Here is a 72089-nt window from a genome sequence, read left to right on the forward strand (position 1 = left end):
ACAGTGTTATGCTTTTCTTCTCAATATCCCGTTTGCGAGGAATCTCCACAACTTGGAGCCTCTCGCCCTTACACTTGAGATTCACAAAGAAATACAGAGTAAGGAAGGAACAAGCAACGCACACAAGACTCAAAATCAGAGCAACAGCACGCACACAAGTCGCAACAAGAGCTCGCAACACAACTCAATGAGTTCACAACTCAACAAGAGCTCTAGATGCTATCACAATGAACCGAATGCGTGGAATCGAGGTCTTGGTGCTTAGGAATGTTGTAGGAATGCTTGGGTGTACTCCTCCATGCGCCTAGGGGTCCCTTTTATAGCCCCAAGGCAGCTAGGAGCCGTTGAAAACAAATCTGGAAGGCCATCCTTGCCTTCTGTCGACGGGGGCACCGGACAGTCCGGTGCACACCGGACACTGTCCGGTGCCCGATTTCTTTCCTTAACAGGCGCTGCCGACCGTTGCCGACCGTTGCAGATCTAGCGCACCAGACAGTCCGGTGCACACCGGACAGTCCGATGCCTCCTTCCGACCGTTGGCCAGACCACGTGTCGCGCGCAGATTCCGCGGCCGACCGTTGGCTCGGCCGACCGTTGGCTCACCGGACAGTCCGGTGAATTTTAGCCATACGCCGTCGGCAAATTCCCGAGAGCGGCGTCTTCAGGTTGAGGCAGCCTGGCGCACCGGACACTGTCCGGTGCACCACCGGACAGTCCGGTGCCTCAGACCGAAACAGCCTATTGGCTGTACACAGCCAACATTCTCCTTTTCTTCTTCTCTCTGTTTCTAACACTTAGACAAATATATTAGTACACAAAACCAATGTACTAAGGCTTAGAAACATACCTTTACTTGTGATTTGCACTTTGTTCATCCATGAGCATAGATTCACATTTAAGCACTTGTGTTGGCACATAATCACCAAAATACTTAGAAATGGCCCAAAGACACATTTCCCTTTCAATCTCCCCCTTTTTGGTGATTTATGCCAACACAACATAAAGCAACTAGAACAAGTGCAAAATCTTTGGAAAGAAATCTTTGCCAACACAACGAAACTTGCCTATGTTTTCGTGTTTGGAAACATCAGTCGTTGAATGCGATCACGCAAAATACGCATTGGGCTGGCTGAAACTTGCCTATGTTTTCGTGCCATTGTGGTGATGTTCAATCTTCAAAAGCTAGGAACCGTTTTGTTCCTGTAAAGAATTTAGAGTTTGTGACTGCAAAATCTTTGGAAAGGAAACAGGGAGGACGGTGAGCCTACGTATTGGGCTCTAAATTGAGAAACAACCTCTTCGATGTGTGTCTCTTAGGCTATAGATAGCAGATCGTGCATATAGCCGTACAAAACATTGTTTCGCACTATAGATTGCACCGTGTATAGGGTGAAGTTTGAAATGAGAGATGGGGATGAATAAGTTGACGGAGATTGCCTTAGGCTACCTTCAACAGGTAGTGAATGTGCATGCACAGTATGGGGGAGTGCAGTATGAATGTGAGCATGCAAAAAAGAGGACGCTCCCAACAGAGATATAGGGTTCAGGAGGTCGAACGCTAATTTTGCAAGTACTCATCCACACTGGTGGAAGATGAATAGTGGAACACAAACAGGAAAAATGGATCTGAGGCTAGTTAAGAGTGCTCAGATGGTCTTTCAATCCTTTCTTTCCTACTTCCATGGTCCCACCTAAAGGTGTCAATGGGAAATTCTCTACCGGGTTTAGGAACCTCATACACATCCTCATGAAACTATACTGTCGGAGAGGGAATTCTCCGGCCGGGTGGCGGAGTGCACCCGCCCTAAATCCTAAGATGAGGAAGGGGCTTAAGCGTTTTGCCTGTCCTGCTAAGCGAACATCAAGCACATGAACACGCTAGAGTTTATAGTGGTTCGGGCCGCCAGAGCATAACACCCTACTCCACTGTGTGTTGGATTGCTGTGGAAACTTGAGAGTCTAAGCCTCCAGATTGAGCCTCCAGATTGAGCCTATGTTGTAACGTTGCATGCCTCCCCTTTTATAGCTAAAGGGGGACATGTACAAAAGTACTGAGCCCCGACATGTGGGCCCAGGAACATAGCGGATGTAGCTACTAATATCTTCTGCTGGAGCAATCTTCTTGCGCCTTGACACCCGAGATCTGCGTAGTCTCGGCGTGCAGAGGGAAGCTTCTCGCATAAGGGATGAGTACAGTGCACTGCGCAGCACGGGCGTACTGTTTCGGCAACGGACTAGACAGGTGCGCCGTCTACAGGGTGGCCCTGGCGCCGCCTGCCAGCGGAATGGACAGGACGCAATAAATGTCGTGGGGGCACATCACCTATCATAAGGGTGGACAGGCGGCGTGTCCCCTCCGCAATAAATGCGGAGGCCGCGCGGCTCAGAGCCCTTATGTCATGCTCCGCCCACTGGCCTACGTCACGGACAATCTGCCATGATGCCGTATTAGACCTTTGGTCGAGCGGGGGGGCGGAGGCGCTTCGGATAGAGCCTGGTCATGCGTCAGTACCGGACCCATGCCTAGGTTACGACACTTTCTCTACCGGGACCTTGTTATGGGTGGTCCAGAGCCCACTCGAGGGGGTCCGAACCCTATCCAATGGCTCCAGGCTGCTTTACTTCGGGGGTCCGGGTTGTGCGCATAGGGGTCCTGCGCCTTCTGGGCCTGATGACGTTGTCTCCGAGAACACCACCTTAACTGCTCATGAGATACCCCTGGGGCTGTTCTCCGCGCGGCTAAGGGTAGCCGCGCAGGCATCGTGCCTTTATACCGTAGTAAAGGGTACCCCCTAATCTAGGGTACCGATAGTGGCCCCCGGGCCCGCCTCAGGGGAGGATGCGAGCCTGCAGGTGGGGCCAGAGTTTGACTGGCGATCGGCTCGCTGCTCCTGCGCACCCGTTGATGCAGTTACCGCCAGCCCGCCTATGGTCAGGCCGACTGCCACGCCTGTCCCCACGGCTGACTGGCCCGTGACCTCCGTACTTAATGTCTTTGTTGGGCCATGCGCGGGGTGCCTCGAGTCGCTGCATCGGTTTTGAAAATTTATCTCCTTAGCCTTCTGCGACAGCCTCGAGAAGGCGTGGTATTGGCGTGAGCAGCAGTACGACTTTCCTGCACCCAGGAACCGGCGCGCCGGATGTATGACATGTGGGCCTGGGCCCCCATGCCAGAGGTTGGATCACCGGTTGCAGCGAAGCTGAGGGGGCGCGCAACCGCGGGGCGGTTGCATGTTCCTTGTGCGGCGGTTCGCCTTCTTGACCGCTGGTTGTGGTGAAGATGGAAGGGCGAATAACCACAGGACGGTTGCACGCTCCTTGCGTGGCGGTTCGCCTTCTTCGCGCTTCGGGCCAGCTTGTACGACATGTGAGGCCTGGCCCCCATGTCATAGAATGGGAACCCTGGTGCACGTCGGGGGAGACCTTGCCCGTGACGCTTCGGGGCACGAGCGGGAAATCTGCCTTTAAAAAGGAGTTCATCCCTCGGGCAGTAGCCACGCCTTGCTTTTCTTGCACTCACCGCACCCTTCTGCCTTCCGTGCCTGTGGATGGGGCGTGCCGGTGTTCGTTGGAGGGATCTGCATCAGGGCCACCCCCCAGCGGTCTCACCGCCGAGGAGCTCGTGCTTTTCGTTTCCTGCGTGGTGGTGTTGTCGATCTTGTTTTCTTCTTGCTGCTATTGGAGGAGCGCGACCTCATGGGGGATGGCGCTCTTCTGCCATCGCTCGGCTTCAAGGATTTTCATCATGCAGCCCGGTTGCAATCTCCCGCCAGTGGTCATCTACAAGGATGACCACCAGCCTCGTGGTGGAGAGAAGCGAGTCGGGCTGCGGCCTCCCCCCTGCCCTCAGCTTCAAGGATGTTCATCATCCTCGCTGGGGTGGAAGGCGAGCCGAGTTGGGGTCCTGCCTTCCGCATGGGCTAGTGACCCGCTTCTTCCTCCAGCATTTGGAGGTGAAGGATGTTCGCCAGCCTTGAGGAGGAGGCGAACTTCGGCTACGCAGGGCCGGCCGGCTGCGGGCGCCGTCAGCTGCCACGTGTCTGGCTCCTTGGCTTGGATGGCTTTGGCGCCGCCTCCAGCGCCGCCTGCCGCCGCCAAGCGGGGCGCGACTGTTCGTCCACCGCACGGGCGACGGTCGCGCCATGCGTAGGTCTGCCGCATCCGTGGCGCACTGCTCTGACGCCACCCAGGGGGTCATACAAGACGTCGTACGTCGCAGAGGTGGCGGTCACGTTCTTGGATGGTCTTGTCCTCACCCTCGTAGGAGGACGGGGGCGAGGACCTTTCTGCACGCGGTGAGGCGGTGGCCGTCGCCGGTAAGCCACCGGTGCATAGGTGGTCGCTGTCGTCGGTGCTGAGGTGGTTGCCGCCGCTGGTGAGGCTGCCCGTTGCAGAGGTGGTTGCCTCTGCTGGCGAGACCACCAGCGCCACCTGCCGTCGAGCCTCCAAATCTTTGGCTTTAATGGCCTCGTTGTTGCCCCCCGTAGGAGGACAGGGGCGAGGACCTCTTCGGAATGGCGCACGCATTGAGGCGGCCATCACCGCTGTCACGCCGTCCTAGAGGATTCCGCAAGGATGGTGGCCGCGAGCTTCAAGCGTGACTCCTCTGGCGTCTGGTAGTTTATACCTGCAGAGTAGAGATGGAACTAGGATTCCACTTGAAAGCGGATGTAATACTTTTGCTTTTTGTAAGGTACTTTTGAGTACTATTTATCAAGCAGTATTAGCACTTATCTGTGTACCACTTGTCCCTGTTGTGTGTGATATTGTTGACTCCTTCCTGGTACCTGGCCCCCACCTGGGATGCAGGCTTGATGTGTCAAGGTTGGATACCAGCGTATCTGAAAGGGTTGTCAACAACTCTTGGGAGGCAGCCTCAGCCGGGATCTAGATCTGTACACAGCTTCAGCTAGGGAGCGTTAGTAGTACACCCATAGGGTCCCCTGTCTGATATTAGCCATCCTTTGATACATGCTCGGGACTCGCAGGGTTTAGTCCGGGTGGCCAAATTGTGTGTCCGGACCCCCTTGGGTCGAGGCTCTAGATACTAGGACTCCTGTCTCAGGGTGGTGGAGTGTGTAGGCTTACGGTACGGGACCAGGCTAAGCGGCTACACGGCTCCAGACCACCCCAGGAGACAAGTGCTGATTTTCCTGAGCCGGACCCCAGGTTGTCGGACCCACAGACCTATAGTTCCAAATACTAAGGTACATGTCACAAAATGGTGGGCCACGCAGGCTTACGGTACGGGGCCAGACTAAGCGGCTACACTGCCCCGGACCATTCCATGGAACGAGCTCCCGTTCTTTGGAACCGGCCCCCAGGCTGTCGGACCTCCCAGCTTTCGTAAAGGAGGTCCTAAACTGCAAGCCTGGCTGCTCAATTCAGATGTCGTAATGTCAGGACAGATGGGAACCGTGCGGGTGGGTTAGATAAAAAGTATTATCTGAAAACTGTAGACCAAATCCATGGTGCAGGAAGATAAAGTTGTCATAGAAACGCATCCGAGGGGGTGAATTTCCTCTTTATAAAACTTGGTATGCATGGCTGTAAACCAACAGGCCGGGATTATGTGGGCAGACCTCACCGGGCTGGTGTACACATATGCAAAATTTAATTATGAAAGGAGAAAAAATTTAACCCCTCAGAGTTGCTTCTATGGACTGAACTTACAGAGATAGGAAGGGGTACTTCTTCAGCTATAGCAAAGTTGGCATCCCTCGGGTTGGCATATTTCCATCGCCTTGAGGGGTTCCTCCCTGCTGGGGGAGAGGTTGCAAATCCCCTCTTGGTTCAGTACTTTGCCGCAGGATTAGGTCCCGACCCTGGGTTCCCTACTATGCACGAACCGTCGGCCATAGTACTTGGGCGCTTGGTTACGATGTGCATTTCGGGTTGCAACTTGACACCTGAGTCCGCCGCTTGAGTCCACGTCCTCCCCTACACAAACCCATCGAAAGGTTGGACCCGTGGGGAGTCCAGAAGGGTTTCCGGGGGGAAGGCAAGCTTCGGCCCCGCAGGCCAGGTAGCACGGGGCCCCCTGGTGGTCCGTCTAGTTGCCTTCACCGGAATTGGAGTCTCCAGTGAAGACATCCTTCAGGACCCCCTCGGGTGATTGATACCCGAGGTCCGGTTCGGCCACGGCCACCTCTTCGTCGTCGGCCTTTTCCTTGCCGGGTTGGCGACGAGGTGGGAAGCCATCCTCGGAAGACTGCTCGCGCCGCGCGCTGGCATGTTTCGCGAGGTCGATGATCTCGTGGCATTCTGCGGCGCTGTGGCGACCGTTGGGGTGCACGGGGCATGTGCCGCCGTTACCCCTCGGTGGTCGTGGGCGTTTGTTGCGGTCGCCCCGGCCCCCAGTCGCAGCTGCCACGACTAGAGCGGCGGAGTGCGGCTTCTCGTTGTCGCGATTCTTTTTCTTCTTTTTCTTGCCGTCCTGAGCGACGGCACCTGAGCTGCCCGCTTGGGCAGCCCTGGTCTGTGGCGCTGAGTGCCACGCACGGCCCTCAGCAGCCCTGGCGCACTTGTCGGCCAGAGCAAAGAGAGTGGGGATCGTTTCCACGTCATGCGTGGCCAACTTCTCCAACATCTTTTTATCACGTACCCCCTGGCGGAAGGCCGTGATGATAGAAGCATCGGAGATGTGAGGTATAGTACCTCGCACCTTGGTGAAACGGGAGATAAATGTCCGGAGAGTTTCTCTGGGCTCTTGCCTCACCGCGTGCAGGTGGGCCTCCACGCCGTGTTGCTGGTAAGCACTGGCAAAGTTCGCAACGAACCGCGCGCAGAGCTCTTCCCAGGAGTAGATTGACCCTAGGGCGAGGTTCATGAGCAAAGTCCGGGCTGAACCAGACAAGGCGACATGAAAATATGTCGCCATCACAGCGGTGTTTCCACCTGCTGCCGTGATGGCGGTGACGTACACCTGCAGGAACTCCGACGGGTTTGACGTTCCGTCGTAATTTTCCGGTAGATGCGGCCGGAACTTGGGCGGCCATGACGCCGCGCGGAGATGATCCGTGAGAGCGGCGCAGCCCACGCCAGCCAAGGGGACACCCGCTTGGGACCGGGTGCCCATTGGTGTCTGCGGTGCTGCCGCAGCAAAGTCTTGATCGAGGTTGTGGCCCTCGATGTTTTGGCGGCACTCGCGCGCCCTCTCCAAAGAGACCCGGGCGTCCTCTCCTGCACGCCTGCGGTCGAGTTCTGCCCGAAGGTCGTTGGTCTGTGCGCCCCTCACTGAGGGTGAGCGCACAGACGCCGACGCCTCATGTTGGCGCCGGGATGACTGTGGCCTTGACCTGGTCGAGATAGAATGTTCCATGCCGAGCAGTCGGTCGACGTCGTCCCGCCATTGCTTCATGGCCCCCGGTGAGGCCGTGGAGCTTGGAGGGTGTCACAGCAACTCCTTGGCTGCTGACAATGCTCTCGGAGTCGCCCTCGACGGAGTCCGGGATGTGTGTGCAGCTGTATGCTGCCGTGCGACGTGCACAGCAGCAGTGCCCGGCACAGGGCGGTTGGGAACCTGTGGTGTGGAAGAAGCAGCTTCTTCCTCCACCACGAAATCCACCAAAGTCTCGGCGCGGTGCTCAACGATTTGCACCATCATGCTGAGCGAGAAAACAAGCAAAAACCTAAAGCCTAGCCCCCTACCTGGCGCGCCAAATGTCGGTGAGGGAATTCTCCGGCCGGGTGGTGGAGTGCACCCACCCTAAATCCTAAGATGAGGAAGGGGCTTAAGCGTTTTGCCTGTCCTGCTAAGAGAACATTAAGCACATGAACACGCGAGAGTTTAGAGTGGTTCGGGCCGCCGGAGCGTAACACCCTACTCCACTGTGTGTTGGATTGCTGTGGAAACTTGAGAGTCTAAGCCTCCAGATTGAGCTTCCAGATTGAGCCTCCAGATTGAGCCTGTGTTGTAACGTTGCATGCCTCCCCTTTTATAGCTAAAGGGGGACATGTACAAAAGTACTGAGCCCCGACATGTGGGCCCAGGAACATAGCGGATGTAGCTACTAATATCTTCTGCTGGAGCAATCTTCTTGCGCCCTGACACCCGAGATCTGCGTAGTCTCGGCGTGCAGGGGGAAGCTTCTCGTATAAGGGATGAGTACAGTGCACCACGCAGCACGGGCGTACTGTTTCGACAACGGACTGGACAGGTGCGCCGTCTGCAGGGTGGCCCTGGCGCCGCCTGCCAGCGGAATGGACAGGACGCAATAAATGTCGTGGGGGCACATCACCTGTCAGAAGGGTGGACAGGCGGCGTGTCCCCTCCGCAATAAATGCGGATACCGCGCGGCTCAGAGCCCTTATGTCATGCTCCGCCCGCTGGCCTACGTCACGGACAATCTGCCATGAGGCCTTATTAGACCTTCGGCCGAGCGGGGGGGGGGGGGGGGGGGCGGAGGCGCTCTGGATAGAGCCTGGACACGCTTCAATACCGGACCCATGCCTAGGTTACGACACTTCCTCTACCGGGACCTTGTTATGGATGGTCCGGAGCCCACTCGAGGGGGTCCGAACCCTATCCAATGGCTCCGGGCTGCTTTACTTCGGGGGGTCCGGGTTGTGCGAATAGGGGTCCTGCGCCTTCTGGGCCTGATGGCGTTGTCTCCGAGAACGCCACCTTAACTGCTCACGAGATACCCCTGGGGCTGTTCTCCGCGTGGCTAAGGGTAGCTGCGCAGGCATCGTGCCTTTATACCGTAGTAAGGGGTACCCCTAATCCAGAGTACCGACATATACCTATCTCCATTTCCATACACATACTCATACCCATCATGGGTATAAGATTCATCCCATACCCATCCCCATTCGGTTATCGAGTCCCCAATGTGTCTCCATCCTCGACAACAAAAGTATGATCACATTATATTTTATGACATTAACAATCATATGGCACCAAACAATAACACATCACAAATAAATTTGACATATAATAAGAAAACATTGTTTAACAATGCAAAACAACAAAAACAAGGTTGGGAGAGTTCGGGTTAGTTGTTGGACTTATTGCCTATGCACATCTAATTTTACTAGGAGATTATTACCCATGAGTAATCAGGTTCGGGTTCTGCTTTCCTATACCCATAGCCACATACACAATGGGGGAAGAATTTCCTCCAAATTTGTAGCCGATGCCCTTTCTCTGTCGCTATCCCCTCTTGAAAAGGATGAAAACCTTCTCAAAACCATTGTTTTTTTGTCTGATGCTCTAAACTGCTTTATTTTCGGTCACAGGCCCATGTCTCCTACCCTCATGGATGTAGTGATGATTATTGGTCAAGATATTAAGTCTGCCAGTCATTCTGCCGTCAGCATGCCTGAAGTTCCTTTCAAACTTTCATCCAAGACAAACAGCGCCGGCTAGGGAGCTTACATATCCCAGCATGTCAAAACAAAAGGTCCAGTAACTGAAAAAGAGCACACGACTTTTCTTAACCTCTGCCTTGAGCACTTCGTGTTTTGTGGCCCTCCTATTGTCCCAACCATGAATTATATCTCCCTGGCTCATCGCTAGCCAAAGGCAACCCCATTAATCTTGGAAAATGTTTCTTGGGAGAGGTTTGCTGATTCGTCCACCTAACCACTTCCAACTTGCTTAATGGCAAAAAACATAGGGCTGGTGGCCCATGGTGGTTTGTTAGTTGTGGGCTCACTTGTATTTTCAATGATGCGTCTCCAATTTCCTTGTTGAATTCCTTTCCCGACGAGTCTGGTAGACAGATCAGGTGCACTAGTTATGGCCAAGCCGTTTATAGCCTTCTTGGCAGCAGACTGAATCCTACGGATATGGCTGGCTAGTTCAAACTCTTGTTCCAGGGTATGTACAACCCTCATTTCTTTCCTTATTCTGAATCCGTTCAATTTGAGAACCCAACTTCTTTTAGGTTAGATACCTTTGCCGATGACAGTAGCAATCAACACTTATACTCGCTCATGATCCGCCATGGCTTCCTTCTAGTTGGCATGAGCACTTTGAACAGGATCATCAAACCTGATTATGAATCCTACCAAGCTGTGGCGGTGGCCCGACAATTTGGCCTCAGAGTGGTGCCTCCCCACTTTCACCTCCACTAGCTTACAAAATGTAGGGCCGATCTTCCAGATTCTATTATTGCTTATCGGTGTTACTCACTGTTTGATGATCTGAAGATCCATATCCCTGCTGACTTGTCATTTACCTTCTCAACTGATAGATTCAACTCATGGTGGGGGATTTGGGAGTCTCATGCTTTTCCGAGGGCTTTGGGGCCACTGTTGCAGAAGATTGATGTCGAATACGAGGTCCTAGATGGGGACGTATTGTTCTTGGCCATCCTCTTTTGATCCTTTATCCTTCTTAATTGCTAACTTTATTTGTTCCTTTTTGCAGCAATAGTAAGGTCCAGAGCCTATGAACGATGATGGTTTCCCCTCTCGGCTCCTTGAGGCTACTCTCGTGGCCTTTTCCCCCAAGAATGCTCCCCTAAACTGATTCCAAAGAGAAGTCGGTCTTCAGAAACGGTTGCCCCTAGGCCCAAACAAAAGTGAGGAGAGAGGCTGCCAAGAGGACATCTAAAGAGGCACGATCATCGTTTTTAGTCCGCGAAGCCTTGACCACTTCTCAAGTACACATTCTCCCTGCACCCCACTCTTGATGCTCATACATTCCTGTTGATCGCGTTTCATGCACTCTTCAGCCTGTTGCCGTTGAAGCATCCAGTGGAGAGGAACAGGCAACTCGAGGGTGGTCACCCCCGGGCACCGTTGATATTCTGATCGAGACTGTCGGTACTCTGGTCGATGGTCGTTCTTAAGGATCTATGCGAGCCGGTCATTCCTAAAACGGCCATTGACCCTGCCCTAGGACGGGTATGTCATGTTTCCTTAATTCATATGTGTTCCTCACTTGTCCTGATGTCACTTTCTGCCTTTGTTTTTTCAGGGCTTCGATCTTTCAGAGCTATTGTCGTTTGATCTTGCCCTGGTGGGTTCATCTATATTTCACACTGTTGATCAACCCTCAGGGCCGACTGCTGTTCTCGTACCGCTCTAGCATGTCAGGGCATTGCTCTCAGCTCCCATTGATGCACTAGTCGAGGACTCCGAAGAAATAAAGTGCATTCTTGAGGAAATCAAACCTCAACTCCCAGAGGCACTCCAAGTCAAACACTAGCTAGATGGACATCTCCCCTTTTCCGTGCAAAGGTGGAAGTGGCTCACCGGAGGATCGGGGCTCGACGTTCTCAGGCTCCTCTGAAAGCTGACATTACACGACGATGTAGGCTGCTCAATGAACAGAAAGCATTCTAGATGCCAAGGCTTATACCTCTGCCAATGTCGCCAAGCTCGAGCTCTTGGAAATGGAATTGGAGGACCTTGAGGAACGAGTTCGAGAAACCCGACATCTCATCTAGGACGAGAAAGCTTTTATATCCAACTCTAAGCAGGACAGAAGGCTTGACCACTTGACAAAGACTGGATCTTACCAACATGAGCACCTTGAGTCGATAGATAGTGGCAGGCGAGGACAGGGACAACGAGGCCATTATTGCTTAGGCCGACCATGTTCGTGTCGAAGCCATTCATGTTGCCGATGATTTCCTTTGTTGAACTATTGTGGCAGCTCGTTGTGTTATTGTCAGTAGCCCATTTTATGAACATTGTATTTCTGGAGTCAATGATTGTGCATTGGCTATTTCAACTAATTCGGCGTGCTAGCCGCACACTTTTCTTCTTCTCCTTTTTGTGTGTCGATCACACTCGTATTGGCTCCTTTATCGTCCGGTCTGACCCACATCGTCGGCCCATCGGCCGCTCCTGTTAATCATCCCACATGCTTGGGAAGTACTTTTTTAAGTGATGGCCGTTGACCGCCATAGGGAAGTTAGCCCCGTTTAATTCCTCAAGCATATATGTGTTCTCGGGTAGGACCTGATCAACTCTGTAGGGTCCATGCCAGTTTGGAGACCATTTGTCGTATGCCGCATCTTTAGTTCCGAGTGGCAACACCGCTTCCCATACTAGATCTCCGGCCTAAAACTCTTTCAGTCTGACCTTTTTGTTGTATGCGTGGGCCACCTTAGCTTTGTTTTGTCTAATTCTTTCCAATGACCAAAGCCTTAACTCTGTGAGATCTTTGACATTATCGTTCATCAGAGCGGCGAGCTCTTCAGCCATTAGGTCATTCTAGAATTCCATGTGCCTTGAGCCGGCCGCGATTTACCACGGTAGCATGACCTCCTACCCATATACTAGGTGATATGGTGAAGTCTGGTGGAGCCATGACAAGAGATCCGATAGGCCCACAAGGCTTCCGATTATACTTCATGCCAACACATGGGATGCTCATCGACATTTCTATTGATTAACTTTATAAGACTTTTATTGGATGCATTGGCTTGCCCATTTGCTTGAGCATAGTATGGGGACGATCTTATTAGCTTGATTCCCATGTCAGCTGCGAATTTTCTGAATTCTTCTAAAACAAAAAACGATCCTCCATCGGTCGTTATAGTCTGAGGAATCCCGAATTTGCGAATGACGTGTTCCATGACGAAGTTGATCACATCCTTCGTTGCTACCAACTTCATGGGGATGGCATCCATCCACTTTGTGAAATATTCTATGATTGCTAAAATCTATTGATGGCCTTTGCTGGACGAGGGGTTGATTTTTCCAATCATGTCCATCGCCCAACCCCTAAATGGCCATGGTTTCACAATAGTGTTCATTGTTGACGTTGGTACCATCTGTATCTTCCCAAACCTTTGACATGCTTGACACCCTTTGTAATATTTAAAGCAATCCTCAAGCACGGTGGGCCAATAGTATCCCGACCATTTGATCAACCATTTCATCTTGTTGGTTGATTGATGAGTTCCACAAGCTCCCTCATGAACATCATGTAATTTGCCTCAGTCGACCCTATGCACTTGAGCAACAAACCTTCCATGGTTCTGTAGAACATGTCATCTCCTATCAAAACGTACTTTGTGGCTTTATCACGCGTCCTTCTGGGTGCCCCCGAGCCAAATCCTTCAACTAATTGAAGATTTTGGCTCTCCAATCGCCTGCTTAATTATGCACACCTAGGAGTCTTCGTCGTCCTAGCATGCTTTATGCCTCGAGGCCATTTGTGCCAGATCATTGGCTTAGACATTCTGAGTTCTGTGGGTCCAGTGGAAATTTATGTATCTAAACTGTGTCATCAACTCACGTCATTCCATCCATATTTGGAATAACGACTCGCTTTCACACTTATAATCCTACGTGAGCTGGGATATCACTAAGTTTGCATCCACAAAAATTTCCACTGCCTCTGCACCAACCTCAAGCAGTAATCCCATCCCTTTGCGTATGGCATGGTATTCTGCTAGATTGTTAGTGCAGTAATCCGACAATCTGATGGAGAAGGAATATGTTGCCCCCGAGGCGATACGGGGAGGATTCCCATGTCGCATTCGTCGTCACAAGCCGGTCCATCGAAGAACATGTCCCATGCACGTGTAGGAAGGGCACCCATGTTGGTGCCAACTCTCTCTACGATAAGATCAGCCAATGCTTGCCCCTTAACTACCTTAGCGGCATGTACCAGATGTCAAATTCTGATAGTGCAAACATCCACTTCCCTAGACGGCCTTTTAATATAGGGGAAGACAACATATGTTTGATGACATCTGACTTTCAAAACATGATTGTCTCTAACGTCAGCATGATGTGGCGAAGTTTGGTGCAGGTGAAGAATAGGTAGAGACACAACTTCTTGATGTCGGAGGTTTCTGCAAATAGCATCCTCCTGCTGATGTAGAAAACAACCTTCTCCTCGTCATTATGTACTTGCACTAATACCGAGGCAATGGAGGTGTCTCCTATTGATAGGTACAGGTAGAATGGTTCGTCCAGCCGTGGTGGGACCAAAACTAGCGTCTTCAACAGGTACTCATTAATTCCTTCGAATTACTTTTGTTGGTCTGGTCCCCAACGGAACTCGCTATCACTTTTGATCTTGACTAAACCCATGAATGGCTCAATCCACCCAGATATGATGGAAATAAACCTTCTGACGAGATTAATCTTGGTGATTAGTTGTTGGAGCTCCTTCTTCGTGGTTTGTGGTGTCATTGTTCTGACGGCCTCTTGACTTCTTGTGCCAATATCTATCCCTCTCTCAAGCACTAAGAATCCGAGGAATTGACCAGCTGTTACCCCGAAGGTACACTTCTTCGGGTTCATCTTTAGCCCAAACCTCCTAGTTTGTTCCAGGACTTGGCACAAGTCTTCTATGTGCCCCTGTGTGGATGTAGATCTGATCACGACATCATCGATGTAAATCTCCATCAGCTTCCCTATCAGGTCATGGAAGATGTAGTCATGGCGCGTTGGTACATGGATCTAGCATTTTTAACCCGAAGGTCATGACCAAATACTCAAACAATCATATCGAGCCAGGCACCCTAAATGCGGTCTTGTGCACGTATTCTGGGGCCATGAAAATTTGGTTATACCTAGTGAAAGCATCTAGGCCCCTGGTTGGTTTTAGTGATTAATGACAACATAATGTTATATGTGACTAACGTGAGTTTTGCAGAGACAAATGGTAAGTTAGGTCGCATTACAGGTAGAAGTACTACAACGGTGAAAACAATCCCAGAGATAAGAACTCGAAGCGACGGCTAAAATGACAAAACAAAAGGTGAAGGACTACGGAGTCCGAGTGTCAAGGAGATGTGGACACTCGTGATTTAGTTAGGTCTTTTATTCTCTTTTAGTCGTACTATAAAGAGGGGTTGTCGATGAGTAGTTTGACCAAGAGAGTTCTAGTGTAGTGTTGGTGTACAATCACACTCACATACAGTGCTAGGTGTCACTCTAGAACTCACTCACAAGTTAGAACGAAAACCGATTTGAAAATCAGCTGAAAAACAAGAGATAGGGTTTCTGGCCCTGGGGCACCGGACTGTCCGGTGTGCACCGGACTGTCCGGTGTGCACCGGACTGTCCGGTGCACCATCTACCAGGTGGGCCAGGCTGGCCCAGGGGAAGGCCTCCCCGGGCAGCAAAACCCGAGCGCGCCTGTTTCAGAAGTGAATTATAGTGGCGCACCGGACAGTGCACCAGACAGTGCACCGGACTGTCCGGTGTGCCATGAGTCCAACGGCTAACTATCAGAACTAGCCGTTGGAAACGACCGTTGGTGCACCGGTGGCGCACCGGTGGCGCACCGGACTGTCCGGTGCGCCCGTGCGCAGTAAAATGCTGGTAATGGCTAGTTGGTGGGTGAGGGCTATTTATACCCCCTCCACCCACCATATTCAATGTATTGCAGCCCACATTAATTCCAGCACATTGCTAGAGCATTGCAAGCACCAAAAGCCTAGTGAGGAGATTAGAGAATCTTAATCCCGCATTGTGTATTTGTTTAGCAAGTATTTGAAGTATTGTCTTAGCACTATTGTATTTCTAGTATTATTATCTTAGTGCTAGTTGTTGGGGTGAAGTTGGGCTCTTGTTTAGCTCTTTCTTAGGTTTTAATTAGTGTTGATTTTTAGAAAAGCCCAATTCACCCCCCCCCCCTCTTGGGCATCGTGATCCTTTCAATTGGTATCAGAGCCTTGTTGCTCTTAGATTAGCTTAACCGCTAAGAGTTACGATGTCCGGTGGGGATGGACCTCCTCCCGTTTTTTATGGTGACGATTTTCCTTATTGGAAAATTCGTATGGAAGCATATTTAGAGGCTATAGACATTGGTGTCTATAAAGCCGCCACTCAAGGATTCCCCGAACCTAGAGATCGCACAAATCTTGTAGGTGACGAGTTTAATTATGAAAAATGGAATGCCAAGGCCAAAAACACTCTTTTTAGAGGCCTTTGCAAAGATGTGTTCAATAGAGTAAGAAATCATAAAAATGCTCATGATTTGTGGATGGATATTTGTGCTCTACATGAAGGAACTAGAAGTGAGCGTGAGGAGAGATATCACATTGCTATGAGAAAGTTAAATTCTTTTGAAATGCTTGCTAATGAAAATGCCAATGCGATGTACTCACGTCTCAATATTCTTGTAGAGGAAGTAAATGGATTGGGGCTTACTCAAATCTCACAACCGGATGTTGTGAGGAAGATTCTCAGTGTCCTCCCAATAGACAAATATGGACACATTGTCACTGTGCTACATCAAATGGATCTTTCAGTTACCACACCTACACAGATTTTGGGAAAGATCAATGCTCATGAGATGTACATGCACATCAACGACAAAGATGAGTCATCTTCCAAAAGAAAGGATTTGGCTCTCAAAGCAAATCAAGAAAGAAAAGAAAAAGCTAAAATACAAGTTGAGGAAGAATCCTCAAGTGATGATGACCTTGATGCTAACATTGCCTTAATGGTAAGGAAGACCACCAAGATGTTGAAGAAGCTCAACAGAGAAGGCATCAAATTTGATTCAAGAAAGAAGAAATTCTTTTCCAACAAAAGAAAGCCCATTTCTGAGATGGATTGCTACAACTGTGGAGAGCTCGGTCATCTTGCTCATCAATGTAACAAGCCCAAGAAGAACAAGTTCAAGGGCAAGAAAGAAGATGACAGCGATGATGATAAGAAGGAAAAGAGATTCTTTAAGAGGAAGGATGGGAAGCAAAAGAGGTTCCACAAGAAGAAAAATGGAAAGGCATATATTGTTGGTGACTGGCTCACTGACATTGAGTCATCAAGTGGATCTTCTTCAAGTGAAGAAGAGAATGATGAAAAAGTTGCCGCCATCGCCGGGGACTTCTCTTCACCACCACCATCGCCATCATCGACTTCTCACCTATGCCTCATGGCTAGAGGTGAACAGAAGGTACAAAATGATATTGATATTACTGATGATAGTGATAGTGATGAGGAATTTGCTTCACCTTCATATGATGAGCTAGCTGACTTGCTTAAAGAATATACTCAAATCATTAGGAAGTCAAAAGCTAAATGTGATAGGTTGAAAAATGAAAATGAATCTTTAAATGCCAAATATGACATAGTTATGAAAGCTAGTGATGAAATGAAAGAAGAGAACAAAACTATGTCATCAACTATAAATGAGCTCACAACCTCCCTAAAAGATGCTAAGGATAAATGTGACAAGTTAAATGAAGCTAATAGGGAGTTGCAAGATAGACTAGTAAAAATCAAGGAAGACTATACTCAGATTAAATTTGATCATGATAATCTTCTTGTTGAAAATGAACTTTTATCTTGCAAAACACATGAGGCTATTAACCCTATTGTTAAGATTGATGTAGCAACCTCATGTGATGATTTGAGTCAAGGAGAGCAAACTAGTCTACATGCTGAATTGACTGAAAAAGTTGAAGTCTTGACTTTAGACAACCAAAAATTAAAGAGATACCTGACTGATGCAACTACTAGAGGAAAGGTTGCTATTGAGAACAATGATTTCAACAATAAGTTGGCAGTGGATAATGAAAGGCTTAAAAATGAGGTCAAGAAACTTAAGAGTGAAAATGAACATCTTGCAACAAGTGTGCAAAAGTTCAACAAAGGCCAATACCTCCAAAATGAGTTGCTTATGAACACTGTCATGAAAAACATCAAGAGTGGTATTGGATACAATGTTTTTGTGCAAAAGAAAGCTACTACTCAATACAAGCCAAAGCAGACTCACAAGCCTATCAAATGCTTTGAGTGTGGAAATGAAGGTCATTTTGCCCACAACTGCAAAGCCAAACCACCAACTCCCTTGCCTAAGCACTCAAGACCATTTGCTTTCAATGCTCATTATGTTCTAAGAAAAGTTACAAATGGAAAGGTCAAAGTTACATTCCTAGGTCCACCAAACAAGAGTAGACCTAGACAAATTTGGGTTGCAAAGTCCTTGATTGAGAGAGTCACTGGTCCTATGCAATATAGGGCCCTCAAAACTCAAGCTTGATTTGTCTGTGGATGTAGGTGAACTAAAAGACCGCTGGGAGCCATTGGGTTATTGACAGTGGATGCACACAACATATGATAGGCAACCCATGGATGTTCACCTCACTTGATGAGAATGTTGATGGACAAGACAAAATCACATTTGGAGACAATTCAAAAGGGAAAGTGCAAGGACTTGGCAAGGTGGCAATTTCAAATGACTTATCAATTTCAAATGTTCTCTTGGTTGCACCTTTGAGCTTCAATTTATTATCAGTGGGTCAACTCTGTGATCTTGGACTTCAATGCTTATTCACTCCAACAGAGGTTATTGTGTCAAAGATGGATGATGAATCAATGGTGTTCAAGGGATTTAGATACAACAATCTCTACTTAGTGGATTTCACTTCAGAAGATGCAGACTTAAGAACTTGTCTCTTCACCAAAGCTTCACTTGGATGGCTTTGGCATAGGAGGCTTGCACATGTTGGGATGAGCACACTCAAGAAGATATTAAAGAAAGACATGGTTAGAGGATTAAAGGATGTGGTGTTTGAAAAAGACAAGCATGTAGTGCATGTCAAGCTGGGAAGCAAGTTGCTAATACACATCCTACTAAAGCTTTCATGTCAACATCAAGACCACTGGAACTACTTCATATGGATTTATTTGGACCTACAAATTATGTAAGTGCCGGTGGCAACCTCTACTATCTAGTGATTGTTGATGATTTCTCAAGATACACTTGGGTGTTCTTTCTCCATGACAAATCTGAAGTTGCATCTATATTCAAGAAGTTTGCCAAGAAAGCTCAAAATGAATTTGATTGCAAGATCAAGAAGATTAGAAGTGATAATGGCAAAGAATTTGACAACACCAACATTCATGAGTACTATGATGAAATTGGGATCAAGCATGAAGTATCTGCAACATACACACCTCAACAAAATGGAGTTGTTGAAAGAAAAAACAGGACCTTGATCACACTTGGAAGAACAATGATTGATGAGTATAACACAACGGAGAGGTTTTGGGCCGAAGCTGTCAACACTGCATGTTATGCATCAAACAGGCTATTTCCTCACCGGCTACTTGCGAAGACTCCCTATGAACTGCTAAATGGGAAAAAGCCAGACGTCTCCTTCTTCCGGGTGTTTGGGTGCAAATGCTACATCTACAAGAAGCGCCATCATCTGGGGAAGTTTCAAAGACGCTGTGATATTGATTTTTCTTTTGGGTTATTCATTAAAGTCCAAAGCATATCGAGTATTCAACCATACCACTGGCGTGGTAGAAGAAACATATGATGTGGAATTTGATGAGACTAATGGCTCCCAAGGAGCACTTGAAAATCTTGATGATGTAGGTGATGAGCCACTTAGGGAAGCAATGAAGAACATGCCAATTGGAGCTATCAAACCAAAAGAAGATGAAGAAGAGGTGCAAAACATTGACAGGCCTTCTTCATCAAATGTACCACAAGATGATGAAAAAGATGAGAGGCATGCAAATGAGGATACATTTGTCTCTCATGAGCAAGCAAGGGTACAAGCCGAAGATGTTGATGCTCCAGGATCTTCTTCCCAAGTGGTTGACAGGAGAAACTCATCACTACTTCAAGCTCATCCTCAAAACCAAATCATCAGGAGTCCTTCACAAGGGGTTATTACTCGATCACATAGACATCCGTCTTTTATTAAACATCACTCTTTTGTTTCTTGTGTTGAGCCTACTTGTATAGATGAGGCGCTACAGGATCCGGACTGGGTGAATGCCATGCATGAAGAATTTAACAACTTCACCCGTAACAAAGTTTGGACCCTGGAGAAGCCCCCACAAGATGCAAGAATCATTGGAACAAAGTGGGTGTTCAGAAACAAACAAGATGATCAAGGTGTGATTGTAAGGAACAAGGCAAGACTTGTTGCAAAGGGGTTCTCTCAAGTTGAAGGCTTAGATTTTGGAGAGACCTTTGCACCGGTTGCTCGACTGGAAGCCATTCGTATCCTACTTGCATATGCATCATGCTATGATATAAAACTTTATCAAATGGATGTAAAAAGTGCATTTTTAAATGGCTTCATAAATGAACTTGTATATGTTGAGCAACCACCTAGATCTGAAGACCCTAGATATCCTAACCATGCTTACAGGTTGTCCAAGGCGCTATATGGGCTAAAGCAAGCTCCAAGGGCTTGGTATGAGTGCCTTCGTGACTTCCTCATCGAAAAGGGCTTCAAGATCGGGACCGTCGACACAACTCTATTCACAAAGAAACATAACAGTGATATTTTCATTTGTCAAGTATATGTTGATGATATAATCTTTGGCTCGACAAATGACTATCATTGCAAGGAATTTGGTGAGTTGATGTCGAAGGAGTTCGAGATGTCAATGATTGGTGAGCTAACGTACTTCCTCGGCTTTCAAGTCAAGCAAATGAAAGATGGTAACTTTCTCTCACAAGAGAAGTATACCAAAGACTTGTTGAAAAGGTTCAACATGGAGAAGTGCAAACCAATCAAGACCCCCATGCCAACAAATAGACATCTCGACTTAGATGAGGGAGGTAACCCGGTTAATCAAACTCTCTACCGTTCTATGATTGGTAGTTTATTGTACCTTACCGCATCTAGGCCCGATATCATGTTTAGTGTCTGCATGTGTGCTAAATTTCAATCTAATCCTAAGAAAGCTCATCTTCGCGCTGTTAAAAGAATTCTTAGGTATCTCAGGCACACCACAAGCATTGGTCTGTGGTATCCCAAAGGAGCTACTTTTGATTTAATTGGCTATTCCGATTCGGATTATGCCGGTTGCAAAATTGATAGGAAAAGTACTTATGGGGATGCCATCTGCTTGGTAGATCACTAGTTTCATGGACATCCAAAAAAGCAAAATAGTGTTGCCTTGTCAACCGCCGAAGCGGAATACATTGCCGCGGGTGCTTGTTGCACACAAATTTTATATATGAAACAAACTCTTCTAGACTATGGCATAGTTCTAGAAAAGGTACCTTTATTGTGTGATAATGAGAGTGCTGTTAAAATTGCTAATAATCTTGTACAACACTCTCGCACCAAGCACATTGATATCCATCATCACTTCCTTAGAGATCATGTTGCTAAAGGAGATATCATTTTAGAAGGAGTGAGGTCGGAAGATCAATTAGCGGATATTTTCACTAAGCCACTTGATAAGACCCGCTTTTGCATGTTGAGGAATGAACTAAATATTCTTGATCTCAGGAATTTTATGTAAGATGTCAAATGGTGTTGTCAAGCTTGCATTGCATGTTTAAATTTCTTGTATTGCATCTAGGGCTTGTCTAACCTAGTTGAGATAACCGCCAACAAAGCGAGTGAAAAAGCTTAACTCGGATCAAACTTGACAAGTCTTAGTTTTAAGCTTTTAGCACTTAAATTCTTACTTTTTATGCAATTGTTGGTTCTTGAAATATGCATGAGGTACTGTACTTAGGGGGAGTATTCAAAACTCAAATCACTCATGAAAACCCCTAGTGCAAGGTCAAAATGCAAATTTCACCATTTGCCTATTTTGAAAATTATGAGAAAATATATGAGGGTGCCAATACCTGTCCCAACAAGTGTTATTTTGTGTGATTATAAGTTGGGATTTGGTTTGGTTGGAAATTAGATAGAAAATTTCAAAAATTCCAAATCTTCCCTCTGTCTGGGCACACCGGACAGTCTGGTGTGCACCGGACACTGCACTGTGCAATGTCCGGTGCACCGGCAGCCGCGCGCTCAAAATCCATTTTCCTGTGCGCTGTCCGGTGGTTCACCGGACAGCTATTGTGCGTTGTTCGGTGTGCACCGAACAGACACTGTAGACTGTCCGGTGCACCCATATTCGGTTTTTTAAAAAAAACTTTTCCTCTGCTCGCGCCCGAGGCCAGCCACTGCTTCTCTGTCTTTGGCTTCTCTCTGCCTATCTGGCGATTCCCTCTCCCTCGCTGGCGACGTCCTCTCACCGGCGACCACCGTGCTCCGGCGACCCAGTGCTCCATCTCCTGCCCTCGCTCGGTGAGCAGCCCCTTTCTCCCTATGTTTTCTCTGCCTCTCTGTTCCATTGAGCAGTGCTCCCCTCCTTTCCACCCCTCAAGTGCCATACTGATTTTTCCTATCCAATTCTATGAATCCATGTGGTGAGAAATGTTGCTCTGTGTCCCTTGAGTATTCCTGCAGGTTTCTAGCTCCTTAGGGAGGGTTTCACAGCCTAAATTGACTCAATCTCCAAAACCCTAGAACTCCGCACGTCACGTGTTCGGTGAAATGCCCAAACCAGCCAAAAATGCTCCGATTGAACCCAAATTTTTCAGGCACCTTCACAACACCTCCAGTAACATATTTGAAAAATTTCACGCCCATTCGATATTCCAGGCTTTAATTTCACCAAATTCCCCGTTTCGAGCGATCGTTTCTGAGTCGAGTGCCCTAATTTCATTTTCTTCGCCTAAATTCAAACCAAGCACACACTTCACTCATATTCACCCATATAAACCTATTCGTGAAGTATTGGCTCAATTCCACGTCATTTCGTGCCTCAATTTGAATTCCAAACCTCCTATGGCACTTTTTATCGTTCAAACGCCGTTTTCACGTCGTTTGACCTCTCGATCACCTTATCTCTCGTTTTCTGTGCAATATTTCTCTGTATATGTATTTATTCACATTTCATATACTTATGACTATGTGACTAATACGTGCTCACCTCTTCTGTCATTTCAGTGACCTTGCCTGCCCGTGAGCCGTCTCCTGTCCTACCTGGATTTCCACCTGTCGTGTGAGTTTTCCAGGTAGACATCTCCTCCTTTGATATTCTTTCGGATATTATCGACCTGTGCTTAGCCTCTCTCTCTCATTTGCAGTCGTCAGGTCAGGATGCCGCGCACGAAGAATGTGTCGGTGCCAGGGGGAGGCGATGATGAGGATCCTCGTCGCCCCTTCAGGCAGGTCAAGGGCAAGACAGTATACTTGGAGCAGCAGGAAGGCCGCAAGAAGCGGCGTATCGACAGAGCAGCCCGGGCAGCGGCAGCAGCAGCAGCAGCCGCTGAGCAGGCCGAGCTAGGAGATCAGCCTCAGACTCCTTCAGATCAGATTGCGTACCGTGTTCGTCGTCTCGCCTCCCGGCCACGCTCCTCCTCTACCACCACTGCTTCAGCTTCCACTCCACCACCCACTTTGCCTGCTCCTGTCACCCCTGTTGTGCCATCCACCACCTCCACTACACCAGCTTCCACTGCTCCTCCTCCCGCTCCTATTTCCGCTCCTCCTATCCCACCTGCTCGCTTCCAGGAGCGCAATGAGACTGAGGTGTGACCTCTGGCTGCCGATCCTAGATTGTTTGACCTTCAGCGTGCTACAGCGGCACGAGTACGTAGGTTCAGATACGTACCCTTGGAGTCTTGGTTACCGGCTCAGAGGGACCCTGCTACAGTTGACCTCTTCAGCACCAGGATTCAGGAATCCTTCTTTAGGGCACAGATGTCTGTGCAGATTGCTCTGCGAGTGCACCGGCTTTTGGACCTTCCAGCTTTTCTGCTAGCCGCCGGTGCTGACTCTGAGGTGCACCTCTCATATCTGCCTAGCCTTCTGACTCTTTTGTCTACCAGCGGCAGGTATGTTGAGGAGTGGGTCCGAGTTTTCTACGCGACTGTATGGATAGACCCAGATCACCACTGGATGAGGTTTCGTTTTGAGCGAGAGGATGTCACTATTTCTGTCAGCCAGATTCTTCAGCTCTTTGGATTTCACGAGTCGTCGACTCGACTTCACAGCTTATGCTACGGCACCTCTGACCCTCCTCGTCGCCCTCACAGCGGTGTGGCTCCGGGTACAGCTCACGTCGCGGCTCTGTTCCGACCGCCCTTCTCAGATGGGTCGCGACACTCACCGGCAGATTTTACTACAGCAGCCAAGTTCCTATTTCAGCTTATGAGACGGACACTTCTGCCGTGGATGGGATACAGGGAGGCTACCACACATATCCAGCTCTGGCTCCTTGGTGCCCTGGTCTCTCACTCTGAGTTTGACGTTGTGGATTTCCTTATTTGTGAGATCGAGGACACCGTTTTGGATGGCACGTGTGCTCGTCGTCAGCTACCATATGCTCACTACTTGTGCCACATTTTTGCTCAGCTGATTCGGCCTCCACAGTTTCAAGGCACACTTGAGGCCTCATGCCTCGTCTTTGGGTCCTACCGTCCAGCGCCTAAGGATCCTGTGCCAGCTTCTGCTCCAGTTTTTGACACTCAGGCTGAGGATGCTGCTCTTCATTAGTTCGAAGCTCAGGATGTAGCAGTTGATGATGATGATGATGATGATTTTGGGATTCCACCTCCGCCTCCGCCTCCTATGCCTCCACACTCACATGATCATGAGGCTGGGAGTTCTAGTGCTACCCCTGCTGCCCCTCTGGCTATTGACCCTGCTATTGCTTTGATTCTCCAGTCTCTCACTCAGCAGCAGGCTCACTTGGCAGCCGAGCAGACCAGGTTATCCGAGCGGATGCTCTCGATGTTTCAGACCATACAGGACAGACAGGATTCGCTTCAGCAGCAGCTTCTTCTGGATCGGGCTGAGAGCAGGGCATTCATGGCTCTTATGCTACAGCATTCTGGTGTCTCGATTCCCCCGGTTCAGTCTGCTCCACCTCCTCCGCTTCAGGCTCCTGTTGTGCCAGCGATTCAGTCAGGACCCCCTCTTCCTTTTGTTGGTCCTTCTTCCTCTCCGCTCCGGCCGGTCACCCTGGCTTTCACGTCACCGGTTCTCAGCTCCGTCTGCCCTCAACCGCCAGTGCCACCAGCTTCTGCTGTCACCACTACTGTTGTGGCAGTGTCTTTGACCACTTCAGTTCCGGCAGCTTCTGTAGCGTGGCCTCAGTCCGAGTCAGTACCAGCTCCAGCTTCTACAGCAGATCCTGGATCCGAGACTGACTCTAACCCCCAGTCAGCGTTCGCTCTGCTGCCTCGACCGCGACCGGATGCGCCCCCGCCACCTCCTCCCGCTTCAGATGTGTAGGTTCGGGTACCCTTTTGGTGTTTGACGCCAAAGGGGGAGAGATATGAGTTGTGAGAGCTAGGGGGAGTTAGAGAGTTAGTAGAGAGTCATTTTGATGTAATATATGTGCTTGCTACTCTCTGTACTAGCTTGTTGAGATGTTTGTTTTGGAGCAAAAGTTCAAGGTACATCATTAATCCTTATATGGTGATGCCCGTGCTAATATAATTTTTCTTTTATTCAGAATATATGTATTTTAGGTTGTCCTTTTGTAAATGGGTTTTTTTGCTTGCCTGCATTCTTCTCTTTTGGAGAAGTCCCCGACAATGTAAATCATTTGTATCTGCAGAGGTTGCTACTTTGGGATTTATCTCAATTACTTTAAAGGAAGGCGTAGATTCGTAGAAAATCAGACATCATTAGATTGGGGTGATGAGCTATATGATGGTGAATCAAACAAACTTCATAGTATTGGCCTTCAGTTAAGAGATACATTCCCACTGCCTGAAAATTAGCGTGCATATTTTTTAGAGGGTCAGTCACCTGGCAATCCCCCGTCACACGAAGTTTTACAGGTTCTTGTTTATGGTTCGCAAAGTTCACTTCAATTTGGTCATTTGGAAGTGTTGCAGTTTATCTAGACGCGTGTCCAAATTGTGCTTTTCCTGTTATCTTATATCCCCCCTTTTGGTAGGCTCAGAATTCTAAGTCGTCAATGTGTAACAAATGATTTATAGAAGGGTCATCTTTGTATTAGATAAAGTTTAGCTAGCTAAAGTTGTCATGCTTATCAAACAAGGTTATATATCTTGTTAACTTCATGTTTTACAGGTTCATTTAACCACTTAGCATACTAATATGAACATCAAGCTGAGTAGTGAAAGGGAAATTTGCCATTGGGCAATTTCTATTATGTTTTGGTGATTAAGTGCCCAACACATTTAAATAAGTTCTTATGTGCTAAATGAGGAGAGAAGTGCAAATCGAAGAGAAAGTGTGTTTCTAGACTTAGTACATAGTTTTTAAGTACTAATATGTTTTATCTAAGTGCTAGAAACAGTGAGAAGAAAAGGAGAAAAGAACCAAAAAGACTTGGCTCGGTGCAGCCAAAACTCAGCTCAGTCTAGCACACCGGACTATCCGGTGGTGCACCGGACAGTGTCCGGTGCGCCAGGCTGGCTTCCGATGAACAGGCCACTCACGGGAAAAATCGGCGGCGTACGACTATAATTCACCGGACTGTCCGGTAAGCCAACGGTTGCCAGCGTAGCGGTCGTCCGTGCAATCCGCGGGCGACACGTGGCCCGCACCGACGGTCGGCAGGGTGCACCGGATAGTGTCCGGTGTGCATCGGACAGTGTCTGGTGCGCCATCTGGCCCGGAGATGCAACGGTCATCTGCACTAGAATAGAAAGGAGATCGACACCGGACCATCTATAGTGACTGTCCGGTGGCGCACCGGACTGTCCGGTGCGCCACCCGACAGAAGGCAAGGATAGCCTTCCTTGTTGGCCTCCAATGGCTCCTAGCTGCCTTGGGGATATAAAAGGGACCCCTATGCGCATGGAGGAGTCACCCAAGCTTACAAGAAACATTCTAAGACTCCAAGACTCCAACTTCGCGCATTTGATTCTTTGAGATAGTGACTTGAGCTCCATTTGAGTTGTGAACTCCGAGAGTTGTGTTTTGAGCTCAAGTTGTGACTTGTGTGCGTGATTGTGCTGTGATTTGAGTCTTGTGTGTGTTGCTCTCCCCTTCCTTACTTCCGTACATCTTTTGTTATCATCATTATAAGGGCGAGAGGCTCCAAGTTGTGGAGATTCCTCGCATTCGGGAGAAAGATAAAGAAAGAAAAACCATGGTATTCAAGTTGATCATCGGATCACTTGAAAGGGATTGAGTGCAACCCTCGTCCATTGGGACACCACAACGTGGAAGTAGGCAAGTGTTACTTGGCCGAACCACGGGATAAAAATTGTGTGTCTCTTGTGTGCTTTCTCTTTGATTGTCTGTGTTCACAAGAGCTCGTTTCAAGCTACTTAGTCGTTCTAACTTTAATAACTAAGTTTTGTGGCTATTAGTGTTGAATTTTACAGGATCACCTATTCACCCCCCTTTAGGTGCTCTCAATTGGTATCAGAGTCGTTCTCTTCATCTAAGGGACTAATCGCCCGAAGAGATGGATCCTAAGGGAAAGGGGATGGTGGTCAACGACAAGGAGAAGGAGTCCCTCTTCAACGAGCCAAGGAACAACAAGCCCACTGACTCAGGATCGAGTCACAAGAAGAGGTACGGGAAGAAGAAGAGGCGGATCAAGAAGATCATTTACTACGACAGCGACGCCTCCTCTTCTTCACCAAGAGACGACGATGACGATGACTCGTCTAAAAAGAAATCGGTTAATCAAAACTATTCATTTGATTATTCTCGTATTCCGTTCAATTCCAATGCTCATTTGCTTTCAATTCCACTTGGTAAACCTCCACACTTTGATGGAGAATACTACTCTTTTTGGAGTCACAAAATGTGTAGTCACTTATTTTCTCTCCATCCTAGTATTTGGGAGATAGTTGAAAATGGAATGCATTTCGATAGTACGAATAACCCTATGTTTATTAATGAGAAAATTCATAAGAATGCACAAGCTACCACTGTTTTGCTAGCATCTTTGTGCAGGGATGAATACAACAAGGTGAGCGGCTTGGACAACGCCAAGCAAATTTGGGATACCCTCAAGATATCACATGAAGGAAATGACGCCACCATGATCACCAAAATGGAGTTGGTGGAAGGCGAGCTGGGAAGGTTCGCGATGATCAGGGGAGAGGAGCCAACACAAACATACAACAAGCTCAAGACCCTGGTCAATAAGATTAGGAGCTATGGAAGCACAAGATGGACAGACCACGATGTCGTCCGACTAATGCTAAGGTCATTTACGGTAATTGACCCCCATCTTGTCAACCTTATTCGTGAGAATCCCAAGTACACCAAGATGACGCCCAAGGAGATCCTTCGGAAGTTTGTGAGCGGACGCATGATGGTGAAGGAGGCTCGATACGTGGACGATGCTCTAAACGGTCCACTACCCGTCCACGAGCCTCAAACCATTGCCCTCAAAGCAACCAGCAATAGGGAGACACTACCAAGCAAGGTGGCACAAGTGGAGGCCGCGGGCCTCAATGAAGATGAGATGGTGCGTATCATCAAGCGCTTCAAGACCGCATTAAAAGGACGCAAGGAGTACCCTAATAAGAACAAAGCAAGAGGAAAGCGCTCCTGCTTCAAATGCGGTAAGACTGGTCATTTCATAGCACAATGCCCCGATAATGATGATGACCAGGAACAAGAAAAGCATGGGAAGAGGGAGAAGAAGAAGGTTTACAAGAAGGCGAAGTGCGAGGCGCACCTTGGCAAAGAGTGGGATTCAGACTGCTCTTCATCCGACTCCGACGATGAAGGACTGGCAGCCTCGGCCTTCAACAAGTCTTCGCTCTTCCCCAACGAACGCCACACTTGCCTCATGGCTAAGGAAAAGAAGGTGAGTGTTCGAGATTCCCCTAAGTACTCTACTTCTAGTGATGAGGATTCCTCCGATGATGAAGTAGATTACTCTAGTCTATTTAAAGGATTAGATAGAGCTAAAGTAGAAAAGATTAATGAATTAATTGATGCTTTAAATGAAAAGGATAGAATTTTAGAAAAGCAAGAAGATATTTTGTATGAAGAGCATGATAAGTTTATTAGTGTTCAAAAATCTCTTGCTCTAGAGATTAAAAGGAATGAAATGTTATCTTCTGAGTTATCTGCTTGCCATGAAACTGTGTCTAGTTTAAAGAGTGTAAATGATGATTTAAATGCTAAGCTAGAGAAAGCAAATAAATCTAGTTCATGTGTAGAGCATGTTAGTATTTGTAATAGATGTAAGGATTTTGATGTTGATGCTTGTGATGAACACCTTATGTCTATTACCAAATTAAATGATGAGGTGGCAAGTCTTAATGCTCAACTTAATACTTGCAAAATTAATTTTTATCAATTAAAATTTGCTAGGGTTGCCTACACCGTTAGTAGACACCCCTCTATTAAGGATGGACTTGGTTTTCGAAAGGAAACCAAGAACTTAACAAGCCAAAAGTCTCATGTTCTCAACAAGGAGAAAGGGAAGGTTCCTATGGCTAGTAGTTCTCAAAAATGTCATGCTTACATTTATGATATAAAATTTTCTAGAAATGCTCATAATAATAGGAGTTATGATGCGTTTAATTCACATGCTATGTTTGCTTCTAGCTCTACTTTTGTGCATGGTAGAAGTAAGCCTAGGAGAAATCATGTTGTGCATCATGTGCCTAGGAGAGTATGTAATGAACCTTCTACTATTTACCATGCTTGCAATACTTCTTTTGCAATTTTTTGTAAGAATGAAAAAGTAGTTGCTAGGAAGTTGGGATCCAAATGCAAGGGAGATAAGACTTGTATTTGGGTTCCAAAGGCTATTGTGACTAACCTTGTAGGACCCAACAAGAGTTGGGTACCTAAAACCCAAGTGTAAATTACCTTGCAGGTTTATGCATCCTGGGGCTCAAGCTGGATTATCGACAGCGAATGCACAAACCACATGACGGGGGAGAAGAAGATGTTCACCTCCTACGTCAAGAACAAGGATTCCCAGGATTCGATCATCTTTGGAGATGGGAACCAAGGCAAGGTTAAAGGATTGGGAAAGATAACCATTACATCCGAGCATTCTATCTCAAATGTGTTCTTAGTTGAATCGCTCGGGTACAACTTATTGTCTGTAAGTCAATTATGTAACATGGGGTATAATTGTCTATTTACCAATATAGATGTATCTGTCTTTAGAAGGAGTGATGGTTCATTAGCGTTTAAGGGTGTATTAGACGGTAAACTCTACTTAGTTGATTTTTCGAAAGAGGAGGTTGATCTAGATGCATGCTTAATAGCTAAGACTAGCATGGGCTGGCTGTGGCATCGCCGTCTAGCACATGTTGGGATGAAGAACCTTAATAAACTTCTAAAGGGAGAACATGTGTTAGGACTAACCAATGTCTGCTTCGAGAAAGACAGACCTTGTGCAGCTTGTCAGGTAGGGAAACAGGTGGGAAGCACTCATCACAGCAAGAATGTGATGATAACATCAAGACCACTGGAGCTTCTTCACATGGACCTCTTCGGACCCGTCGCCTACCTTAGCACCGGGGGAAGTAAGTATGGTCTTGTAATTGTAGATGACTTTTCTCGCTTCACTTGGGTGTTCTTTTTGCAGGATAAATCAGAAACCCAAGGGACCCTAAAGCGCTTTCTAAGGAGGGCTCAAAACAAATTTGAGCTCAAGGTGAAAAAGATAAGGAGCGACAATGGGTCCGAGTTCAAGAACTTACAAGTTGAGGAGTATCTTGAGGAGGAAGGTGTCAAGCATGAGTTCTCCGCTCCCTACACACCACAGCAAAACGATGTGGTAGAGAGGAAGAATAGGACACTTATCGACATGGCAAGGACGATGCTTGGAGAGTTCAAGACGCCCGAGCGGTTTTGGTCAGAAGCTGTGAACACAGCTTGCCACGCCATAAACTGGCTCTATCTGCATCGTCTCCTCAAGAAGACCTCCTACGAACTCCTTACCGGTAACAAACCCAATGTCTCTTACTTTCGTGTATTTGGGAGCAAATGCTACATTTTGGTGAAGAAAGGTAGGCATTCCAAATTTGCTCCCAAAGCTATAGAAGGGTTTTTACTAGGGTATGACTCAAATACAAAGGCGTATAGGGTCTTCAACAAATCATCGGGTTTGGTTGAAGTCTCTAGCGACGTTGTATTTGATGAGACTAATGGCTCTCCAAGAGAGCAAGTTGATCTTGATGACATAGATGAAGATGATGTTCCAACGACCGCAATGCGCACGATGGCGATAGGTGAGGTGCGACCACAGGAACAACAGGAGCAAGATCAACCCTCTTCCTCAACGATGGTGCATCCCCCAACTCAAGATGATGAACAGGTTCCTCAAGAAGAGGCGCGTGATCAAGGGGGAGCACAAGAAGAACAAGTTATGGAGGAAGAAGCACCACTGGCCCCTCCAACTCAAGTCCAAGCGACGATTCAAAGAAATCATCTCGTCGATCAGATTCTGGGTGACATAAGCAAGGGAGTAACAACTCGCTCACGTTTAGCTAATTTTTGTGAGCATTACTCGTTTGTCTCTTCTATTGAGCCTTTCAGGGTAGAAGAGGCCTTGCAAGATCCGGACTAGGTGTTGGCCATGCAGGAAGAGCTCAACAACTTCAAGAGAAACGAAGTTTGGAGCCTGGTGCCACGTCCCAAGCAAAATGTTGTGGGAACCAAGTGGGTGTTTCGCAACAAGCAAGACGAGCACGGGGTGGTGACAAGAAACAAGGCTCGACTTGTGGCAAAAGGTTATGCCCAAGTCACAGGTTTGGATTTCGAGGAGACTTTTGCTCCTGTGGCTAGGCTAGAGTCTATTAGAATATTATTAGCCTATGCCGCTCACCACTCTTTCAGGTTGTTTCAAATGGATGTGAAGAGCGCTTTCCTCAATGGGCCAATCAAGGAGGAGGTGTACGTGGAACAACCCCCTGGCTTTGAAGATGACAGGTACCCCGACCATGTGTTTAAGCTCTCTAAGGCGCTCTATGGGCTTAAGCAAGCCCCAAGAGCATGGTATGAATGCCTTAGAGATTTCTTAATTGCTAATTCTTTCAAGGTTGGGAAAGCCAATCCCACTCTTTTCACTAAGACTTGTGACGGTGATCTTTTTGTGTGCCAAATTTATGTCGATGACATAATATTTGGTTCTACTAACCAAAAGTGTTGTGAGGAGTTTAGCAGGGTGATGACTCAAAAGTTTGAGATGTCAATGATGGGCGAGTTGAACTACTTCCTTGGGTTCCAAGTGAAGCAACTCAAGGACAGCACCTTCATCTCCCAAATGAAGTACACTCAAGATCTTCTCAAGCGGTTTGGGATGAAGGACGCCAAGCCCGCGAAGACACCTATGGGAACCGACAGACATGTCGACCTCAACAAAGGAGGTAAGTCCGTTGATCAAAAGGCATACCGGTCTATGATAGGGTCATTACTTTATTATGTGCTAGTAGACCGGATATTATTCTTAGCGTATGCATGTGTGCTAGATATCAATCCGACCCAAGGGAATGTCACCTTGTGGCCATTAAGCGGATTCTTAGATATTAGTTTCTACGCCTTGCTTCGGGATTTGGTATCCAAAGGGGTCTACCTTTGACTTAATTAGATATTCAGACTCCGATTATGCTGGATGCAAGGTTGATAGGAAGAGTACATCAGGGACGTGCCAATTCTTAGGAAGGTCCCTAGTGTCTTGGAGTTCAAAGAAACAAACCTTTGTTGCCCTATCCACCGCTGAGGCCAAGTATGTTGCCGCAGGATAGTGTTGCGCGCAACTACTTTGGATGAGGCAAACCCTCTGGGACTTTGGCTACAATCTGAGCAAAGTCCCACTCCTATGTGACAATGAGAGTGCAATCCGCATGGCAGATAATCCTGTTGAACACAGCCACACTAAGCACATAGACATCTGCCATCACTTTCTGAGAGACCACCAGCAAAAGGGAGATATCGAGGTTTTTCATATTAGCACCGAGAACCAGCTAGCCGATATCTTTACCAAGCCATTAGATGAGAAAACCTTTTGCAGGCTGCGTAGTGAGCTAAATGTCTTAGATTCGCGTAACTTGGATTGATCTATAGCATACATGTGTTTTATGCCTTTGATCATGTTACTTTATGCATTTATGAAATTTGTTGCTTATTTATGGTGCTCAAGTTGTGCAAGGGATCCCCGGACCTCACAAGTCCATGTGTGAATGATGCACATATTTAGGGGGAGAAGTGCTACAACTTGACCCCTTGAGACTAACCCTTGTGTTTGAGTATACTTGATGTAGTCTCAAAGGTGAATTGAAAGGGAAATGTGAACTTGGACCATGCAAAGACTTCCACTGCACTCCGGTATTAGTGTACTTAATTCCAAGTTCATTATTATGCTCTTGCTGCCTTTTTGCTCTTAATTGATATTTTTGGTGAGGCAATGGGGTTATAGGGCCAAAAATGATCTCGTTTTGGTGCTTGATGCCAAAGGGGGAGAAATTAAGGCCAAAGCAAATGGATCAGCTACCACTTGAGAATTTTGAAAATAGTAGAGTTAGAATTTTTTATTTGTCCAAAATACTCTTATTGCAAAATTTGGTCTCATGTGGGGGAGAATTTATGATTATGGGAAAAGGGGGGAGTTTTTGGCACTTGATCAATTTTTCCATTGGAATGTCTCTCTTTGTGCCTAAATAAGTGTGTTTGACATAGAGATAGGAAAATGAATTTGATTTGCAAAAACAAACCAAGTGGTGACTGAAAGGGAATTAGGCTTACACCTAGTTCCTAAATAATTTTGGTGGTTGAATTGCCCAACACAAATAATTGGACTAACTAGTTTGCCCAAGTGTATAGATTATACAGGTGTAAAAGGTTCACACTCAGCCAATAAAAAGACCAAGTTTTGGATTCAACAAGGAGCAAAGGGGCAACCGAAGGCAGTCCTGGTCTGGCGCACCGGACTGTCCGGTGCGCCACCGGACATGTCCGGTGCACCAGAGGAACTCAGACTCAAACTCTCCACCTTCGGGAATTCCCTGAGGCGACTCGGCTAAAATTCACCGGACTGTCCGGTGTACACCGGACAGTGTCCGGTGCGCCAAGGGAGGTCGGCCTCAGGAACTCGCCAGCTTCGGGAAACGCCAACGGCTAGTCCGCTAAAAATCACCGGACTGTCCGGTGTGCACCGGACTGTCCGGTGCGCCTCCGGAGCAACGGTCTTCTCCGCGCCAACGGCTCTCTGCCGCGCATTTAATGTGCGCTCTGCGCGCGCAGATGGCAGGCTCGCCCATGCTGGCACACCGGACAGCAAACAGTACCTGTCCGGTGTGCACCGGACACCCAGGCGGGTCCACAAGTCAGAAGCTCCAACGGTCAGAATCCAACGGCAGTGATGACGTGGCAGGGGGCACCGGACTGTCCGGTGTGCACCGGACTGTCCGGTGCGACATCGAACAGGCAGCCTTCCAACGGCCACTTTTGGTGGTTGGGGCTATAAATACCCCAACCACCCCACCATTCATTGCATCCAAGTTTTCTACTTCTCAACCACTACAAGAGCTCTAGCATTCAATTCTAGACACACTAAAGAGATCAAATCCTCTCCAATTCCACACTAAGCCCTAGTGACTAGTGAGAGTGATTTACCGTGTTCATTTGAGCTCTTGCGCTTGGATTGCTTCTTTTCTTTCTCACTTGTTCTTGAGATCACAACTCCATTGTAATCAAGGCAAGAGGCACCAATTGTGTGGTGGCCCTTGCGGGGAAGTTTTGTTCCCGACTTTGATTTGAGAAGAGAAGCTCACTCGGTCCGAGAGACCGTTTGAGAGAGGGAAGGGTTGAAAGAGACCCGGCCTTTGTGGCCTCCTCAACGGGGAGTAGGTTTGCAAGAACCGAACCTCGGTAAAACAAATCTTCGTGTCTCACTTGCTTATTCGCTTGGGATTTGTTTTGCGCCCTCTCTCTCGGACTCGTTTATATTTCTAACGCTAACCCGGCTTGTAGTTGTGTTTATATTTGTAAATTTCAGTTTCGCCCTATTCACCCCCCCTCTAGGCGACTATCAATTGGTATCAAAGCCCGGTGCTTCATTAGAGCCTAACCGCTCGAAGTGATGTCGGGAGATCACGCCAAGAAGGAGATGGAGACCGGCGAAAAGCCCACTACAAGCCATGGGAGCACTTCATCGGAAGAGTCCCGCACCAAGAGGAAGGAGAAGAAGAAGGACTCCTCCAAACGGAAGGAGAAAAAGGCTTCCTCTTCTCACCACCAAGAGAAGAAGGAAAAATCTTCTTCCCACAAGCCGCATCGGAAAGGCGACAAGCATAAGAGGATGAGGAAGGTGGTCTACTACGAGACCGACACTTCATCAACTTCTACCTCCGACTCCGATGCGCCCTCCGTCACTTCTAAGCGCCAAGAGCGCAAGAAGTATAGTAAGATCCCCCTACGCTACCCTCGCATTTCCAAACATACACCTTTACTTTCCGTCCCATTAGGCAAACCACCAACTTTTGATGGTGAAGATTACGCTAGGTGGAGCGATTTAATGCGATTTCATCTAACCTCGCTCCACAAAAGCATATGGGATGTTGTTGAGTTTGGTGCGCAGGTACCATCCGTAGGGGATGAGAACTATGATGAGGATGAGGTGGCCCAAATCGAGCACTTCAACTCTCAAGCAACAACAATACTCCTAGCCTCTTTGAGTAGAGAGGAGTATAACAAAGTTCAAGGGTTGAAGAACGCAAAGGAGATTTGGGATTTACTCAAAACCGCGCATGAAGGTGATGAGCTCACCAAGATCACCAAGCGGGAAACGATTGAGGGGGAGCTCGGTCGGTTCCGGCTTCGCAAAGGGGAGGAGCCACAACACATGTACAATCGGCTCAAGACCTTGGTGAACCAAGCGCGCAACCTCGGGAGCGTAAAGTGGGATGACCATGAGGTGGTTAAGGTTATTCTAAGATCACTCATTTTCCTTAACCCTACTCAAGTTCAATTAATTCGTGGTAATCCTAGATATACTAAAATGACCCCCGAGGAAGTTATCGGGAATTTTGTAAGTTTTGAGTGCATGATCGAAGGCTCGAGGAAGATCAACGAGCTTGACGAACCATCCACATCCGAGGCGCAACCGGTAGCCTTCAAGGCAACGGAGGACAAGAAGGAAGAGTCTACACCAAGTAGACAACCAATTGACGCCTCCAAGCTCGACAATGAGGAGATGGCTTTAATCATCAAAAGCTTTCGCCAAATCCTCAAGCAACGGAAGGGGAAGGATTACAAATCCCGTTCCAAGAAGGTTTGCTACAAGTGTGGTAAGCCCGGTCACTTTATCGCTAAATGTCCATTATCAAGTGACAGTGACAGGGATAACGACAAGAAGGGCAAGAGGAGAGAAAAGAAAAGGTACTACAAGAAGAAGGGCGGTGATGCTCATGTTTGTCGGGAGTGGGACTCCGACGAAAGCTCAAGCGATTCCTCTGACGACGAGGACGCCGCCAACATCGCCGTCACCAAGGGACTCCTCTTCCCCAACGTCGGCCACAAGTGCCTCATGGCAAAGGACGGCAAAAAGAAGAAGGTTAAATCTAACTCCTCCACTAAATATGAGTCTTCTAGTGATGATAATGCTAGTGGTGAGGAAGATAATTTGCGAACTCTTTTTGCCAACCTTAACATGGAACAAAAGGAGAAATTAAATGAACAAATTAGTGCCATCCATGAGAAGGATGATCTCTTGGACTCCCAAGAGGACTTCCTAATCAAGGAAAATAAAAAACATGTTAAGGTTAAAAATGCTTACGCTTTACAAGTTGAAAAATATGAAAAATTATCTAGTGAGCTAAGCACTTGCCGTGAGATAATTGACAACCTTAGAAATGAAAATGCTAGTTTAAATGCTAAGGTTGATTCTCATGTTTGTAATGTTTCAATTCCCAATCCTAGAGATAATAATGATAATTTGCTTGCTAGGATTGAAGAATTAAACATTTCTCTTGCTAGCCTTAGATTAGAGAATGAAAATTTGATTGCTAAGGCTAAAGATTTTGATGTTTGCAATGCTACCATTTCCGACCTTAGAACTAAGAATGAAATGTTGCATGCTAAGGTTGTAGAACTTAAATCTTGCAAACCCTCTACATCTAATGTTGAGCATGTTTCTATTTGCACTAGATGTAGAGATATTGATGTTAATGCTATTCATGATCACATGTCGTTAATTAAACAACAAAATGATCACATAGCAAAATTAGATGCTAAAATTGCCGAGCATAACTTAGAAAATGAAAATTTTAAATTTGCTAGAAGTATGCTCTATAATGGGAGACGCCCTGGCATCAAGGATGGCATTGGCTTCCAAAGGGGAGACAATGTCAAACTTAATGCCCCTCCTAAGAACTTGTCTAACTTTGTTAAGGGCAAGGCTCCCATGCCTCAGGATAACGAGGGCTACATTTTGTACCCTGCCGGTTATCCCGAGAGCAAAATTAGGAAAATTCATTCTAGGAAGTCTCACTCTGGCCCTAATCATGCTTTTATGTATAAGGGTGAGACATCTAGCTCTAGGCAACCAACCCGTGCCAAGTTGCCTAGAAAGAAAACTCCTATTGCATCAAATGATCATGTTATTTCATTTAAAACTTTTGATGCTTCTTATGTGCTTACAAGCAAATCCGGCAAGGTAGTTGCCAAATTTGTTGGGGGCAAACACAAGGGCTCCAAGACTTGTGTTTGGGTACCCAAAGTTCTTGTTTCTAATGCCAAAGGACCCAAAACAGTTTGGGTACCTAAAGTCAAGAACTAAATTTGTTTTGTAGGTTTATGCATCCGGGGGCTCAAGTTGGATACTCGACAGCGGGTGCACAAACCACATGACCGGGGAGAAAAGGATGTTCTCCTCATATGAGAAAAACCAAGATTCCCAACGAGCTATCACATTCGGGGATGGAAATCAAGGTTTGGTCAAAGGTTTGGGTAAAATTGCTATATCACCTGACCATACTATTTCCAATGTTTTTCTTGTTGATTCTTTAGATTACAACTTGCTTTCTGTTTCTCAATTATGTCAAATGGGCTACAACTGTCTTTTTACTGATATTGGTGTCACTGTCTTTAGAAGAAGTGATGATTCAATAGCATTTAAAGGTGTGTTAGAGGGTCAGCTATACTTAGTAGATTTTGATAGAGCTGAGCTCGACACATGCTTGATTGCTAAGACTAACATGGGTTGGCTCTGGCACCGTCGACTAGCCCATGTTGGGATGAAGAATCTTCATAAGCTTCTAAAGGGAGAGCACATTTTAGGATTAACAAATGTTCATTTTGAGAAAGACAGGATTTGTAGCGCATGCCAGGCGGGGAAGCAAGTTGGAGTCCATCATCCACACAAGAACATCATGACGACCGACAGGCCACTTGAGCTACTCCACATGGATCTATTCGGCCCGATTGCTTACATAAGCATCGGCGGGAGTAAGTATTGTCTTGTAATAGTGGATGATTATTCTCGCTTCACTTGGGTATTCTTTTTACAGGAAAAATCTCAAACCCAAGAGACTTTAAAGGGATTCTTGAGACGGGCTCAAAATGAGTTCGGCTTAAGGATCAAGAAAATAAGAAGCGACAATGGGACGGAGTTCAAGAACTCTCAAATTGAAGGCTTCCTTGAGGAGGAGGGCATCAAGCATGAGTTCTCTTCTCCCTACACACCTCAACAAAATGGTGTAGTGGAGAGGAAGAATCGAACTCTTTTGGACATGGCAAGAACCATGCTTGATGAGTACAAGACACCGGACCGGTTTTGGGCCGAAGCGGTCAACACCGCCTGCTACGCCATCAATCGGTTATATCTTCACCGAATCCTCAAGAAGACATCCTATGAACTCCTAACCGGTAAAAAGCCCAACATTTCATACTTTAGAGTTTTTGGTAGCAAATGCTTTATTCTTGTTAAAAGAGGTAGAAAATCTAAATTTGCTCCTAAAACTGTAGAAGGCTTTTTACTTGGTTATGACTCAAACACAAGGGCATATAGGGTCTTTAACAAGTCCACTGGACTAGTTGAAGTCTCATGTGACGTTGTGTTTGATGAAACTAACGGCTCTCAAGTAGAGCAAGTTGATCTTGATGAAATAGGTAATGAAGAGGCTCCGTGCATCGCGCTAAGGAACATGTCCATTGGGGATGTGTGTCCTAGGGAATCCGAAAAGCCTCCAAGTGCACAAGATCAACCGTCCTCCTCCATGCAAGCATCTCCACCAACTCAAAATGAGGATGAAGCTCAAGTTGATGAAGGGCAAAATCAAGAAGATGAGCCACCTCAAGATGATGGCAATGATCAAGGGGGAGATGCAATTGATCAAGAAAAGGAGGATGAGGAAGAACCAAGGCCGCCACACCCAAGAGTCCACCAAGCAATCCAACGAGATCACCCCGTCGACACCATCCTCGGCGATATTCATAAGGGGGTAACCACTAGATCTCGTGTTGCTCATTTTTGTGAACATTACTCTTTTGTTTCCTCTATTGAGCCACACAGGGTAGAGGAAGCACTTCAAGATTCGGATTGGGTGGTGGCGATGCAAGAGGAGCTCAACAACTTCACTAGAAATGAGGTATGGCATTTAGTTCCACGTCCTAACCAAAATGTTGTAGGAACCAAATGGGTCTTCCGCAACAAGCAAGATGAGCATGGTGTGGTGACAAGGAACAAAGCTCGACTTGTGGCCAAAGGATACTCCCAAGTTGAAGGCTTGGATTTCGGTGAAACCTATGCACCCGTAGCTAGGCTTGAGTCAATTCGCATATTATTGGCCTATGCTACTTACCATGGCTTTAAGCTTTATCAAATGGACGTGAAAAGTGCCTTCCTCAATGGACCAATCAAGGAAGAGGTCTATGTTGAGCAACCTCCCGGCTTTGAAGACAGTGAGTATCCTAACCATGTTTATAGGCTCTCTAAGGCGCTTTATGGGCTCAAGCAAGCCCCAAGAGCATGGTATGAATGCCTTAGAGATTTCCTTATTGCAAATGGCTTCAAAGTCAGAAAGGCCGATCCTACACTCTTTACTAAAACTCTTGAAAATGACTTGTTTGTATGCCAAATCTATGTCGATGATATTATATTTGGGTCTACTAACGAGTCTACATGTGAAGAATTTAGTAGGATCATGACACAGAAATTCGAGATGTCTATGATGGGGGAGTTGAAGTATTTCTTAGGATTTCAAATTAAGCAACTCCAAGAAGGCACCTTCATTAGCCAAACGAAGTACACTCAAGACATTCTTGCTAAGTTTGGGATGAAGGATGCCAAACCCATCAAGACACCCATGGGAACTAATGGGCATCTCGACCTCGACACGGGAGGTAAGTCCGTGGATCAAAAGGTATACCGGTCAATGATTGGTTCATTGCTTTATTTATGTGCATCTCGACCGGACATTATGCTTTCCGTGTGCATGTGTGCAAGATTCCAATCCAACCCTAAGGAATCCCACCTTACGGCCGTAAAACGAATCTTGAGATATTTGGTTTATACTCCTAAGTTTGGACTTTGGTACCCTCGGGGATCCACTTTTGATTTAATTGGTTATTCCGATGCCGATTGGGCGGGGTGTAAGATTAATAGGAAGAGCACATCGGGGACTTGTCAGTTCTTGGGAAGATCCTTGGTGTCATGGGCTTCAAAGAAGCAAAATTCGGTTGCTCTTTCCACCGCCGAAGCCGAGTACATTGCCGCAGGTCATTGTTGCGCGCAATTGCTTTGGATGAGGCAAACCCTGCGGGACTATGGTTACAAATTAACCAAAGTCCCTTTGCTATGTGATAATGAGAGTGCAATCAAAATGGCCGACAATCCCGTCGAGCATAGCCGCACTAAGCACATAGCCATTCGGTATCATTTTCTTAGGGATCACCAACAAAAGGGAGATATCGAGATTTCTTATATTAACACTAAAGATCAATTAGCCGATATCTTTACCAAGCCTCTTGATGAACAAACCTTTACCAAACTTAGGCATGAGCTCAATATTCTTGATTCTAGAAATTTCTTTTGCTAGCTTGCACACATAGCTCATTTGAATACCTTTGTTCATATCTCTTTTATATGCTATGACTAATGTGTTCTCAAGTCTATTTCAAACCAAGTCATAGGTATATTGAAAGGGAATTGGAGTCTTCGGCGAAGACAAAGGCTTCCACTCCGTAACTCATCCTTCGCCATCGCTCCAAGAAAAGGACCTTGCCTTTAGGGGAGAGAGTAAAAGCCCAAAGCAAAAGGATCGGACTTCGTCTTTGGTATAATCTTAACTCATTTACTTATGACCAAAGGGGAAGATAGTACTTCGAAGGGCTCTAATGATTCCGTTTTTGGCGATTCATGCCAAAGGGGGAGAAAGTATGAGCCCAAAGCAAAAGGACCGCACCACCACCTATTTCAAAAACTTAGTGTTTTCCAAGAAGTATTTATCAATTGGGATCCTGTTGTGTTCAAAAGGGGGAGAAAATAGTATTTCAAAATGGTATATCAAAACCCTCTTGAACACTAAGAGGAGGATTTAATTTAGGGGGAGTTTTGTTTAGTCAAAGGAAAAGCATTTGAAACAGGGGGAGAAAACTTCAAATCTTGAAAATGCTTTGCAAACTCTTATTCATTTACCTTTGACTATTTGCAAAAGATCTTTGAAATGAATTTACAAAAATTTTGCAAAAACAAAACATGTGGTGCAAGCGTGGTCCAAAATACTAAATAAAAAGGAAACATTCCATGCATATCTTGTAAGTAGTTATATTGGCTCAATTCCAAGCAACCTTTACACTTACATTATGCAAACTAGTTCAATTATGCACATCTCTGTTTGCTTTGGTTTGTGTTGGCATCAATCACCAAAAAGGGGGAGATTGAAAGGGAATTAGGCTTACACCTAGTTCCTAAATAATTTTGGTGGTTGAATTGCCCAACACAAATAATTGGACTAACTAGTTTGCCCAAGTGTATAGATTATACAGGTGTAAAAGGTTCACACTCAGCCAATAAAAAGACCAAGTTTTGGATTCAACAAGGAGCAAAGGGGCAACCGAAGGCAGTCCTGGTCTGGCGCACCGGACTGTCCGGTGCGCCACCGGACATGTCCGGTGCACCAGAGGAACTCAGACTCAAACTCTCCACCTTCGGGAATTCCCTGAGGCGACTCGGCTAAAATTCACCGGACTGTCCGGTGTACACCGGACAGTGTCCGGTGCGCCAAGGGAGGTCGGCCTCAGGAACTCGCCAGCTTCGGGAAACGCCAACGGCTAGTCCGCTAAAAATCACCGGACTGTCCGGTGTGCACCGGACTGTCCGGTGCGCCTCCGGAGCAACGGTCTTCTCCGTGCCAACGGCTCTCTGCCGCGCATTTAATGTGCGCTCTGCGCGCGCAGATGGCAGGCTCGCCCATGCTGGCACACCGGACAGCAAACAGTACCTGTCCGGTGTGCACCGGACACCCAGGCGGGTCCACAAGTCAGAAGCTCCAACGGTCAGAATCCAACGGCAGTGATGACGTGGCAGGGGGCACCGGACTGTCCGGTGTGCACCGGACTGTCCGGTGCGACATCGAACAGGCAGCCTTCCAACGGCCACTTTTGGTGGTTGGGGCTATAAATACCCCAACCACCCCACCATTCATTGCATCCAAGTTTTCTACTTCTCAACCACTACAAGAGCTCTAGCATTCAATTCTAGACACACTAAAGAGATCAAATCCTCTCCAATTCCACACTAAGCCCTAGTGACTAGTGAGAGTGATTTGCCGTGTTCATTTGAGCTCTTGCGCTTGGATTGCTTCTTTTCTTTCTCACTTGTTCTTGAGATCACAACTCCATTGTAATCAAGGCAAGAGGCACCAATTGTGTGGTGGCCCTTGCGGGGAAGTTTTGTTCCCGACTTTGATTTGAGAAGAGAAGCTCACTCGGTCCGAGAGACCGTTTGAGAGAGGGAAGGGTTGAAAGAGACCCGGCCTTTGTGGCCTCCTCAACGGGGAGTAGGTTTGCAAGAACCGAACCTCGGTAAAACAAATCTCCGTGTCTCACTTGCTTATTCGCTTGGGATTTGTTTTGCGCCCTCTCTCTCGGACTCGTTTATATTTCTAACGCTAACCCGGCTTGCAGTTGTGTTTATATTTGTAAATTTCAGTTTCGCCCTATTCACCCCCCCTCTAGGCGACTATCAGTGACAAAGAATGATCCAAATATGTCAAAATTTGTGTGAATACAATTTTGTTCTCAATTGCATTGATGTTGCACTTCTTTTAGTTGCTTTTGGATGTGTTGGCATAAATCACCAAAAAGGGGGAGATTGAAAGGGAAATGTGCCCTTGGGCAATTTCTATTATGTTTTGGTGATTATGTGCCCAACACATTTAAATAAGTTCTTATGTGCTAAATGAAGAGAGAAGTGCAAATCGAAGAGAAGGTATGTTTCTAGACTTAGTACATAGTTTTTAAGTACTAATATGTTTTATCTAAGTGCTAGAAACAGTAAGAAGAAAAGGAGAAAAGAACCAAAAAGACTTGGCTCGGTGCAGCCAAAACTCAGCTTAGTCTGGCACACCGGACTGTCCGGTGCGCCAAGATGGCTTCCGATGAACAGGCCACTCTCGAGAAAAATCAGCGGCGTACGACTATAATTCACCGGACTGTCCGGTGAGCCAACGGTCGGCCGCGCAATCCGCGGGCGACGTGTGGCCCGCGCCAACGGTAGGCAGGGGGCACCGGACAGTGTCCAGTGCGCCATCTGGCCTGGAGATGCAACGGTCGTCTGCGCCAGAATAGGAAGGAGATCGGCACCGGACCGTGTACAGTGACTGTCCGGTGGCGCACTGGACTGTCCGGTGCGCCACCCGACAGAAGGCAAGGATAGCCTTCCTTATTGGCCTCCAACGGCTCCTAGCTGCCTTGGGGCTATAAAAGGGACCCCTAGGCGCATGGAGCAGTCACCCAAGCTTACAAGAAATATTCTAAGACTCCAAGACTCCAACTTCGCACATTTGATTCTTTGAGATAGTGACTTGAGCTCCATTTGAGTTGTGAACTCCAAGAGTTGTGTTTTGAGCTCAAGTTGTGACTTGTGTGCGTGATTGTGCTGTGATTTGAGTCTTGTGTGTGTTGCTCTCCCCTTCCTTACTTTCGTATATCTTTTGTGATCATCATTGTAAGGGCAAGAGGCTCCAAGTTGTGGAGATTCCTCGCAAACGGGAGAAAGAAGAAAGGAAAAATCGTGGTATTCAAGTTGATCATCGAATCACTTGAAAGGGGTTGAGTGCAACCTTCGTCCATTGGGACACCACAACGTGGAAGTAGGCAAGTGTTACTTGGCCGAACCACGGGATAAAAATCGTGTGTCTCTTGTGTGCTTTCTCTTTGATTGTTTGTGTTCACAAGAGCTCGTTTCAAGCTACTTAGCCGTTCTAACTTTAATAACTAAGTTTTGTGGGTATTAGTGTTGAATTTTACAGGATCACCTATTCACCCCCCCCCTCTAGGTGCTCTCAAGTAGGTAAACAATATTTTGTTATCTTTTAACGTTTGATTGTATATGTTAACAAACATAATTTTCACCTTGAATTTGGTTGTGGATAACACTAACGGTTTCATACATTATCTCAGAATTGGTGAAAAATTTGAGCTTGTTGAGGAAGAGATGAATATTAAATTGTCTTGAAGATTCTGATTCATCTTGTTGGGCTATTATTCATCATGTAAGAAATGGAAAAGAATGACCGATCGGTTCGTTGTTCACTATATTTCTCTATCTAGTGTCTTTCTTTGCGTTACTAGAAGTCTTCAGAGCTTACCTATGCTCTTAGAATATAGTACTGCTTGCACATACAGATCAAAGCCAGTAGAAAACATGTTGTTTACTCAACCTTGGGTCACCCTACACGTGTTCTTCAAATGTCATTAGATGAGTTCCAAGTTATAAAAATCATTCGCCTAGCTTCAAAATTTGTGTTGGGCTCTATTGTAGCATTGCAGATGTGCAATATTTACTGCATTTGCATGCGTAGCAGATCTCAGTGACATGCTCGTGGAAAACACACTTTTGGTGTTGGTGGTCATCTGATGATTTATGGATCGTAAATTTTCTGGTTATTATTATTATGAACTTAGAGAAAGTAATCAGTGCATGTACGTATGTTGTTGATTAATCGATGCATGTATGATGTTTGTTGTCCACTTGGGAGTTGGGACCGGTAGCATGTGTGGGAAAGGCGAGCATGTTGTGTACTGTTTTATCTTGGCTCGCTATGCCCTGTGACCCAGGCTAGGCCTGTCAGCCCATCAATGTCCCTAGACCCCAAGACTTGTACTTTATTTTGCTTAGATGAAAAAAACTCATTTTTTGCTACCTTCTTGGATGGCATAACAAGGGATAATGCACACCGCTGATCTTTACATGCAATATACACTTACTTACACTACAACGTACAACATGCTCTATGTATCTAGAGGGGGTAGATCATGTCATTTTTTCGTAAGCCAACTACCAAGTCTTGGGCCTAATATCTGTGTGGTTTTCTTCTTTTTTTAAATGGAATATTTGTGTTGTGTTTCTAGACTTCTAGTCATTATGTTGTTGACATAGGCATGATCCATGTGATCCATATATTCCTAGTACCTCTGTCTCTTTTGAGGGTTGGGTGGGAGATCTAGCAAGAGGAGAGCCATTGTGAGCCAATGCCTCTTGTGATGTATGTCGTTGTCGTCACAAGTTCCAAGCAAATATTGGATGTGCATGACATTTCAGATTATTGGGAACTTAGTTGTAAATTCATAGAGAGTCTGGTGATGCGAATAAAGAAAAGATGGAGCAGGCCCCAGGGTGTGGACCTGACCAGATGATGCTTCCATGTTCGTTGTTATCTCTATTCGTTTTAAAATCTTCAAAACAACATTCCCCGTACCCAGGACACCAGTCAAACGAACGAACACCTTGTCCGTCAGCCAGCAAACACTAATCAATTAATTAATAACTAGGTGAACGCCCGTGCGTTGCTACGGATTAAACATGTTATGATAAGATATATTAAAATTAAAAAAATTCTAATTTTTATTTTATCTTTTTGTTATCATCTTTTAAAGTTCTTCATTTTGTTTCCTTATAACAAAACTATTTGGTGGACCTACATGTGCTTGTACTCAGATGCAATACATGATATCATGTATTATAAATTTCTATTTGTTATTTTTCTACCTTAGCACAAGTCGGTTGTTGATCATTGTCCAATTTTAATTACTTTAGGTTACAAGAGCAGATAAATTGAGTGGTCGATAAGCATTGCATCTTAATGTACAAGGTGGATTTGTTCGATGTGTAAGACTTATGTAAAAATTCTTAACTTTAAAAGATGACAACTTTATATATATATATATATATATATATATATACTGTATTTATATATTACACCTGGGTGCATTCAATATAGAGAATGCACCCAGGCCGAACCTATGTGCCAGGTCCGAGCCAACCGTCCCACCCATGCCGGTTTCGTCCCTCCCGCACGCTCCGGACAGAACCTTTTCATTTTCCCGCCCCCGCCCCTCTTTCTCCGCGAACGGCTCCTCCACGAACGGCTCAACCTCCTCACATAAGTTGCAATCACACCAGACTTGCAGTTGCAATTATACCAGACAGCAGTTGCAATCATTGTTTTGTTTTAACAGATTTTTGGACATAGTTATATAGAAGTTGCAATCACACCAGACCAGTCGTTGCAATTACACCAGACACAGTTGCAATCATTGTTTTGTTTAACAGATTTTTGGACATAGTTATATAGGAGTTGCAATCACAACCAGACCATCAGTTGCAATTACACCAGACAGCAGTTGCAATCATTGTTTGTTTAACAGATTTTTGGACATAGTTATATAGAAGTTGCAATCACACCAGATCAGAAGTTGCAATTACACCAGACAGCAGTTGCAATTATTGTTTGTTTAACATATTTTTGGATATAGTTATATAGAAGTTGCAATCACAACAGACCCACAGTTGTAATTACACCAGACCAGTAGTTGCAATCTTGTTTGTTTAACAGATTTTTGGACATAGTTATATAGAAGTTGCAATCACACCAGACCAGAAGTTGCAATTACACCAGACCAGCAGTTGCAATCATATTTTTTAACAAAATTTCTCAGAGTTATTCAGTACTTGCAATCACATAAGAGCAACTCAGCAGTTGCATCCACACTACACCAGCAGTTGCAATTACAACACACCATCGGTTGCAATCATTTTGTTTACATTTTTTAACAGATATTTGAGTAAAATTATACAACAGTTGCAATCACACATAATGCGGGCTTGCAATCCCACCTAATGCGGGGGACAGGGAGGCACGCAGACAGAGAGGCGCGCGGCGGCGCGGGGACAGGGAGGCGCGCGGCGGCGCGAGGACAGGGAGGCGCTCGGCGGCGGTGGGATCTAGGTTTAGAGGATCGGAGGAAGGAGGAGACGGCGGCGGCGCGGGGATAGGGATGCGCGCGACGGCGGCGGGGGCGGGGAGGCGCGCGAAACAGGACTTACGCCTGGGTGCATTCAATATAGAGAATGCACCCAGGTGCATTTTAGCAGCGCCGTATATATATATATATATCGAATTATTCAACATTTTAGTGGATCTTATAAAGCTGTTTGTGACAATTGCCTAATGAATGAATGAAATAGCAGGCAGGTGGAGCTGACATGCAGAGGACAGGTTCTTCGTCCCTTGTTGCTGGTCAAATACGTGAGACAATCAGGTGCTCCACGGCACCGCCCATGGAAGAAGACCTGACAACACCAGTCGACAATGATCCCTATGAAAATCAGAATCCCACATTTTTCCTATAAAATTATCTTGAGACAAAAGAGGCCTAACTTATTGGATGCATTGTTTAGTTTAGCAGGACCAACGACTAGCTTATGATCTGATGCTCAAGTCAATACATATGCATGCAAATGGGTCAGCTGTGTAATTCCAGCAAGCATGATCAAAGCATTTGTAGGCGAGCAGATGCTCCATGTGGTTGTAGCATGGTTGCAAGCTAGCAGATGCTCCACTCTATATATGTTGTATTCATAACCAACTCCACTACACCAACTGTAGTTTACTCAATATTTTATAACTGATTACCCACAAAACTATAGGTGGCTGAAATATGCAAAACAACCAAAAAAGCATATTGCAATAGTTTTGTTCTTGAGGGAATAATCATGAATATGCATCCACAATAGCCACCTTCATTCATCTATGTAATCAAGCAAGCTGTGAACCAGACAACAACATGATGCCCCTAATTTGATCAACTCACATCGACATGCAGTGCCTAAACTCAATCAGAGTTGGGATTCACTCTGTGTGCATCAAACACATACTTCTAGCCCCATGCCCCCATGTTAAAAGTGTTTCAATTGACCCTCCAAATAATAATTTATCCAGATGCCTAAAGAAAGACTCTTGGAGATGGATATGAAATGTTGTTTTAACATGTGTAGTTTGTTTCACATGTTATATAGGTGAACGTTCCTAAGACCAAGAAGACGTACTGCAAGAACAAAGAGTGCAAGAAGCACACCGTCCACAAGGTGACTCAGTATAAGAAGGGCAAGGATAGCATGTCTGCCCAGGGAAAGCGTCGTTATGACCGCAAGCAGTCAGGACATGGTGGTCAGACCAAGCCTGTCTTCCACAAGAAGGTAATGCAACATATCTATTTGATTGTACTTATACCTTTGTCTGTTTTGATGGTAGCATGAATGTCTAGAAATATCTGCGAATTCTAAATGCCTGTTGAGAGAATAATTTGGGATATGACAAATGTGATTGTATTAATACCTTTCAGGCCAAGACCACCAAGAAGATTGTTCTGAAGCTGCAGTGCCAGAGCTGCAAGCACTACTCACAGCACGCCATCAAGGTACTCCCTGTGTCCATTGGTTATAGATCACTCTTTGCTTACTCCCTGTGTCACAGAGGTGCAAGCATTTTGAGATTGGTGGAGACAAGAATGGCAAGGGCACGTCTCTTTTCTAAGCTTCTTGTCCACCTATCTGGTTGTTGAGTTGAAGCTATGGGTCTACTACTACTGTTCTAAAAACCTGTCGCCAAATTTCAATTTTAACGTAGCAATGAAAGCAGACCATGCTATGTATCCAAATTCCAATGTCTGACATTTGTTCTGGGGTGTTGGTCGACTTTTGGCTAAATGAAAGTTTTGTATCTTGAATATGTTTTGTGTTTGATTTTGTTTTGCCATTGCCTATGTCTGTTCTTGTGCCAAAAAAGTTCGATCATTTTTACACTGAGGATGGATTACATAATGTATCTGACTGGATGGAATCACGTAGAATGGACATATGTAGTTATGTGTAATGATGTCCTATTCAATTTGTGAAATCCATCTATCTTGCTATGTCTTTCCTCGTCTGCAGCGCATGGGAAGTAGAGAAAGATGAGCAACTCGGATATCATCATTTTAGCAAACAACCCGCCGGATTTCTTCGGGTCTAGTGCTGGAAACACTAAATTTTGGAACTAAGATAGGTGAAGAGCGAGCTCAAAGTGTTTGAGAGGTCGGACACCAGCACATTAATGTTGCAGATCAAATGAGTCGCTGAAAATGACGAGCGCACCTCTTGATTCACATTTTCATTTGGCATCACCAGGACAAACTTGCTCATGTTTCAGGAAATAGCCATCTTGTGATAGTTTAGATGCCCTTTGACAGGTTCGGATCATAAGTTCACCCTTTATCTACTCTGGCTCATCTGGAGTTCTAAACAGCTTAGAAGCACATGACATCTACCGTTCTTGCTTCATGAGGATAATAATCTTCAGGAGCATAAAACATCTACCAGCATTGCTAGGAACTGAACTCATCGATACAGAATTGAACTCATAATTACAAAATTCCGCCCACTCTAACTGCAGGATCAAGGTACAGGAACCAGGGCATGGATGTTACTGTACATGCCAAAGCCATGGCTCCTCAGCTAGTTGACATAGTAGCCAAAATTTGGAAACGTCCTAACTACTCTTCCAAATGGGCTAGGAGGACACAGGATGATAAAATCCCTACAGCTTCAGGGTTCACAAAATGATGTATACATGCCTCGCTGACGCCGATGTATGTGTTGAGAATGGACTCGAGGGCGTTCGGGTGGCGCAGGAACTCGCTAACGCCGATGCCAGAGACGTCGTCCGGCAGCAGCACGTGCTGCCACTGCCTCGCTGACAGCCGGGCGCGCCGCCCCGTCGGTGCCTGGCCCTGGCCCTGGCACTGGCCCGCGTCCTCCTCGGCGTCACGGCTTCCCACTGTGACCCTCCTACATGCAGAGTGAAGGCCTCGCCCCAAGAGTGGCATCTCGGTGGAGGGTGAGGCGAGCATATGAGAACATGCCCGTCTTCCTCGATCTCGTGCTTCAGACCCGGAAGAGAAGGGGATGTGAATACCGGGTCGGCGCTCTTGCGGGGCGGTTGCACAGCGGTGAGGGGGGCAGAGATGCGAGCGTGTGCGGCTGCTACGAGCGTGGAACGGACATGGGGATGACGATGGAGGAGCGGAGAGGCGGCGACAGTGGGAGCAGCGCACGGGTTGAGGCTCCGGGGAACAGGACGCTAGGTGGAAGAGATGCAAAGCACGGATGGTGGGTGCGGATGGACGGCGCCATGTTGCGGGCGCGGGCATGCGACGGGGGTGCGGAGGTGCGGAGGGGTCCTTCCCGAGGCACGCGCCGCGGAAATGCGGCGGTGACGAGGTTCTCTTCGCGGACGAGCACGTGGTCGAGGCGCGCTCGGGACCAAAGCGAGCCAACGCCGGCTCCTTGCCGCGTTTCCTACCGCCACAGAAGTAGTTGCGCTCGTAGGTGGAAGAGGTCCCTCGGCGGTGATTGGGGGGAATAACGCAATGGGGGAACTGGGGTCACTGGGTAGGTGGGGGCATCGCGGCGGCCATACGACATTTTGGGCGGCAATCTCGGGCGAGATTGTTGCTTACGGAGGTGGTCGGGGGAGAGACAGAACATGGTGCACGGTGTGGACGCCTACACACGGTGCTTATAGAGTAGTAGGAATTAGAATATGTGAGTGACTACGATTATGGCCACGTCATCCAGTCTCAGGCCAACATCGACCAAACAATATAGTTTATTTTTCTCTTGCTACATGATCTACCTATCCCCGTGATGACAAACAGATACCACAAGATATACTATAGTTTTTCATGGACTCACATGTCATGACATGAGTACCAGCGTGGCGATCCACACGGCACTGGGCACACAGGCATGATGCCAAGCGACGCGGCGACTCGCGGCATGCAGGTGGAGCTGCGGGCCCCGTCACGAGCAGCAGAGGGCAGATCAATCCCGGCAGTACTGTACCCTGCAGCAGTCAATACCGGAATGTTCTGCCTCCACTCGTGGCACTTTCCAATGTTGTTTTGGAAGAAAACACCGTGCAGGTGCTGTGGGACTCCTGTCTGCTGCCTGCAGGCGCCGACCTCATGTGATCTGCAGGCGGTCTGCTTGCCGTGCCGACTGCCGATGACACGGGGGCAGCAGAGGCGCGGGCAGGCGGCACCACCTGCCTGCGTCGCCGTCAGGGTGAAGCAAGCAGAGCAGGGACAGGGGCGTCAGGGTTCCCGGATCCCCAACAACTGGTGGCCACGTCGTCGGACAACGCAATCAAAATACCTTGTCTCGCGCACGCACGGGGTCCGAGAATCCCTTGGATGATAATGATATTGATTGGGTGCTTTAAAACTGGAAAGGTCGGTCCCGTACGTGTTCCTTTGCGTACTGGTACAAGTCGTACAACTCCAGGAGGCCACAGGGCACGGATCTCTCTGTCTCTGCTCTGGTTTGGACGTCTGGTGTCCAAATCAGCTGGCCTTTTCAGTTGCTGATGAAAAGGGCAGCTCTCTCGGCTCAAGTCAACCTCAGACACGTTCTTTTTTTAATATTCTGTACGTAGAGGCAACAGGCAAAGGCAACTTGTGAGCTTTGAAAGGAAAGGGTGTGCTCTGTGCTGGCTGACTGGCTGGTGCGTGGTGCCTGCTCGCTCTTGCCTTCCAATCAGAGGCCGGGAATAGATGGATGGATGGATAAGCGGACTCCTAGATCCTCTCGTCACTTGCGCAAAGTACAAAAGGGGACGTGACAACATTATCAATCCGTCCACTTTCCTTCACTCTCGGGTCAGCATTTTTAATGCTCTCGCACGAGCAACGGAAAAAGGCGAGGAGAAAGAAAGCGCCGGCCGGCATCTAGTACTACACGCACGCACGCACGCAGGTGTGTGGCTGCTGCCCCTGTTTTTTTTTCCCACGGCATGGGAAAGGGGGCGTGCCGGCGTAGGCGGCGGCAGAGGTGTCGCTTTGTCCAGGAATCTTGGAGCCAGTGCGCGCACGGACGCGGAGATCGAGTGGCGTTGGCGTGTGACGCGGACGCGCACGGCTCGGCTCGGCGGCAGGGCGTCGCGCGCGCACGGCCGGCCATTGGGGAAATGAAAAATGGGACGCGCCGCTGCACGCTAGCTGGCTGATGAGTGGTGACTGGTGGCCGCGCACTGCTGCATGCAGACGCCGATCTGCCAGACGGCGCCCGCGGCCGGTGGGATGCGCACGCACGGGTTTGTCCCCATGCCGGCGCCGCGCGCCGGAAAGTGCGTGCAATTAAGGTCTGCAGCTGCGGGGATGCAATGCAACAGAACAGAACAGCCCCCCCTGCCTGGTGCCTACCGTATCATCCTGCGTCGGCATGCATGCCTGTCTCGTACTACTCCCTACTATCGGCTGTCGCCACTAGTCCACCCCCACTACTGCATCGCCACGCCAACTGCTGGCAGCTGTTAGTAACTGATAACGGGTGCAGATGCTTTGGCAGGGCATGGGCCTGCCCTGGTGTCCAGGGAATGTTTCAGGTCGGTACAGGACATCTGGCCATGCCAGTACACAAGCCTACGCCTCTTTTACAAGTCCCAAGGTCATGTGACCGTGTGAGATTTGATGACGAGATGGAAAGGCGCTGTACTTCAGCAGTGGGGGCAGCAGGAACCGCTGTGAACTGATGGGCAGCAGAGACGAAGACGACAGAATGTGGAGTAGTAGTATGGTAACTCTCATCTCCCATTGGCTGCTTCCTTCTTTGACAGATCGGAGTATCCATCATTGAGGGTGAGGTCAAGGCCATCCTGCTTTCGTTTTCACCTTTTTCACTTTGGACAAAAGACAAGAGCAAGATAGTTCTGACATCTCAATCATTTGGACCAGTATGTACTCCCAGACGCGAGTAATTAAACCAACCGAGTAAACGGTTTACCACCGGCCGGTTCATTATCATTATTGTTAGTGACTGCGGGACACAGTGAGTTTGCTCATCACCTTACCGCTTTGGGGCGTTACTATGGAAGGTGGTCCACTTGAGGCATTCTGCGAGCTAGATTCTAACGTATACGAAAGGAAAAATACTATTATATCTTAGCTAGTAGTACTAAAAAATAGTGGCATTCGATGTACTTTCTTAGTGTTCGAGAGCAAAGCTATCTTATATTTTCGTGTGATTTGTACCACCTAGCGGTGCTCTCTACGGTAGCGTGGACGATCCGCGGCATGGAGCCAGACGATTCAGGACCCTACAATAGGAGCATGTCTCCTCTATCCGTAGACCGGATGGTTTGTACTCTGGTGCTGGACGATCCGCGCGCAAATGGTCGAAGAACCCTATATCTCGCCTTCCGAGAAGGACCTCGCCGGAGAGGAGAGTTCTAGTGGGTTAGTGGCGAATCTAGTCGGGGTCATCAAGAGCAGCTTTATTATATGATATAGATTTTCATAAACTTTAACAGTGTTTTGTTAAAGGATTTATAAATTTTATCGTGGTCGGCTGACCCCGATAAACAACCCTAAATCCACCCCTACAGTGGGTGTCCTGGGATCAACATGCCACCCAGGATGTCCTTGGATGACATAGAGTCAAAAAGGGGCGAAGATTTGAGGTTGGGGAAATAATGAAGCATGTCTCAATGATTTATTCATATATCTCCTTACTCGAATAAATATTATGTTACCTCACAGAAACGAGGATAGCTTGTTGATTAGATCGCTTGTGGTTGTACTTGTCATCTTGGGTTCATGAGTCCTGATTCAACGTAGGTGTTTGAATTTATAGCAAATCATTCCCTTCAACCACATGCATATGATGTTTCAAGACCAAATACCACAAAACAAACTATTATGAGTGTGTTTCCATGATTCTACCAAAGTCTATCCTACAACTTCAATATATGTTATTTGTTATGTATTTTATAAATAACTAACCATTGGAAACCATAAAACAAAAAAACACACACACACAAAACTTTTATACCAAGAGAGAGTAACCAAAAAATGCTACAATAATATATTGCATAGTTTTGTAGACACAAATATTTGTGAAGTGTAATAGAAGTTTCAATTCCTTTTGATGATCAATAACTTCTAAAAAGATCTAGCTTAGAACATGGAAGTTTATCTTGAAATATACTTTCCCCAAATGTTAATTAAACAGAAAATGAATTATCTGATGATCAATAACTTTTAAAAATACCTACCTTAGAACATGGAAGTTTATCTTGAAATATACTTTAACAGATGTTTAATTCAACAAAAAAATGAACTATCTACACGTAATACAGATAACTAATTCATGGTCAAGCCACATATATGGAGGCTATCATGCTCACAACACATAATCTTTTGTCTGCTTGGGATTATGAACATGTTTAGTTAGGCTATAAGGGTTAGTTTGAAAACTCAAATCCTTTTCGGTATTAGAGGGATTTGAGGGGAAAATAAATTAATTTCTCCATCAATCTCTTCTAATCTCGGAGGGGATTTGAGTTTCTAAACTAGTCCAAAGCCATGTAGATGTGTTCAGAACTATGAATGGTCTAACGTCTTAGAGCGATGCTTTGAGTAGATAGTCTTGCTCCGTCATTAACTAAATAAGCCATTATTATGTCTGTAGTGATAGAGTGGAATAAAAGTCAATATTTTACTACACATTTTGCACCACCATTACAACTTCCCTCAGTAAAAATTACTATATCTATTTCTCTATTGTATTAAAGCACCCGTTTCAACGGTTGTTCCGCGTCAATATTTAAAAAAAACCCTACATTTCTTTAGAATCAACTCGCACTTCTATAATCTCTTCTCTACTATTATAACATGAGAGTTTATGTAAAAAAGATGAAATTATGTATAAATGAGTGTTTAAACCTTGGTTGTTGACTCCACATTCACACCCACCTAATCAATAGAAAACATATGTTTTGTGCTTTATTAAAACAAAATTTATCCTATGTTATATATAAAAACCGTAGCAATGCACGACCATATGACTAGTCTCTTATAAGCCACGATCGAACGTAATACAATTTCATAAACCATACTAATATAATGATTATGCATTTCGATGACCCACAGTCATATTTGATACCCATAAAAAATAAATTTAATATCAAAATTAACATATGGTTCATATATTAGATATTAAACTGATAAGAACAAATATTATACTTTTTATAGCTCGCTCGGTCGTTTGTTATTTATCAGCCAGCGAGGTGGTACTATGTGGGAGTGTTGCATTGCGGGGTGACTTTTCTGTCATATCGTGTTGGGCTTGGGTGATTTCTAACATCTCATCTGCGATGTAATGGACCATTGATAGGCGAGAAGGGGGGAGTAACAGACTACACGTCTCGCATGTGACACACGACACATGAAACAAGTGCTTTAAAGGGCCAGAGAGTTTAACATCTATTTTTTTATATATTTGATTTATAAAAATTAAAAACAAGACAATACATTTAACTACCGATTTAATTATATCAAATTTATAGTGTAATAATTAAAACTGTTAGGTACAATAGTAATTAAGAGTTTTAACATTAGACACTTGACATGTGGCACGTGGTAGCCTCTTAGACATGTACAACCTAATTAAATGATGATCTTTTAAGGGGTCTTTAGAGACCTAAGTGAAGAAAATCAAGAGATAGACTTTTTGTAAAGAGCTCGTGTCTACATGACTCTATATGTATATTGTGTTTTGATTGTATTTATTATCTAGAGGCTCAAAGTTAGATCATAGAGTCTCTTGTATTTAGAAAACCATTTAAAGGCTCAGTGTTGTACTTGAACATGCCCTTAGAGCATCTCCAAGAGACTAACCAAATGACTCGTCAAGCCAAATATTGGCTACCCAATAGTAAAATAACTCTGCAACAGACTAGCCATCTGATTTTTCAATTTGGCTCATTCACTAATTAAATTTGGCTAGCCTATTCTGACTAGTCAAACTAAAAAGTTAGTCTGTTGGAGTAATATCTTATTATAGAGTATAATTTTTATAATAAGATAAATAAAGAGTCAAAATGGAGAGAAAAATAAAAAAGTCCCCCAAAGATACTCTTAAAAGAGATAGCAGAAGGATTGAAACCAAACATATCCATATCCCCCTCATTTACTCGCCACTTTACCGGCGGGCTCGCATCCCGATGGCTTTTCACTCCTCTCCTTCCTGCCCCCACCAGGCGTCCAGGCCACCACCCTATGCATCAGTCACTTTCCTCCCCTAACGCCGTCAGCTCTCGCCGTCACCCCCGCGCTCTCGATCCGACAGCCACGCCCCCGCGCCGACTGCAAATGGATGGCCGGGATCACCCGCTCCCGGTCCAGGGCGAACCGGGCTCACCGGCCGAGCCGGACCGGACGCGCCTTCGTTGAAACCTTCGCAGGGCCAGTACGCCACGCTTTATCTTGCACCCGCTCTCCGCGAGCTACAGCATACAGCTCTGTAGCGCCTTCTCTCTCTCTCTTGGCTCGCTCGCGCTGTGGAGCTCAAGACCCTCGCCATTCCGCCGCGGGAAACCCTAACCCTAGCCCTCGCACCGCTACGGGAGGCGCGGGAGAGTCCGGGTCGCGCCGCGCCGCCGATCCCGATCCAGACGCCGTTGCGCGGAGCCGCGCTGATCGAGGTAGGTCTCGCCCGAATCGGGCCGGAATTCGCGGCGTCGCTCCCCGGGTGCGCGTCTGCAGGGTGGTGAATCGGGCGGGCGGGGCCTCGCGCGGAGGGTCCGTGACGTGATCGGGTTTGGGGATTTTTTCAGGAGGAGAATGGTGCGGGCTTTTTATCCGGGGATCTGCGCGGGTGGGAAAATTGGGAGCTCAGTGCTGCTCGATCTCGCGGCGTTTTGGTCCCCGGTGCTCGGTGGAATGCTAAATTTTACGTTTCAGTGGGTAATTTGTGAGGGGTGGGCAGGGGTTTGGTGGATTCAAGCTTGGGTTTCAGGTCACCCGAGCTCAGGCTCTCGCTACAAGTGGCCCATTGAACGTTTATGCTTCCTTAGCTTGAGCCGCTCCTTGCCGCGTGCACCGGGATTTGGGCGTCTCATTTGGGGAGAAACGAGGGGATTTAGGAACGCCCCTGTACATGTGGCTCGCTTTGTTCCTGTTTCCCCCATTTTTTTTCCAGGGGACTTCTTGCTGTCGCGGTTCCTTCGAACTTTAAGCTCTTAGTATCTCGTCTAGTGGACGCGGCAGTGCAAACTGCTTCCTTTCTGTTTCTTCTGCATCTTAAAAGTCTTAGGCAGCTGCATCCCGTGTTTATGGGGGCAAAGGTCTGGATCTTGGCCTCAACAGGTGTATGGAGTGATGCTTCTTCAACTGTTGACATTTTTTTAACTACACTTTCTCTTGTATTTGCTTGATTTTGTGCCCCAAGTGTTCTGTGTTATGACTGTAGCTGGTTTTCAAGTGTAGGCCAACGTGATTGTCATCTGTAGTTTCCATTTGTGAACACACGTGTGTAGTTATTGTGCTGTGTGGGTCTTCTGTTCTTTTGTTGAGGTCATAGATGTGTATTGGCTGCTAATTCAGTTTCCTGTCATTTTTTGAAGTGAATACCCTATGCTAACCTTGAAACCCTTTTATATCTTTTTTTTTTGCGTTTTTATCTACATCCTTGTGCCTGTCAAAGTATGGCCACTGGTATTGATGAGGAGCTCCAGGATACTCAAGTACTTGCTCATGAGTTGTATGAAGCTCTTGTTCCTTGTCACTGTGATTGCACTAGTTTACTTCACTTGCTAGTTTCCAACTACATTAAGCTTAATTGACACCATCAGTTACAATCAAGGTTTTTTAGATATCAATTCATAAGCTCGTTTTTCCAATTAAAGTGCTACCACTGTGATTTTCTATGTCTGTTCTCGTGTGACCTGTGTGTGCTTTTGTGCACACCTGCATTGAACCATGTGCCTCATTTATGAACTATGCTTCTAAGCAAGAGGAGTTCCATTTTACTATTGATAGTTGATTTGGATTCAATTATTTATCTTCAAGTTATGGCGCTAATCTTTTTATAAATTGATAACATAGTGCTGGCACAATTTTGGTAACATCTGTTGTACTACTAGATGCTGCGTTGACTTTGTGTGCCTCTGTTGCTCACGAATTCCTTTAATATACCAATGTGGCTTGTTTGTATGGCTTGTGATCTTGTGGATTCTCCTAAATTGAGATGATTTTACGCAGCTAGGATATGGCTTGTTCTTTGGTTATTACATACTTATTTGTCAGTAGTCGTTTGATACAATGATTCTTCCACATTTGCAGTCTCTGGTGGAATAGAGGACGGACACTATTTCAGATTGCTTGGTGCTAGTTTATTTTTCCAACTCAGGGTGGACTTCTGGGTCTATCTTTCTCATCATAGAAGCAAACATTTGTGGAAGCTGCTTATAGCTATATATGATATGAAAGTTTGGGAACCATCAACTGCAAATTGGCCACTCTTTAACGGGCATTAGACCCTTAGGGACACTTCAGGAATGTCACATTTTCATCCCACACAGCATGCGGGTGACAATGATTTTCAGATGTGGCAGCAGCAGATGATGTTCAAGCAGTTGCAGGAGTTTCAGAGGCAGCAACAACTACAGCAATCTGATCATGGAGCCAGGATGCAGCCATCTTTTGGCCAGTTTCATGCTCCTGCAAAACCTTTACCTGCTGATCAATTGTCGACAATGTCAAATGAAATGGCCAACAATGAGGCCATGAATTCTGCATGGCCACATAATTTTACAGGTGGTGATCCCAGTTTGACAAGCAACTCCCAAATGTTGAATAATGGTAGCACAAATTGGGATCAGATTGTTGGTGCTCCTGGTGTAGGCAATTTCATGAACAGTTCAATGTTTGCGAATGCTCAGAATCAATCGATGAGACCAATGGGAATAGCTACCCACCAAGTGGATCAATCTTTTTATCCAATGCATCCTACCAGCAGCAGAGGGCATGGAAACCAGTATTCCCAATTTTTAGGGATTCATGCTGATTCTCAGAGTGCAGTGGCAAGGGTTGGTCCAGATCAGTCAGAAAAGACATCCAGACCATTCAACTCTTCAATGAATGAACATGGTCTTCATATGCAAGGTCCTGCCAGTTCGATGCATAATTTTCGTGGAAAAGGGGGTTTCTTGAATAACAGTCTGATGCAAAGTCAAGGTGATAGTATCAGGGCAGGCAGTCCGGTTACAGTGAATCAACTACAACATGGTATTCAAACCCAAGATTTTCATGGTAGGTCAAACCAAGTTGACCTTCAAGTGGGCATGCAAGATAAATCAGCAATGCAGGTAGGGCAAGCAAGTCGTGGGGCTAGCCTTGACCCCACCGAGGAGAAAATTTTATTTGGGGGCGATGAGGATGGCAACTGGGGAGCTTTGTTGAGGGGCGACAATGATAATGGCAATTCTTTGGACAATGATAATTATGGTGGTGGCTACTCATCTCTACAGAGTGGTAGCTGGAGTGCCCTTATGCAGGAAGCTCTCCAGTCTACAACCAGTGAAAACAGTCCCAAAGAAGAGTGGAGTGGCTTGAGTTTCCATAAAACTGAGCAGGTGATGGCTAACAATGCAACTTTATCAGGCCATGATGATAATAAGCTTACTAGGTTAAGCGGTGCAAACCTAGAAAATGCACGTCCTTCACCAACATCCAGCTACGCTGATGGAACAATGAATAACCCAAATCTCGCCAGTTTTCAGCATGCCATAAGGCCTCCATTCGAGCGAAGGGACCATATGACTCATGAATCTCCTAATGCTCCTGTTAACAATCATCAATCAACTTCTGAAGTCAACAATGGGTACATTCAACATGGCTTAAAACAAATTCAATCTGATGGAAGGCAAGAACAAGTGCACCTAGCAAATGGAATTTGGCCACATCAAAAGACTGAACTGCTCAGAAATAATTCACAGTCAACTGGTATGCATGCTACACCACCTGGTGCACATGGATTTTGGATTTCACAACAAAATACAGCTGATCACAATATGAATAGAGAGTCCAGTAATAACCAAAATGACTGGAAAGCTAACAATGTGCTTGGACAAGACATGCACAATAGCCAAAATGTCTTCAATAGCAATGAGAACTCTTGGAAGTCAACTGGAGGTAATGTTAATTCAGTCCAGAGACTTCAGCAGAGGAAGTCTGATGTAAGCACTACTAATGAAAGTTCAGATGGTAAAAGTATTAGCATGATGAGCTCAAGCATGTCAATGATGGCACAGGATCATTATCAGATGGTCACTAGTCGGAGTGGCGAGCAAATTGGCATGAACCGTAATATGGCGCATAGAGCTCCAGAAATCTCTGAATCACCAAGAAAAAGCACAGAACAAAGACCAGGTGATTTCAACCAGGAATATCTAAATGCAACTCCTAACGAAAGGCAAACACACACTTTAAACCATGGACAACACATAAGTGATTCTGCCCCCAGAAGGCATTCTATATTTGCTGGGAAGGAATCCGAAAATTTAGGTCAGTCTAGTCAGCAAGCAATGGGATCTTACATGTTGCAAAATCGTGCTATGGGGAGCTCTGGAATGAACATTGGCCCATCTCCAGGCAATCCAGTGTCAAATAATCTGTTTCCACCTCAGATGCGAAATAATCTGCAGCATCATTTTGGCACAAACTCCCTTGTTTCCAATAATATGCCTTCAGTAAGTGAGGTATGCTCCTATTTCATCTCCATGACTGCTGTGCTTGATTTTTTTTTGTTCGTTCTCGTCTCTATCATTACACATACTTGTGACGTTCTTATTCATGAGGCAATTCCCTTATTTGTAGAAAATGATGATGGCACAGGAACAACTTCAATCTCGACATGGTCTCCCTAATAGCTCTAGTGCATTACCTTTTGGAGGAGCTGATACTGGTCTGTCTCAGAACAGAGCAGTTCAAAACAGGTACTCCCTACTTCGTTTAATGCTTCCAACCAGGTCAATCCATAATAATTTTTTAACATCTAGTTGGTAATGTGAGGCTTCAGTTCCTGCTCATTTATTGCACAGTTGCATTTAATTCTTCTGCCATGATAAAACTGCTTCTGATCATAGGCTACTTTGATTTCCATTAGTACTGGAGAGGTTTACTTAAATGTCTGCTGCACTTGTCACTCTATGTGTAACCTTTGGCCGCATGCTAAACTAGCAGTCCATAATCTTTCTGGATGTGCAAATATTCGTGTTCTTTATTCTACTCTGATGTTTTTCAGTGTTCAGTAGCTCTGTTCTATGGGAGTTCTTTCTTGATTTAAGTAGTTTGTCCAGCATCTGTAGCCATCTAATGTTAATGTTTTCATAAGTAGCTCTGTTCTATGGGAGTTCTTTCTTGATTTAAGTAGTTTGTCCAGCATCTGTAGCCATCTAATCTTAATGTTTTCATAAGTAGCCTGATGAATACATGTTTTCTGTAGTCAACATATGCTTCAGCTTCTTCATAAGGTGGATAACTCAAGAAATAGCGATGTGGCTGCTGACATACCCAACAACCCCCTTGGCGTTGTTTCTGCCCAGCAACAACCTAACCATTCTTTGCAGGGATTTGGGTTGAGACTGGCACCACCATCCCAACGCCAATCAAATTCGGGTAATTTATGGTCTAGTCAGACTAATGTTGATGGCAAGCAATCTGACCACTCAGCACAAGATGATGACCGCACACCACAACCTTCCACGCCTAGCCAGTCATTGACTCCTCAGCATCAAAACTCTCAACCTTCACCATTTCACAGTTCAGAAACAGAAAATACCGGGCAACCAATTGCACGCTTTCCCCAGTTAAGTCCAGGTCAACATTATCCTGTCACAGATGATAGATCTGGTCCTGCACCCATGCTGCAGCAGCAGTCTCAGCAAAGCAACTTCGCAACAGTATTCAAGAATGTATGGACAAACATATCAGCACAGCGCCTAGGTGGTATGCAAGCTAACAAGATTACACCCAACATCCTTCAGTCTATGATGTTTCCAAATAATTCTTCAGCTTCCAACTTATGGAGCTCTCAGAAGGCAGATGATCAAGGGCAGAGGGCATCAACTCCATCAGATATTGCAACAACTTCAGCTAACTCACAGAATCAAGATCCAAAACGAGCTGCTGATAATGATGCAGGGTTAGCATCTTCCCAGAAGGCAAACCTAGAGTCGAAAGGAACTACCGTAACAGGAGGAAATGAATCCTTGCAGAAGCCTTTTTCAGATGGGAATTCCATGAATGCTGTTTCATCCTTTGCACAATTGCATCAGCAAGGCATCCTTGGTGCTAAACATGGGGAAAACCCAGGAGCCAATTTTCAGGCTATGAATTCTTCCCACAATAGTGTTAATAATAGTGGTGGCATTGTTTTACATGGAAGCCCAGCACCTTCAAACATTCAGCAGCAAAATTACTCTCTTCTACATCAAATGCATGCCTTGAGGCATACGGATATTGATCCAGGCAGTTTAGCTGGAAAGACGACAAGACCTGATGTTGGTTCTGATGCTTCACAGATTGACTGGAAATCTGGCCAGAGGTTTGCTCATGTAGACAATAACCAAACCAAATCAGCTGCAGATAACGTTGGAAGCCCTGGTGTCCCAGGGTCATTCACTTCAGACATGAAAATACTGAGTTTTGCTTCAAGGAGTGAGGAGAGAAATGTCAATATACCTTCTCATCTTCCATCTGGAGAGCGCCCGTTTCCTGGTATGGTTACTGCACAAAATGATAATCAGAATCAAGTTCAGCCTATGGGCACAAGTGCAACATCAAATTCTGTTGAAAGCAGTGAGAGGCCGAGGATAAACCCTCAAATGGCACCTTCGTGGTTTGGACACTACGGAAACTATAGAAATGGTCAGAGTGTTGCTGTGCTTAATGCTCAGAAGCCCACGGCTTTGCCATATAATTTTCCGAAAGTTCCTTGTAACAATGAAAATAATAACTCTGCTGAAAATAGAGTTGAATCTGGCCAATCTGTTACGCCTGGGCATCATCTCCCATCAACAAGAATGGAAGCTTTGGTTCCTTCCAATGTAAAAGTATCTCCAATGATGAGAAGGCCTAAGAAGCGTAAAGCTATGGACTCTGCACTTGTTTCTTGGCATAAAATAATTGAAAGCCCACAAAACTTGAGGAGCATCAGGTAAACATCATACCTTGTGCTGAAGGTTCCAGTAATGTTTCAACACATTCTATGTTTAAGTTACCACCAGTTTTGTGACTTTCCCTTATCTTTATTCCTTGATTGAATTGTTTTCATCTATATGGTTCTGATGTTGCTTACAAACATGAAAACCTTTATTCACAGCACATCTGAGATGGACTGGGCTTGGGCAGCTAATCGGTTAATCGAGAAGGTTAGTACAACTTTATGATTCTACTATTTCAGTTCTTGTCCATATTGGTTCAAGAGATTTATCTTGATGCTGAACTAAATTCTGGAACAGGATGAAGCAGAAACTTCAGACGATACTTCTTTACATTATTTACCGCGGAAGAGGCTAATTTTGACAACCCAGTTGATTCAGCAACTTCTCCCTTCTATACCAGCAACCATTCTGAGAGCTCAAGCTGTGTCTGCTTTTGAAAGTGCGACATACACTCTATCAATGCTGACACTAAGGGATGCATGCAGCATGGCATCATCATCATTATATAACTCTTGCTCCCCTGTGGAGGATGAAAATAAGTAAGTCTTTCAGAAAATAAATGGTTATTATCATGTGCTTTTGCTTATTATTTTTTATAAGCATGAAGGACATGCTTGTTTGGACATCCTTGTTGTTCAAATCCTCATTTTACTGATTTTACTCTATCATGGACTAGCCCATCTGAACAAACAAGAAGTGCTAAGAAAATGGAAGACAAAGTGTCTAAGGTCGTGGAAGTCTTTGTTGGAAGAATCCGGAAGATGGAAAATGACTTTATAAGGTATGCAATGGCTAATGACTGTAATGGTTTTCATTGGTGTATGGTTCTTTATCCTCCTCAACATTAGATGCAATTATGTTTAAGAATGCCATTATAATACGTCCCTTTGACCGCTTGGAATTTCTGGCAGCACCAGCATATCTTGGACTGAGACCTTGAAAGTTAAAGCACCATTTATTTTTGTTACACATAAGAGAGACTGAATTGGATAATAGTACATGAGAGATGCAAGAGGGAAACCCCCGACTAGGAGATTACACCAGTACCCTTGACTATTATACCTGAACAATTTTATAATGGAATTTGGAAGAAATAAGTACAGTTATTATTCAGGCTGCTGTTGTGCTATCACTTTTGGTGTTTGGCACCAAACCATTACGAAGTAGATGCGCTTCTCGTCTCCCTGTCCATGTATAGCATTTTAAGTCCAAGTAGAAAATTCTGGAAAATAATAAATCAAAAGTAAAAGGGAAATGAGACAAATGATACTACTAACCACAATTTTTTCCTTGAACTTTTTTGGCTTTGAACTGAAATTTCCAAGGATGCTGCAGCAACTCATACTTTAAAAGACTATTTTCCTCCAGAATGTTCTTGTTAGTTTAGCACCCAATGCTGAAGCTTAATGAAATTGTTTGCACCTCAAGAGTTTGCACTTCATATATTTGCTAGTGTACTCTGGGGATGACTGAATGAATAATTTTGAAATTGTAGCTATGCTTTCTTCTTTCTAATTTTCTCCCCACATTTCCACCTGTAGTTGGAAGTGAATTTTAAAGTGTTGGTACAAGTGCAAGCCGCAGTGTTGACTAATATTTTCATCTATAGCTACGTTTGTCATGATATTTGTTTTCGCATGAGCCATCGAAACCATTTCCTTCCTGTATTTGGATAACTAATAACTATCCCGCCCTGTATCCTAGGAGGATTCCTAAATTAGTTTTGTGCTGATACATCTATATTAAGCTCAAATGAAACACGATTTTTTATCAACACAATTTGCCTCCTTTTCGGTTGAAACACAATTTGCCTCTTGTTACAGTTTGAACAAGAGGGCCTCGATGTTGGATGTGCAACTGGAGTGCCAAGATCTGGAGAGAATTTCTATCGTAAATCGTTTGGGAAGATTTCATGGCCGGAACCATGCAGCAGCAGTCGAGAGTTCATCTGCTTCAGAAATGACTCCCCGGAGAATTTTTCCTGAAAGACATGTCATGTCTTTTGCAGTCCCTGGAAATCTTCCTGAAGGAGTACACTGTTTATCACTCTAGTGGAATGATCTTCAATTACTCTCTAGCCACTCAGATGATCTCAGGTTGCGCCCCGTGATTCCCAGTGCTCCTTATCCATGCAAAACATGGCCAAACAGAAGAGTCATATTATCAAGAGGTAACTAGAGAACCGGAAGCGTCACAATACCACGATGAGGGCAGGCCAGGGGACGTGTTCCAGCCGATCAAGTCTGTGCTGGCTGTGGTTGTTGTCCCTTATATCAAGTATAGGTCCATGTATATTGTGGAAAGTCAAGGAAAAAACTGTGGATCTCCCATCATTTTTCTCTGATGAAGAGTAATTAACTTCAGATTTTTTTAGAGAAGTCGATGCATACTAGCTTAGTACATCTAGCGAGTTTCTTCGCTATTTGTCAGTCTCTAAGAAATCCCTGATGATGGAGTGTTGGCAGGCTAGAGTGGAGATAATAATGTGAGCCTTTCTCTGGGTTCTTTGGTTCCTTTAGGATGGGATGCAAATTGGCTAGTGTGTCCAGTCTAACTGACCACCCTTGTTAGGCAGCAGTTAATTACTAGTTTTATGTAGTGCTGAAAGCATTCATGGAACAAGTGGCGGGTAAAGTGCTTGGAAATTCTTGTAACTTGTGTACCCGTGATGTTTAAAGCGCTAACGGGCTATTGTAAATTTAAAGTGCCAATATTCCTGAGGTTATATTTTGTTTCATGCAAATTGGCTAGTGTCTCCAGCTGTGTCAGTGTGTTAAGGTAACTGAAGCTGAGCTGGTTGCTCAGCCCATACAAAATGTAACAGCACAAACTGCTTTGATCTTTGAACAAAGCACTCAACCCTTGGCGAGATGCTCAAGATAATACTCCAAGTCAAAAGTCAAAACCTAGGTAGCAATCCGACACCAAAATCAGCTTCGTCTCTTGAAATAAAATTACATCGTCAGAACATATAAGGATATCTGAGGGACACCCCTCAGAATAATAAAAGAGCTCACACAGATTTCATGTTTGAAACAAGCTATCTCAAGCATAGTACATATTTATGACATATACTGTTAATGCAGCAGACTAACATGATTTATAATGGTATCCGACAAGTAAAAACTGAACAGTGTAGTAATAGATGTCTCAGGCGCAACTGCACAAGCTGTCAAGTCACCCAAAAGGCCCAGATCTTAACACTGAGCCTAGCATATAGCTTAACAAAATGCATGTACCTGTACATCGACCATCTGTGCCAATTCCATACTGAGTATTAATCGCCCGATCTGCAGAACTAATTCTTCTCAGATCATGCATCTCTGAACTCGTAGCATTCCCCAGACCAGCCACCAACACCAACTCACCAAGATTCTTCTTCTTTTCTTCCTTTTGCCTACAGAAAACAACCAATGCAACACAACTATTGGAGTTCAACGATACATTAGCCGGGGCAGGTCAAACAGCAAACTACTATTGGAGTCCAAATCATGTCCATAGCCTCGATTTATCCGGCTGGCCGATGTCGTTTGAGCCGGTGAACCAGCAACATAGACGCGCCCTCTGCTGCAGCGGCGCGATCCGGCGCTTCAGGAAGTCTCCAACCACGTGCATCGACGTCAGGCCGCCCGTCACCAAGCTCTTGATCCTGTCTAGTATGAACTGGAACTCCGGCGCCAGGGATGGCTTGGCCCTCCACTGCTTCCGGTCGAGTCTTGGCTCGTCGCTCGGCAGGGCGAGGCGGTCGTTGGCCTCCGCGCTGGCGATCACCCAGTCGTCGCGCAGTTCTCCCACCTTGCGCCGCCAAGGGAGGGGATGTAGGCGCCGGCCGAATCCGGCCTTGTCTGGAAGTAGTAGGCGCTGAGGTGGTCCTTCGCCTTCCCCAACTTTACCAGCACAAAGAAATGGCGGAATAGGGAGGTGCAGGGCGCCACCTCCACGAACATCTCACACAGGTGGGCGAAGATGGCCGCCTGGAGGATGGAGTGGGGGTGAGGTGCTGAAGCTGGAGGCCGAGCTCCTCCAACAACAGCAAGAAGAAAGGCGAGATCGACAGTGCCAACCCGCAGGAGAGGTAGGAGACGACGAGCACGAATTCCCCGGTGGCGAGATCACCGAGGGGAGTGGCGCCGGCGCGGATCCTTCCGGCGAACGCTGGCGCGCTCCATCCGAGCAGGTTGCGCACCAGTTTGAGTGCCCCTCGGACTGGAAACGCTCGGGATGGACTAGCAAGGCCATGGCGACTACGGCGGCGGAAAGCATAAGAGCGCAAATGCAAAGAGGCACAAAGAGCTCGAAGGCGAAAGGGCACAGCAGTTGGAGAAAATGCGAAAGCGTAACTGTTGCATGCGGGGTGAATCCTTTTTCAAGGAAGACTCTCCCGCTCGCACCCCGAGACGCCGCAGAAAATCTCGCCCGACGCGCACCAAAGCAACCCAGCCTATGACACGGGGGCCCGGGTCCACAAGTCATACAGCTGGTGTGCGGGTCTCCGAGTGCTGAGAAGGCGAACCGTCACGCGAGGAGCGAACCACCGCCCGCGGTAGTACGCCTCTTCATCTCCGCCGAAAACAACGGCCCAGTCTATGACACGGGGGGGGGGGGGGGCGGGCCCACGAGTCATACTCCCTGGGCGTCGGTTCCTGGGTGCAGAAAGAGCGAACCGCCGCTCGCGCCAGTACTACGCCTCCTCGGGCCCACCGCAGAAGACAAACAAGGTGAATTTTTAAACCGATGCAGCGGTATCGAGGCGCCTCGCGCGTGGCCCGGCGGAACCATCAGGCGTGGGGGCCGCGGGTCAGTCAGCCGTGGGGACAGATGTGGCAGTTGGCGTGTGAGAGCACCTAGAGGGGGGGGTGAATAGGTGATCCTGTAAAACTTAAACTTAAGCCACAAAACTTGGTTAAGTGTTAGCACAATAATCACCAAGTGGCTAGAGAGAAGTCTCAGCAAAACACAATAACCACAAGAGAACTATCACAGAGATGACACAATGGTTTATCCCGTGGTTCGGCCAAGACCAACGCTTGCCTACTCCACGTTGTGGTGTCCCAACGGACGAGGGTTGCAATCAACCCCTCTCAAGCGGTCCAAAGACCCACTTGAATACCACGGTGTTTTGCTTGCTTTACTATATCCCGTTTGCGAGGAATCTCCACACTTTGGAGCCTCTCGCCCTTACACTTGAAGTTCACAAAGAAACACGGAGTAAGGGAGGGATGAGCAACACACACAAGACTCAAAAATCAGAGCAACAACACGCACACAAGTCGCAACAAGAGCTCGCAACACAACCCAATGAGTTTACAACTCAACTAGAGCTCTAGATGCTATCACAAAGAAACAAATGCGTGGAATCGAAGTCTCGGTGCTTAGGATTGCTTTGAGTATTCTTGGTATTCTCCTCCATGCGCCTAGGGGTCCCTTTTATAGCCCCAAGGCAGCTAGGAGCCGTTGAGAGCAATCTGGGAAGGCAATTCTTGCCTTCTGTCGCGTGGCGCACCGGACAGTCCGGTGCACACCGGACACTGTCCGGTGCCCGATTTCTTTCCTTAACTGACGCAGCCGACCGTTGGCAGCCAGAGAGCCGTTGGCGCACCGGACATGTCCGGTGCACACCGGACAGTCCGGTGCCCCCTTCTAGCCGTTGGCTCGGCCACGTGTCCCGCGCAGATCGCGCGGCCGACCGTTGGCCCGGCCGACCGTTGGCTCACCGGACAGTCCGGTGCACACCGGACAGTCCGATGAATTATAGCCGTACGTCGCCGGTGAATTCCCGAGAGCGGCCAGTTCGCTCGAGCCAGCCTGGCGCACCGGACACTGTCCGGTGCACACCGGACAGTCCGGTGCCCCCAGACTTAGCAGACTTTGGCTGAACAAAGCCATCTCATTTCCAATTCGATTTTTCCTGTTTCCAGCACTTAGATACAATACATTAGTCTCTAAAACAATGTACTAAGTCTGAGAAACATACCTTTATCCTTGATTTGTACTTTGTCCACCATTTTACACTTAGGCACTTGTGTTGGACACTAAATCACCAAAATACTTAGAAATGGCCCAAGGGCACATTTCCCTTTCAATCTCCCCCTTTTTGATGATTTATGCCAACACAATATAAAGCAAGTAGAACAAACACAAAATCAATTCAAATAAGAACTCAAATTGTTTTGATTTAAATTTGACATATATGGATCACTCTTTGCCACCACTTGGTTTGTTTTTGCAAATCAAACTCAAATTTCCATTTCTAAGTCAAACACACATGTTAAGACACAAAGAGAGTCATTCCAAAAGAAATTGATTCAAGATTTCAAAAACTCCCCTTTTTCCCATAATCAACATTTCTCCCCACAAGAAGCCAACTTTTGACAAGAGAGACAGTAAAAGAGTTTTGACAAACCAAAAGCTCTATTCTAAAAGCTCTATTCTACTATTTTCAAAATCTCTCAAGTGGTAGCTGATCCATTTATCGCTTTGGCCTTTATTTTCTCCCCCTTTGGCATCAATCACCAAAACGGGATTAATCTTGGCCCTAGGACCCCATTGCCTTACCAAAATCTTCAATAAGAATGCAAAGGCAATAAGAGTACATGAGATGAACTTGGAATAAGTTACCCTCTCATCGGAGTGCAGTGGAAGTCTTTCATGGTCCAAGTCCACCTTTTCCCTTTCAAACCTCCTTTGAGACTAAATTAAGCAAACTCAAGCACATGATTAGTCTCAAAGGGTCAAGTTGTAGCACAGCTCCCCCTAAATATGTGCATCACTTGCAAAAAGGACTTGTGAGGTCTGGGGAGTGTTTGTACAACTTGAGCACCATAAGTAAGCAATGAAATGCATAGGGAACATGATCAAAGGCATAAACACATGTATGCTATAAATCAATCCAAGTTCCGCGAATCTAGGACATTTAGCTCACTACGCAACCTGCAAAAGGTCTTCTCATCTAGCGGCTTGGTAAAGATATCGGCTAGCTGGTTCTCGGTGCTAACATGAAACACTTCGATATCTCCCTTTTGCTGGTGGTCTCTCAAAAAGTGATGCCGGATGTCTATGTGCTTTGTGCGGCTGTGTTCAACAGGATTTTCCGCCATGCAGATAGCACTCTCATTATCACATAGGAGTGGGACTTTGCTCAGATTGTAGCCAAAGTCCCTGAGGGTTTGCCTCATCCAAAGTAGTTGCGCGCAGCACTGTCCTGCGGCAACGTACTCGGCCTCAGCGGTGGATAGGGCAACGAAAGTTTGTTTTTTAGAGTTCCATGACACCAGGGACCTTCGTAAGAATTGGCACGTCCCCGATGTACTCTTCCTATCGACCTTACATCCAGCATAGTCGAAATCTGAATATCCAATCAAGTCAAAGGTAGATGTTGGGGACTTGTTCTCAAGTGCTAAGAGTTAAGAACAAGGCAACATAGAAAATGTTAATCGTTAACGCCCTTCGTCCTTCGAAGCATTATTTCCCTTAGGATATAATGACTTGCGGACGAAGGTTATGAAGGACATACCTTCATAAATTCATCAAACAATGACGAAGGATAAAATATAAAGAATGTAAAAGAACATATGAACAATCATTTATTATTATTGAACATAAGCAAAAGTATTATTGAACTATAAGTGTACCTTCAATCGGAAGGAAATGATAGTACAAGCGTGACGCAAAAAGCGAATGCCAAGTCAGCGTGAACAGTACGGGGATACTGTTCACCTATTTATAGACACGGGACACAGCCCCTACAAAATTACATTCATGCCCTTTACATTTGACAATAACTCTATAGTAATCTATCGAGGTCTGAATAGCCTTTTCATCTTTAAGTCGGTTCCACTCTTTGCTGTTACGCCGAAGCTTTCCTGCTCAACACCTTCGGCTCTGTATCAAGCTTCGTATTATTCCGGTCTGCTGCAATGCCGACTTTAGTCTGAGGGTACCTGTTCACATATTGTACTACAGAAATACTGTTAAATCCTGTTTTTGAGGACCTTCGGACGCCGAAGGTCCCCAACAGTAGCCCCTCGCAATATTAATTTGTTTGAAATAATAAATTTAGATTGCGATATGGACGAAGGCTTTACGCCGAAGGTCCGAAAAAACACCTTCCCTTTGCTAGAATAGCAACATTCAATGACAAGTGGGGCCTTTCAACTTTCAACGTACCGAGCGTATAAATACGGCCATACCGCAAACTCATTTTGCACGCTTTCTGGCCAACCACTCCCGCTCACTCAATTTTTAGCTCTTGTGCACTGTGATTTGCTAAGCTTTTAGCTTTGAAGCTTCGGCTTTGAAAACAGTTTTTTAGTGTTTCCGAAGATGTCTGAAGCTGCTAAGAAGGCTGCTGCTGAGATGAAGCTGAGTCTTGATGAAGAGAAGAACTTAGGGTTTCTTATAGCGATGTCGAAGACCAACACAGAGAAAATCACCAAGGAGATTCTGGAAGGGCTGTCTGAAGATACTGGTGACAGTGAAAGTTATGATGTGGACAGCGGTGGCGAAGACTCCGAAGATCGCCCCTGGCGACCAAGCCATTCAGTTTATGGTAAATCAACTATCAAAGAGAATCATCTTGTTAACATGAGAGGAAGGTACTTCCGGGATTTGTCCGCTGTGAGGGCCGACGAAGGGGAGAAGACCTGTCCACACCCCGAAGAGAATGAAGTCGTAGTGTTCCGAAGCTTTCTGAAGGCTGGGCTGCGATTGCCCTTGAGCAGCTTCGTCGTGGAGGTGCTGAAGATTTTTGAAGTCTATCTTCACCAACTTACCCCCGAGGCAATCATAAGGCTGAATATCTTCGTGTGGGTCGTGCGAAGCCAAGGTCTGAAGCCTGATGCAAAAAGTTTCTGCAATATGCACGAATTATCATACGAGACAATACCTTGGGGTAAGGAACAGTATCACAATAACTTTGGCTGCTACAATT

The 72089-nt window shown here is 46.2% G+C and overlaps 2 protein-coding genes across 3 annotated transcripts; both read left to right on the forward strand.

The window, feature by feature from the left end:
- The first annotated feature begins 10785 nt into the window (after window positions 1-10785).
- On the forward strand, window positions 10786-48680 carry LOC118473053 (60S ribosomal protein L36a). The gene is made up of 4 exons (XM_035961332.1): window positions 10786-10854; window positions 10928-10969; window positions 48136-48315; window positions 48462-48680. Exons 1-4 carry the CDS (start codon window positions 10786-10788, stop codon window positions 48678-48680), a joined length of 510 nt encoding a protein of 169 aa, XP_035817225.1.
- A 7657-nt stretch (window positions 48681-56337) lies between these two features.
- LOC103632668 (uncharacterized) lies at window positions 56338-65903 on the forward strand. Of its 2 annotated transcripts, none has more exons than XM_008654421.3 (8): window positions 56338-56638; window positions 58278-60694; window positions 60813-60931; window positions 61441-63153; window positions 63319-63367; window positions 63458-63699; window positions 63837-63941; window positions 64984-65903. In XM_008654421.3, the coding sequence occupies exons 2-8, from the start codon at window positions 58493-58495 to the stop codon at window positions 65210-65212; spliced, it is 4659 nt and encodes a 1552-aa protein (XP_008652643.1). In that variant the 5' UTR covers window positions 56338-56638; window positions 58278-58492; the 3' UTR covers window positions 65213-65903. The 2 variants fall into 2 exon arrangements, with proteins under 2 accessions (XP_008652643.1, XP_020401154.1); XM_020545565.2 differs by having other exon boundaries at window positions 56418-56638; window positions 60831-60931.
- Window positions 65904-72089: the final 6186 nt, after the last annotated feature.

The sequence above is a fragment of the Zea mays genome, chromosome 1, assembly GCF_902167145.1.
Source record: "Zea mays cultivar B73 chromosome 1, Zm-B73-REFERENCE-NAM-5.0, whole genome shotgun sequence".
Taxonomy (NCBI): Eukaryota; Viridiplantae; Streptophyta; class Magnoliopsida; order Poales; family Poaceae; genus Zea; species Zea mays.

Bases quoted from the DNA above. Each gene is read 5' to 3' on its own strand.
- LOC118473053 (XM_035961332.1), top strand. From the start codon at position 10,786: ATGGTCGTTCTTAAGGATCTATGCGAGCCGGTCATTCCTAAAACGGCC. The intron at 10,855-10,927 runs GTATGTCATGTT...TTGTTTTTTCAG, and splicing joins TTGACCCTGCCCTAGGACGG to GGCTTCGATCTTTCAGAGCT. The intron at 48,316-48,461 runs GTAATGCAACAT...AATACCTTTCAG, and splicing joins AGCCTGTCTTCCACAAGAAG to GCCAAGACCACCAAGAAGAT.
- LOC103632668 (XM_008654421.3), top strand. From the start codon at position 58,493: ATGTCACATTTTCATCCCACACAGCATGCGGGTGACAATGATTTTCAG. The intron at 63,368-63,457 runs GTTAGTACAACT...ATTCTGGAACAG, and splicing joins CTAATCGGTTAATCGAGAAG to GATGAAGCAGAAACTTCAGA. The intron at 63,942-64,983 runs GTATGCAATGGC...CTCTTGTTACAG, and splicing joins ATGGAAAATGACTTTATAAG to TTTGAACAAGAGGGCCTCGA.